This window comes from Acomys russatus, chromosome 9 (assembly GCF_903995435.1).
Source record: "Acomys russatus chromosome 9, mAcoRus1.1, whole genome shotgun sequence".
Lineage (NCBI taxonomy): Eukaryota > Metazoa > Chordata > Mammalia > Rodentia > Muridae > Acomys > Acomys russatus.
In genome coordinates, this window is record NC_067145.1 from 42662359 (window position 1) to 42731326 (window position 68968).

Genomic DNA, 68968 nt, shown 5'->3' on the forward strand with positions numbered 1-68968 from the left:
AAGCTAGGCTCTTGCAGATGGGAAAGCAGCATTCAGTCTAATGCAGTTGTTTTCCTCAGCCTTTCAAGAATGAGCATGTCTTCCATATGCAATCAGAAACACAGTTGTATTCTGGAGAGGTGGATGGTTCACTGGTAAGGGCACTTGCTGTGCAAGCTTAACGACCTGAGTTCAAAGCTCCAGCACTCATGTAAAAAGCTGGATGTGTGCCCTATGAGCACCAGTCCTATGAGCGGCATAGTGACAGGAGAACCACTAGCTTGCTAGCTTAGCCAAAAATAAATAAATAAAATAAAATAAAATAAAAAAAAAAGGGGGGGCTGGAGAGATGGCTCAGTGGTTAAGAGTGCCGCCTGCTCTTCCAGAGGTCCTGAGTTCAATTCCAGCAGCCACATGGTGGCTCACAACCATCTATAATGTGATCTGGTGCCCTCTTGTGCAGATAAAGTACTCATACACAATAAATAAATATGTAAAGAATAAAATTTAAAAAATAAAAGATAAATTAAAAAAAAAAAAAAGGAAAGCTCCAGGTTCTGGGTTCAGTGAGGCCAGGACTGGGGTGCTGGGCCATGACCAAAGAGAATTGAGATTATGTTAGACAGGAGAAATAGGCTTTGGTTTGGTTTGTGTGTCTATTATATGGCATAGTGACTATAGTCAGTATTTATGCACATTTCAAACTACTAAAAGAATAAAACTCAAATGTTTTTACTATACACATAAGTATTTGAGAGATGCATATGTTGACTGTGTCCATTTAATCATCCTAAATTGTACACATGTATTGTTATCATTAGGAAATCTGCCACAATATATTTAATATTTGGAAAGAGTTTATTATGAAAAAGGGAGGGGAGAGAAAGGAGGGGTGCCCCAGAAAGGATAGAAACTGAATCAAAGGAAAAGAGTCAGAGAAGGTAGGGAGGGGAAGGAAATCGAGACAGAGAGAGAGAGAGAGAGCAAGAGAGACCTGGTAACAGATTGGTCCTTTTATATCTGGTGCACAGCTGAAGCACTTCTGGCATACACCTGGCAGGTGATGACATCAGAGGTTGCTAAGCAACCTAGTGGCAGGCTAGATGGGCTGCTATATGCTAACATGTATTATAACATGACTTTGTACTTTTTTTGTTTTGTTTTGTTTTGTTTTTTCCCTTTGGTTTTTCGAGACAAGGTTTCTCTGTGTAGCCGTGGCCATCCTAGACTCACTTTGTAGACCAGGCTGGCCTCGAACTCACAGCAATCCGCCTGCCTCTGCCTCCCGAGTGCTGGGATTAAAGGCATGCGCCACCACGCCCGGCTTTTTTGTTTTGTTTTGTTTTGTTTTTGTTTTTTTGTTTTTCTAGATAGAGTTTCTCTGTGTAACACTGGCTGTCTTGGAGCTCACTCTGTAGACCAAGGTGGCCTGGAACTCAGAGATCCACATGCCTCTGTCTCCCAAGTGCTGAGATTAGAGGCATGTGCAATCACTGCCCTGCAGACTTTATACCTTTTAAAGACAATTATATTTGTAATCTGTCAATATATGTAATTATACACAATTTTAATTTGCCAATATTCAGTAAAAAAATTTAAGAAGTGGTGTCTAACTGAAAATTAGCTTCCATATTTTCTATTCTTTCTATGACCCCATATGAAATATGGGGGTGTTCATGCATTCAACAGGTGAGAATTTCTGTGGATTCAGAATAAGTTGTCAACACTGTCTGTGTCTTACCATATATCACCTACACAAGAAAATTTGAAAAGGATTGGAGAGATGGCTCAGTGGTTAAGGGCACTGCTGATCTTCAAAGGACCAGAGTGCAGTTCCCAGTATTCATATGATGGCTAACAGTCATCTGTAAGTTCAATTCGAGAGAATCTGATGCCTTCTTCTGGCCTCTACTACTAGGTGCATGTGGTACAGACATACATGCAAGCAAAAAAAAAAAAAAAAAAAAAAATATATATATATATATATATATATATATATATATATATATATATATATATAATACAAATAAAAATTTTAAACTTTCTACTGATTCTTTATGAATTTCACAGCATACACCCTAATCTCACTCATCTCCTTCTCCCTCCATATCTGCCCTCTGCCTTTGCAACCCCCCACCACACCAAATAAAACAAAAATCTCACGGTGGAAGCTGTGATGACTCATGGTGTGTCACAGTATATCCTTTTACCCAAACAGCTTTTCTTCCAAATATTCAATGCAGTGAGTCATGGGTTTGGTGTGAGGCCTCTGGCTTCTGCTACACTATCTAGCCTGGCTCCTCACTGCCGCTCCTCTCCAATATGCTGGCTTTGCCGTGTGTCATGGAGATCTTGTAGCTTTTGTCATGGAGGGACCAGCCCCTTCATTCACTCAAGCAGTTCACAGATCGGGTTGGTGTTAGGGTTAGCCCTCTCCTGAGTACCTGACACCCAGGCCAGCTCTCCAGCACTGCCCAGGTAAGGAGCAGAGCCAGCTCACCTGATCACGTGCCCTCAGGGTTGGCTCTCCCACACCCACACCACCAGTGCCTGCTCTACTGTACTGCCTAAGTGAGGTGCAGGACCTGCTCTCCCAAACCCTTCAGTGGGGTGGGGTGGTGCCAGCTCTCCCTTGATCATGCCCTCAGAGCTGACTCACCCTGCTTTCCTGAGTGCTGCAGCATGCAGGGGCCAGAGACTGGGCCCTCCTGCTTAGGGCCAGCCCTCTGACATCAACATGGCCTCAGGCAGCAGCCCAGGCCTAGGAGGTCCACAAGGCCTTTGGTGGTAACACCAGCCATAAGCATCAACACAGATACACACTGCTGCAGAGCCATGGGATCCAGATAAATCAGCCCTGGCCAGGACCTCTCCATGGCCTTAGGTAGCAGCTCAGGCTGCTCACGTCAGGCTGTCCTCGCCACCCTCTCTAGTTTCCAGTTCTGCCTCTCCTCGTAGCACAAATTGTTCCACTTCGCTTTCTCTTCCATTTCTCCTCCACCTACTTGCTCATCTTACTGGTGCCCAGGCCCTCTGGATGCCTTCTGAGGAGCACCAGGCAGGTGTTGTCTCAGGCGTGTTCCACCCTGCCCACTCCATGTGGCACCCAAATAAAACATTTTAAAGAGGATATGAAGAAAATTGTCAGGCACAAATGAGGTCATCACCTCTCATGTCTTGAGCTGGGTTTACTTTTGTTTGTGTGTTTGTTCTCTTTTTCTTAGCAAGCTGTTAGGCAGTCATTTGTCACCACTTACCAGGATTGCTTTCTAGTCTATATCTCTGTACATTGCACTTGAGAATTCTAAGGAACATTGCTTTCAAATTAATGACAAACTAGCTTTCTGTTCTGTTCGTTGGGGGCTTATATTGGAATTTTGTAATTTAACGTATTTTTATTTATATATTATTTATTTATTGGTTTTTCAAGACAGAGTTTCTCTATGTAGTCTTGGCTATCCTGAACTCACTTTGTAGACCAGGTTGGCCTTGAACTCACAGAGATCTGTCTGCCTCTGCCTCCCGAGTGCTGGGATTAAAGGCATGCGCCACCACACCTTTTTTTTTTTTTTTTTTACATTTTAAAAGTAATATTTTATAATAGGTAAATTATGCATGTTGCTGATGCAAATGTGACTTTGTCTATGTTGTGTGAGTAGTGTATCACTGGGTTGTGGGATAATTTCAATGATCAAGATAAAGACAAACTCATGATGACCTAATTTCCCTCCAATCCTCTTGGACTCAGGGTTCAGCTTTGGTTGCTTCAGGGGTTTGGTGATTTCTGCCCTCAGCATTCCTGAAAAGACCCAGCACAGTTTTGTAGAATCTCAAATAGGAAACATGGGAGGAGATAGACTTCAGAAGTCAGAAAACCAATGAACCCCTGAAATCGTTTGTCCTCTGTTCAAGACTTAGCACTACACTCAATTTTAAATGTCTGTTTACTTTTCAGCACTGTTAGTGCAGAAGCTTGTACATTCCACACATAAATAAAATGTCCCAGTCTGTTCATATCAGACATGAGTAAGAATATGATATCAGTACATAGTAAGAAATTTAAACTGAATTAGATTTTTTTTGCTACAATTGACCAGTACAAAGATGACATGTGTTAATTTTAATGACAACCCCGCCACTTTTTTATAAACATAAGGTACATTTATATCACCTGATACTTTGAAATATTTTACCAGTTCTATTCTATATTAAATACTACTCTATTTCCTGGTTTACTCGAGAAGATAGTGAAAATGAGAGTTCAAGAAGCTTTGTCCTTCCTTCTTATACTGTAGCACACGCCGTGAGCCTGACTATGCTGTCACCTCTCTGTGCCTTACAGGATGTCCCTGCATCAATTAGCTAATAAAACATCCCATTGGTCTAATTCCAAAAACACAAGTATCATCATCTCTACAAGTATTCCTAAGAAGAAGTAATCTTCACTGAAGGTGGAAATGGCCAGTGAACCAGAGAGGTAGCAAGCTCCAGTGTCCCCAAGACAAAAAGGAAATTTTCTTCTAAGGAGGAGCCTAAAGCTGCTGTTAGCTGCACAAAGAGCAGCACCAAGAAAAAGTCCCAGAAAGCATCCCAGGAGGATTAGAGCGGGCATCTTTGGTAGGAGGGGCATATCTTAAGGTGACGGGTCCTATCCATGACACACCCCAATAAAAACCCAAAAACAGGGACTTTTTTAAAATATATAACACATTTAAAGGTTTTAGTCTCAAGTGACTTTGTTTTGTTGTTGGTAAGACAGGGTCTCATGCATCTCAGGTTAGCACTGAACTCTCTCTATGGCCAAATATGGCCTCAGACGTCTGATCTCCTGCCTCTGCCTCTCAGGTGCTGGGCTCACAGATGTGTGCCACCACACCTGGTTCGTGAGCTGCTGGGGATTGAACTTGACATCTCACACCTGCTAGGCAGGACTCTGCCGCTGAGCTACAGCTCCAGACCTCTTCTTTTTTTAATTTTAAGTTCTCTGGCTTTTCTTGTACAGTTACTGACACAGGAAGAGAATATCTATTAAGCTGACATTAATTACATGTAGTCGTGGTGTTTTTGAAAAATAAAAGATGGCTTAAAAGGGCACAAGAAAGTCGAAAAAGGGAGCCTAGGAACTTATTCATGCAATCTCATCAGATCAGCAAGTCTTTCAGAGGGACCAGGAAGGTGTGAGGTCCAAGGTCCATCAGGAAGGAAAGGTCCTCAGTAGTTATCATCAGAAGCTTTAATTTTTTTTTTTTTATTTCATTTAGTGGGTGCATGCTGTGTGTGTGTGTGTGTGTGTATGTCCCAGTGTGTGTGTGTGTGTATGTGTGTGTGTGTGTGTGTGTGTGTGTGTGTGTGTGTGTGTGTGTGTGTGTGTGTGTCCCAGTGGTTCTCAGGGATCCAATTCAGATCACAAACAAGGGCACCCAGCATCAGTGTCTCACAGAGTGCTGAAGGGTCGAGCTGACATTTGGAAGGGGAAGAAAAGAGATGATGTGAGCGATAGAGCTACAATTTGAAGCTGATATAATTATCTATGGAGGAAAAAAAATGAAGGCTATGAAAGCTTAACAATGGTGCTGGATATCAAAGTATAATAAACTATGCTTTTGTCTATGCCACTTATACTCAATTATATAACTCAATTATATTACATCCAAGTGAAGACTTAGAACAGCAGTGTAAACTATAACATATCTAGAGGTTAGCCTAACAGACTACAGACTGTGTGCTGGTGTATGAACGGCCTCTCCCCCTGGCCAGCCACCCACCCCACCCCACTCCACTCCCAGTGCCAAAGACTTCATCCCCAGCCTCCAATGCTACTAGACACTGGCAGCATTTTTCAGGGACAATAGTCCGTTTCAGGTCCTTGGGGCCATCCTCTCAGAGGGAGCTGCAGGACTCCTGCAGAACTTTCTGGGGCATTGTTTTTAGCCTTGAGGTGAGTACTGTCTCCCACTGCCTTCTCTCCATGGTGTGCTATGAGAGATAGGATCAACTGATCATAGCCTCAACACACCAAAACCAGGGGCCAAATTAAGACCCTTTGTCTTGAAGGTGATTGTCTCCTACATTTTGTAATAGTAACAGAAAGCCTGCAGATAATGATGTCAGGGGAGAAATCATAGCATTGTAAAACCACCCTCTGGGATCATCGGAATAAGTGGACTACCTCCCATGTTGCTGGGAAAGGCAATTATTACAGAGGTCAACTTTCCTCATATTAGTTTGTTTCACAGAATAAAAAACATAACTAGCTTAATGTCTAGTTGCCATGAGTTGATTAGTGATTGATTAGGGGCCCAGCTCATTGTGGGTGGGGCCATTCCTGGCTTGGTGGTCCTGGGATCTATAAGAGAGCAGGCTAAGTAAGCCATGAGGAGTAAGCCGGTGAGCAGCACCCCTCCATGGCCTCTGCATCAGCCCCTGCCTCCAGGTCCTCGGCCTGCTTGAGTTCCTGCTTTGACTCTTTTTGATGATGAACAGTGATGTGAAGGTATAGGCCAAACATACCCTTTCCTTCGTGTGTGTGTGTGTGTGTGTGTGTGTGTGTGTGTGTGTGTGTGTGTGTTTGTCTTTTAAAATAAGTATCTAAAATTGACCTTAAAATTTTCTTTCAGAGGATTAAGGGCTGTGTTTAGTTCAACCTACTTTGAGGCTCCAACTGAAAGCTGGGGTATTTTCCAGGCACTCTGTTCCTTGGGGCCCCTGAACTCCACCTCATAGATTTGTTTTCTTTCATTTTTATCCACCATCCTGTGAACCTGACAAATCTCTACTTGGTCTCTCAGCTTGCCTTCCAAATTGAGAATGCCTCAAAGGGCAACTGTGACTCGGTGACTGAATCTCTTCAGGGCTCCTCTTAGACTTTGGCCCACCATATCCTCACTGTTGGGGGAGCTCTGCAATCACACAGATTTTAGCACATTATCCAGATGTGAGGGTTGGAGTTGATAGAAATCACTGTTATTTTTGACACCATTATGTCATTTCCAACATTCTCCACAACTCCAGCATCTGACCCTGGGGTTCACTGTCCCCTTTGCACCGCCCATCTCTGCTGGCCCCTGCCTTTACCATCACATGGTTCTTCTGATGACAAGTTTTCCCTTGCTGTCTCTCCAAGATACTTTCACTCTCTATTTCACACCTTAGCTGATAGGACTGTTCCTCTCTGATCTCCTTTTACTTGCTTTTTTCCTTTTCCCAAGCATTCTTTATCATTTGCTTTAGACCTACGGATCCTTACCCAGATTTCCAAATCCAGGTCCATTGGCATCTCCTGAAATTATGTGTGCTTTGTTTCCCAAGTCTTCCCCAGCACCTACCACAGTGCTGTGTTCCTTGCTGGTGCCTGATAACTATCAGCAAAAAAATCCCCCAGAGAAGCAGCCGACAGCCCAGGCACAGTGCTTGGAGTGCCTGCTTTATGTACAAGGTCATCGTCTAACGATTTACAAGAAAAATTTCAACAACCTTTTGACTTTATTATTCCCATTTTATAGATGAGACATAAAGACATTTCAGAATTTATCCTGCTAGTGTATTCGTTACCTTTTTTTTTTTTTAATCACTGTAACCAAATACCTGGGAAAAACAAAGTTGCATGAGGATTAACTTCTTTTTTTGTCTCACCTTTCCTGAGGTTTCAGTCCACCACAGTGGGGGAGGGTGTGGCAGAGCAGGGCAGGTCACACTGAGGCACTTCTGGAAGGAGGGGAGGGAGGAGAGGTGGGAGTGGAGGGTAAGGGTGGGGTGGGGAGATGCCGGCTCTCTGCTTTCCCCCTTTATTCTACCCTGGCCTCCACTGGATGGAGCCTCCTGCTTTCCAGGTAAGTTCTTTCCCCCCCCCCCCCCCTCTCTCTCCTTTCTCTCTCTCTCTCCTCTCTCTCTCTCTCTCTCTCTCTCTCTCTCTCTCTCTCTCTCTCTCTCTCTCTCTCTGTCCTACACAAACATCCCAGTCCATAGCACGCACACATGCAAACATATGCATACACATAAACAAACGAACAAAGATCAAAACTAAAGCAGAGGGGAAAAATGTAATCTGACCTTTCCTCAAAACCAAGGGGGTGTTGCGGTGAGTATGGCGCAAACCTTTAATCTCAGCACTCGGGAGGCAGAGGCAGGCAGATCTCTGAGTTCGAGGCCAACCTGGTGTACATAGTGAGTTCTAGGACAGCCAGGGCTACATGGTAAGACCCTGTCTTAGAAAACAAAACAGCAACAACAAAAAGTGATTGGGTAAAGCCCTACAAACATCCCTTTGCCACTGGGAACCAGCAAATAAGAATGGCTTGAGAAGAGCCCCCTGTGTCTCTGATTCCCAGGCAGGCATGAGTCACCACTCTTACGAGGCAGAGAGCAGCTTTCTGAGACTTTGGCTCACACACTGGATCCGATCTGGTTTGACTGTTGGTTTGGCCACTGCCTGTGTGGGGCTCTGTTTCTCATCAGTAACGTCTACTTGGTGTCAAGACCCTGACTAGGCTTTGAGCTTCTTTATTTCTCTGCTTGTTCTTCCTCATGTGGACGGGGCCACTGGCATTCTGCCTGTCCTTTCTCGCGGAATGCCCAGAATCACTCTCCTTTGCTTTCTGTAAGCGTTTGTGCCCTTTCCATGTTAGCCAACGTGTGAGCCTCGTCATGATGTGGCAGGCAGGGTGGAAGTGGGCTCTCCCAGTCCTCCTCAGCCATTTTTACCTCTGTGCTTATTAAAAGTTCTCAGTGCAGTCTCTCAATTCTTCTCCTGCTTTTCTTGCTAATATTGCTGGGCTTACTGCGCCCCTATGACCGGCGGTTTCACGAGAGAGCCAGATGTGGCTGGTGGAAGTTCTCTGTTCCCACAGAAGCTCTGCAGAGGAATTGTGAGGATGCCATTTGTGCTAACAGTGTTACACACTGTTGTGGTGGGGAATTGGGCTGTGTGTGTGTGTGGGGGGGGGTGGGTTCAAGGTCTTGACCTCAAAAATTATTTCAGAAATTGTATGAAAAGCAATCCAGAGAGAAAAGGCAGAAACTATAGCAAATACTGTGGCTGGAAGAGTATTCTGTGGGATATGAAAGAATTAAGGAGGCCTAACCAGCTCCATTATGCATGCTCTCCTCTGTGCTGTATATACTTGTTAGGGAAGTTTTAAGACCATCTTAAACATTTGCTTCCATTGTTACTTTTCAGGTGCCCAAACCAAGCCAAACAACAGCAGCAACAACAACAACTACTATGTAAGGAAAAACGAAAGTAGTTCATAAGATTGGTGGAAACTGGGGCTGGAGAGACAGCTCAGTGGTTAAGAGCACTTACTGCTCTTGGAGAGGACCCAGGGTCAATTCCCAGAATGCACATAGTGGCTCACAACTGCCTGTACTTCAGTTTCAGGTCCAACACCACCTCCTGAGCCCCATAGGCAGGCATGTGGTACACAGACATGTCTATGAGCAAAACACTAATATACATAAATAAATCCCACCATGTTTTTAAAGATGCTAGAAAATGTTTTTTAAAAAAAAAGGAAAAGCCAAAATCCAAGCCTGAAGTTCTAAATCTTTCTTCCCTTTTATAACCAGAAAGTTCTAAAAAAAAAAAGGCAAGTCTATCTTTGAATTAGGGAACTTATTACTCAAACTCAGACTTTTCTCCTCACTGTTGGTGCCTCTTCTAATGGCAGAGGAATGTGGTGCGAAGTCTCATTAATTGGCAGTATTTCCTTGAAAGGATAGTAGAAACAATAAGGTTAGAAAACTTGTGCCAAAGCTGGGCATAGTGGCACATGCCTTTAATTCCAGCACTCAGGAGGCAGAGGCAGGCGGATCTTTGTGAGTTCAAGGCCAGGCTAGTCTACAAGGTGAGTCCAGGACAGCCAGGGCTACACAAAGAAACCATGTCTTGTAAAATCAAAAAAGAAAGGAAGGAAGGAAGGAAGGAAGAAAAAAAAGAAGGAAGAAAGGAAGCTGTTATGCCAACTAACCTGCTTGTTACCATTGCATCAAGGTTTGACAAGGAAGAAGTCTTTAGTGAAATAAGATACAAGAGTGTGTCACTTTAATTACACATACTTTGTCCACCTATAATTCATCTGAATAATCAAGTATGAGTGACTAGCCAGAATGAGAGACCACCATTCCCTGTGTTGAATCCTGCTGCTGACACATAGCAACACTCTTGTCATAAGAAGAACTGGAAACGAAAATAATTAGCATTCATGAATAAACCTTCAAAGTTTGTCTTCAAATCAGATGAAATTTATGAAAGAAAAACATGTCAGCTGGGCGTGGTAGTGCATGCCTTTAATCCCAGCTCTCAGGAGGTAGAGGCAGGTGTGGATCGCTGTGAGTTCAAGGCCAGCCTGGTCTAGAAAAGTGAGTCTAGGACAGCCAAGGCTACACAGAGAAGAAGACCACCAGACGGATAAGATAAAGCTGTGTCCCATACAAGACGACAAGAGACCTGGATAACACTAAAGACTGAGGTAGCATTCACATTTTAAATGTCCACACCCTTTATAAATGCCACTTCAACAAACTTGTCATGAATAAATGATCAAACATGGTGTAAGTAGATAAGTACAGGAGGGATTAAATATATTGAGGTGTATCAATAGAGAGCACTCTGGAGCCATTAAAAATCATGCTTATAATTATTGACGCAGATTCGTATAAGCATGTTCATTTGTCTGTGTCTATGTGTTTATGTGTGGGGCTGGGTACACACATGTGAAGCCAGTCTCAGGTTTCTTTCTTCAGGTGTGCTCTACCTCGGTTTGTCTGGTAGGGTCTCTTAGTAACCCGGGACTCACCAAGTAAGCTAGGCTTGCAGTCCAGCAAGGCCCCAGGACTCATCGGTCCCTGCCTCCTCCAGTACTGGGATTGTAAGCACGCACCACCTCAGGTCCTCATCCTGCACCTTTGCCAAGGCTTTGCCAATTGGAGACATCTGATGAAGTCTTGAAGGGAAGTTATTAAATGGCTTGAACTCATGTATATTCTGTACTTAAGCACAGCAAGTTTTCACCAATGACAGACAGAACCCAAAACACCATGAGGCGCAGGAATCAGTATTATCTATACATTATTAGTGGTAGAACTCTCAAATCATGAACAAGTAACTGACTTCTGGTGTAAGTGGCCATTTATTGTAACTGTGGTAGAGTGTAGAAGGCCCCAATGCATGACTCCAAGTTCACATTCATTTACCATGTGACTTTGCTACTCCAGACATAAGGAAATGCAACTTATTTCTGTATACCTTGAATCTGACTAGACTTGTAACCTGCTTTAAGCATACAATGCAGCGGAAGTGACGTTGTGGTTGTATAGCCTTACAGTTTCTACTTCTGTTGTGGTGTGTAGCCGTATAGTTTCTACTTCTGCTTTTGGAATATGGCAACTATAGGAAAGTAATGCCCTCTGGAAAGGAGGGTGATCTGGCGAGGAGATCTGGCAAGGCAGAACAGCATAGGAAGAGAGGAGGATGGCTGTGTGCTTTGGACCACGCTCTGGCCTTTTAACTGATCTTGAACCTGTAATTTCAGTTCCTCTACCTCCACCCAGTTGCCAACAAGGGACCTGGAATGATGGCTCAGCGGTTAAGAGCACTTACTCTTGCAGAGGGCCCAGGTTTGATTCCCAGCGCCCACATGACAGCTCACAACTGCCCATAACTCCAGTTCTAGGGAACCCGATGCCTTCTTCTAACCTCCTCTGATATGAGCAAAATACTCATGTTCCAAAGTTAATCTTTTAAAAAAGGACTATGGTATTTTCCGTACACCTTCATCCAGCAGCTGAAACAGATGCAGAGATCCACAGCCAAACAACAGGCTGAGCTCAGAGAGTCTTGTGAAAGACTGGGGGTAAGGACTGAGGGAGCCAGTGAGGTCAAGGGCATCACACACACACACACACACACACACACACAGCTCTACAAGTAAACTAACCTGAGCCCATGGGGGCATAGCTTAGGCTCCCTACACATATGTAACATATGTGCAGCTTGGCCTTCATGTGGGTCCCCTAACAATCTAACATTTTGGAGTAGGGGCTGTCTCTGTGTCTGCTGCCTTTTTATCCCTTTCACAGAGCTGGGCTGCCTTGTCTGGCCTCAGTGGGAGAGGATGTGTCTAGTCTACTGTGACTTGATGTACCAGAATAGGTTGGTACCCATGGCCTCCCCTTCTCTGATAAGGGGCTGGGACAATGGGAGAGGGGGTGTGAGGGTGGGACTGGAAGGAGAGGCGGAAGGGGCTGCAATCAGGCTGCAAATTGAATTTCTATAATTCTTTACAGATCTAACAGGGAAAACAAAGGGACTATGGTACTCAACGTAAACTCCTCCAGTCACATCACATAGTTTTTAGTAATGTTTAAAGCCACAGGTCTTGTCTGATTTTCTCGCTTCATCTCCAGACACCCTTCATTTTGGATAAACTAAGCACTACAGACCACACTCTGCACCAAATTCCTTCCAGCTTCTTATTTGCCTATTTAGTTTTCACTTACATTTTAAGCTTTGGATCCCATGTATGTCATTATGTCCCCTAGAACATTTATTTTGAATTTTTTGTGTGTGTTCTGCCTGTATGAATGGCTGTGCACAGAGCACATGCCTGGTACATGCATTAGCCAGAAGAGAGCACTGTATCTGCTGAACTGGAGGTACAAATGGTTGTGAGCTGCCACGTGGTGCTAGGAATCAAACCTGGGTCCTTCTGGAAAAGCAGCCGGGCACTTGACAACTCAGCCATCTCTCCAGACCCCAGACTAACAAACTAAAGACAGCTAAAAACCAAAAGCAGCTTCCAAAGTGCTGGGATTAAAGGCAATGCCATTACACCCAGCTGCCTTGCCTTTTTAAATGAGAAGCTTGTTTGGTTTTGAAGGAATCAGTTTTTAAAGTAAAAATATCAAAAAGATAAAGCTAACGACTTTATTGGTTAGAGTGTAGATGGGACCCAAAAAAATTATTATTTAATATGCAGATTTTATTCATGCTACTGGATGGAGACAAAAATAGTATTATATTTCATAGGTTTAATGTTGACATAAAGAGCTGATTTTGTATGGTGACATCAATCAATCAATCTGAACTATAAAGCGGTAAGTGTGTAGTGGATTTGGGGCAACACTGTACCATCCACTATTTTCCTAAGTAGATAATTAATAAACTCTAAAACATCATACAGTAGTGTTTTAACTTATTTTGATTAAATACTTTTATAATTTCTAAAATGTACAATTAAAAATCTTATTTGCCTTTCAACATCTTATAGTCACAATATTATAAAAATATTTCACATACACATTCTTATTGTAATGTCAAGATATAACACATTATGAGAATTTTACAAAGTGATATATTTATTGGATACAAGAACAGAGAAAATTAGTAAAAAAAAAAAAAGCTCACAAATTTTTAAGTATATTGTGATATTTACATAATATTATTTTATAATAAGAAAAGTCAATGAGCCACAGCTTAATTCATCTGTCTATAATGACTTTAAAGTATCCAAGCAAATAAATAGATAATGCAGTGGTTTCATTTACATAAAGTTGAAGAACAAAACTAAACAAAGCAAAACTGTATTAAAGAAAAAAAAAGGAGCTAATTAGACATGTTTCTTCTTGGGGGAAGAATAAATGCTAAAAGGCGAGAATGTCTGTGGTGTTCTATCCTCCACTTCAGAGACTCACGTTGCTCAGTATTTGGTACCCACGGACACTGCACTGCACAGAGGAGGTGAGAAGGTGGATGCATACAGCCGTTGCAGCACTTCATCTTGGTTAGAGCACGGAGGAATGTAGCCAGGTGGAAGAATGGGTGCTTGCAGAGATTTGTAGGAAGGCTATACTCTAAAAAGAGCATCTAACTGCCACAGGAAGGCAGGGTCCCTTGGAGAAGTTGAAGGAACAGGAGGGGAAAGAAACAAGATAGCAGAATGAAACAGACAATCAGAGTTGAAGGAAACTGGCCATAGGTTCGCCTGGACACTAGCCCTTGACAAGTTGACTACCACCTAAATCACACCAGAGGGGAGCGAGCATCACTACCCTTGACAAGTGGGAGCGAAAGCTGGGCATGGTGGAGCACACCTTTAGTCCCAGCACTTAGGAGGCAGAGGCAGGTGGATCTCTGGTCTACAGAGTGCGTTGCAGGACAGCCAGGGCTACATAGTGAGGGGAGCTGAGGGATGATGGGGAACCCAAGGCCACACGAAGACATGAGATAACCACTTAGATGCCAAGAGAATGGATGATGACAAGTAAAGCAGGCAGACACAGCATTCTCTCTCCACTGCTGGATTTCCAAAAACTATCCCTCAGGACCTACATGCACTCTGGAACCCTGATTATAGCGTATTTTCCTTTTGTTAGCTCATTTATTTATTTAGAGACAATCTCACTATTGTAGCACAGGCTAGTCTCAAGATCACAATCCTCCTGCCTCAGCTTCCCAGGTGTTGAGAGACCACAGGTCAGTGCCACCACACCTTATTCCCTTTTCTGTTAAATTCTATCCTACTTGGCTGTATCACTTGCTTTCCATTTATTTACACACTACTTTGCAGTAATTATTTTGTGTTATATGTTGCTTAGACTTCATGTATTCTTCCATTAGTTGCCGAGTCTGAAAATCAAGACTCAACACTACCCCACTATTTTTAATTGTGCATCACACACACACACACACACACAGAGAGAGAGAGAGAGAGAGAGAGAGAGAGAGAGAGAGAGAGAGAGAGAGAGAGAGAGATTCAAATAATTTTCTTTTCTCTCCTTTTTAAGGATAACGTTCTAAGTGGCCCTGTTGTCTGGTGTGTAAGATGACCCCCAACTTTAACTATTCCAGTTAAAACATACAGTTTGGAATATACTTGATGTATAGTACTAGCCTCTTCCAACGCACACCCTGTACAGAAGACTAGGGGCTGCAAACTCTGTATTTTAACTGGAAATGTTAAAGTTGGGGGTAATCTTATATGCCAGAAAATACATCTATCTACTACTGAAACAAATATTCTGAAATTATAGTATATATACACAAATTCTCACGGAGCTTTGAGCCTCTGTTAACATAAACTGCTTCAGCTTTTTCTTATCTTTTCTATTTCTCTGTCTTTAAAACTAGTATCTCATGTATCCCAGGCTGGCCTCAAACTATGCAGCTAGACATGACCTTTAATTCCTGCCCCCACCTTCCTAGGTGCTAAGAATGGATCCCAGGGTTTGTGCATGCTAGGCAAGTACCATACAGGCACATTCCCTACCTCCATTACAGGCTTTAGAACTGCATTTTAGAAGCTAAGCCAGAGAGCTGATATTAACATGTAATTGGTTTAATTTAAAACTTGTAGAACAAAATGCTTCGTGCCCATTAAAACTACTAATTTTTTTCATCATTTCAACTTTTAATACTATTTCTCTAGAAGCAGAATGTCATTAGCAAAAGCAAGTTCTGAGAGGAATGCCATCTTGTGGTGGAGAGTGGCTTGCTGTACTTCAGGTAGGCACTCTAATCCAGAAAGTAAATACTCAGGAAACACACAAATCATATTAAAATCACGGTTGCTACACAATAATGGCAATGAAGCGTCTGCATCAGTATGTGTGGATTTAGGTGCCCCAAAATGTTCATTAAAAGTGAGACAAATAGGAACTGAGTACAAACAATACAAAAGAGCTGCTGTCTGTAACTGCAGCTTTATTAAAGTATCATACACATTACTCTCTTGGATCACCTTCCTCTTGAAGTAGGTGACTTTATTTCTGTGTCTACTACTCCACAGTTCTGTCGACTGCTATAGCCTAGAGCCAAATGTCAGTTGGCCTGGTGCTCAGACTTCACCAGCCTAACTATGGACATCCTAAAGCGGTGCATGATCCGCCAACTCTCTAACTGGCCAGTGTGGGATACATTGCCAGCAACTGTTGTCCAAAATGGAGTTTGAAAGGGGCTAAAAAGGATGACTGTAATCTAAATGAGCTTACTACTTCCTCTCTGTCAGTTAACTATGTTGAGCTGCAAATTGTTCAATAAACAGTAAACGGTTATAGCTGCAGGACATATCTGGGATTAAATATTTTTAAATCTCACACTAAATACCAGATATTTTGTTCTGCTTGAAAGTGGGGGGGGGGGGTCATACGCCCATGAGCAGAGAATAAAGTGTGATAGCACAAGGTTCCAGGTACCGTGCTGGCACCTGTCTCTCCTGGAGGACTTGCGGTACCAGTCACTCCCAGAGATCAGGACACACCTCTCCACCAGATGCACACATAAACATTTACACAAAACAAAATACTATTGTAGTCCAAATCAATATTCAATATTTATTATTGCTTACCAGGAAAAATACTCTACTCAGACTTCCTTATGAACCGATCTTGGATCAGTTTTTCCACATGACTCTTCAGGACACTCAGGTCGGCTGCACAGACCTGGTAATCCATCTTCTCTTGCTGTTTCATTCGATCCAACAACGCCTCGTGGGGAGGTGGCAGTGCATTGTATGAGCCTAGTAAGTAGAGCTGGCTTGACGACGTCTGGTTGAGTTCCTTAATCTTCAGCGCCTGCATGATAGCAGGGGCAAACTTGGAGTAGTGAGCGGTAGATGAGATGATCACTGGGCAGGATTTGTCTTGCATCCTGTCTGCGACCACTTTCGCGACAGCAGTATGTGGATCCAAAATGTACCCTGCCGTGTTGTAGGTGGTGCTGATGGCGGCGAGGCACTCTCCCTCAGAACACCAGTCGGCAACAAAGTCCTGCTGCAGCTTCTCCACAAGCATCTTCTCTATCTGGAAGTGAAGCTGGCTCTCTAGCTGGTTAAACAAATTGGCCATCAGCTGTCCATCTTTGTTAGCCATCAAGTATAAATGTCGCTCCAGGTTTGCAGATTTGAGAATATCTATTGATGGTGAAAAGGTCCGTGCTAACTTCCTGTCCCTTAAATCATAATGCCCAGTGTTTATGAAGTCAGTCAAAACGTGGTTCTGATTAGAGGCGCAGATAAACTTTCGGATGGGGATCCCCATCATCTTGGCGTAGACTGCCGCCAGTATGTTGCCAAAGTTTCCTGTGGGGATACAGACATCGACCGGGCTTCCAAAAGAAATGAAGCCTTGGTTCACGAGATCAAGGTATGCAGAGGAATGATAAACCACCTGGGGAAGCAGCCGGGCCCAATTTATAGAATTAGCTGAGCTTAAGATTGTCCCGTATTCCACAGTCAGAAAGCCAGTAAAGTCAGAATCATTGAATATTTTTTTAATAGCTGTCTGGCAGAAGTCAAAATCTGACCTGACACCTATTGCCCATCCATTTTCTCTCTGACTGCCAACTATCTGTGCTTTCTGAAAATCACTAACTCCATTCTCTGGGAAAAAGGTGGCCACAGCTATTCTTTGCTTATCATTTTTATTAAGATGGCTAAACCCATTTAAGACTGCACTCCCCGTGTCTCCTGAAGTAGCTACAAGTATCATATAATTACAACTTGGTGGGATACAGTAGGCAAAAATATGCGGCATGAGCTGTAAAGACAAATCTTTAAAGGACCCCGTTGGCCCGTAGAACAACTCCAGGATGAACTGATTGCCGGAAAGGTGCCTGACGGGGGCAATTTTGGAGCAGGCAAAGTTGTCCGCATAAGCAGTTTCAATCATCTCTCCCAGTTTGGCGGCAGGGATGTCCGCAGGGTGAATACACCTTTCCAGAAGTACCTGTGCTCTCTCTATGTAGCTCGCCGACAGTAGGCTTCTCCACTCCCCGCAGCTTAGCTTCGGAAACTCCTTCTCAGGAACAAAGAGGCCGCCATCGGAGGCCAAGCCCTCGATCACAGCTTCAGTGAAGAATTTTGGTGGAAGCTTCTTGCCTTGGTCTTTAGGGCAAACGTGCCTTGTTGAAATGAATGTCTCTGAGTCCACATCTTGGTATCTCTTAAGCACATCAAGCACTTTGTCGGCGACCTCCTCAGCGGAGGCGCCACTCTCACAAAAGACTCGGGCATCGTACCACTTCTTATAGTACAGTCTTCTGTGCGTTAGCGAGTCTCTCATAGACGCTCCAGAGCTCTGGCCAACAATCCTATCCATTCTCATTGACTTCAGGCGACTAAGTATGTCTACTAGAGGCACATCCAGGTATATGACAATCCCATTTTTCTTCAGATGCCACATGGCAGCGTCACACATGGGACTGGACCCACTGAGGGAAATCACACTTCCAGATGCAGACACGTTTAACACAGCTTTCCCTTCCTCTTCTAAAAACCGCTCATTCCCAACACTCTGCAGTTTTTCAGAAGCGCTCATATTCCAGGCTTTCTCAAGGATGTCAGCATCCACATCGATGACACAACAGCCTAGTTTGTGGCCTATTATTCTGCCTACTGTTGTTTTCCCAGCACCCGGAGGCCCCATCAGGATAATGTTTTTGTCTCCGACAAGAGAGTGGGTTGAGTGCCATGACTTTCCTGATTCTGCACGTGCAGAGACTCGTGGAAGCAAGAGCTGTGTGTGAGTCCGCACTGTAACCGGTGCACTAGAAAAACACTTCCGCGTTATCTGTTTCAGATGTTGACATCTGGTCAAGTTCAGCATTTCTTTTCACTTTTCCACCCAAGCCAACCTTAGAGTTGGTGTTAGTCCTTTCCAAGACATAAAAATTTTAAAAAGACATTTGGTTACTTACTTCAACAAACTGCTAAAATCCTGATAGGACTGAATATATACAGGCACTCAATACACAGATGTTCAAATTATTTCAAATTGATGGGACATTTAAAAAGTATTATGACAGACACACTGAACACTATTCTTCTTAATAAACTATTATAGTTATGACAATATTAGTTACACAAATCAGTGAGCTTCACTGTGCCATTTCCATCATGCTTTTATTAAGATCTGATTACCCTTTCTCCACTCCCTCCCTCCCCCTCCCACCCCCTCATCTTCCATCTCCTCCCTCCCACTTCCTCCTCACCTACCCTCTCCCTCCCATCCCCTGCTCACCTACCCTCTCCCTCCCATCCCCTCCTCTCCTATCCCCTCCCTCCCAGTTCCTCCTCTATTATCATGTCTATTTAGTTGTTTAAGAAAAAACACCCAGTATTTGTTGATATCTCTTGAAATTTCAAAATACAATAAAATGAAACTTTAAAAAAGGTGTATACCTCTGAGCATTACAAAGAGCAAATATTAACAGTAGATATATTATTCAGAAAGTGCCATATCACAGAGTCTTTTTAAAAACACAGTAAGTCCTCTCAATATCTCTCTTCGTTGTAAAAAACACTATAGATAATACTAGTTCATGATTTGTTGGCTTATAAGACATACAGAAAATATATGGAGTTGTAGGAATAATTATTTGCAATTCATAAAAGTTGAGCCATAGTCTTAATATTCAATTTATCTTTATGACCATGTTGATAGACTATCACTACTTATTAATTTCTCATAAAATTCACAACAGGAAACTAAATGAGCATACTTGCTTATAAGATTCATAAGCAACTTTCTAAACAGCAAGTCAAAGTGTGCCTTTCCTTTCTTATAGCCCTTTAACCTGCACACTGCTGAGGACCATGTTTACAAATTTTCATATCAATGCCTTTAAAAGGCCACAATGGAATGGATAATGTGTCATCCCTGAGGTCTCACTTTTCTTCAGGCTCCTACAGCATCAGCAGTGGTGCAACTTCAATTCTAGACTTCCAAGAAGTAGTCAAGAAACACATGAAGATAACGATGAAAGAAAACTTTTTTAGCACCTAGAGATGATCTACAATTTTCCATATTGATCCAGCCCATCTTTGGAAACGTACTCATTTTTAAAACAAAATGTGCCAGATATCAAATATTTTGTTATAATAAAATTCAACTTAATAAGTTGCTCTCTGATAGAACCAATATGCAGTGAACCATAAAATTAAGTGGTATATTTAGTTATTAAAAAAATCTCCAAGAGTATATTGCTATTGATACTACCTAAACTGTTTTGTTAATTTTACTGTAAAATCTTTAGACAATTTTTGAAAAAATTACCTCTGAATCTTACTTACAAGTACTCTGAGCTGTCAGGAGAAAAAACTCATTTCCTTATTTGGCTTTGTTTGGTGACATGCTTGACTCCACATGAAATAACAGGGACCACTGATGAAGAGTCTATTGAGTCTGCGGCAAAGTCAATCTTTGCAAAAAGTAGGATCTACAATGAAAAAGAACGTCAAATTAATCATAACTCCTACAGTATCATAAAATTTCATACAGAAATATTTCAAAATGGCACTTGAAATTTGTGAATGACAAGAAAATTTATATTTTTATGTTTCAAAAAATCTGTTAATGAATAATTAAGACATTGGGCTTTTTTTCTTGCAACATTTATTGTATAAATAGCAAAGGACTTTACTAACTGCAGTGAAGGTGTTTTACTTTTGTTTAACAAAAGACAGCATCACCAGGGCTGAAGACATGGCTCAGAGGCTAAGAGCACTTCTTTTTGTAGAGAGCCAGGATTTGATTTCTAGCACCCACACAGCAACTCACAGCCATGTATAAACTCTAGTTTCAGGGGATCTCACACCCTCTTCTAACCTCAGTAGGTACCAGACAGGCACATGATGTGTAGATATACATACGAGCAGAACACTCACACATATACAAGAAATTTAAATTTAAAAAAGACCACATATCTAAATAGTAGCAAGTATAAACTCTTTCACAATGCCATCTGATTTTAATTATTGAACTGTATGTTTTAATGATGAGGGGCAGATCAGTGAACTAAAAGCTATGAAGGGAGTGCCTAAATTGTTGTTTCAGATTTTTGCATGCATCTAAATCACTATGAGAAGCCTGGAAGCACCCCTCCACCTACACCTATGTCTTAGCTACTGACATAGGTATGTGATAGATTCCAAGTGTATATTCTGGTAAGAAGCACAAAAATATTAGTGTTACTCATTGTAAGTCAGTGACAAATATCAAAAGATCTCTAAACTGAACAGAATTATCCTGGGACAAGACTAAGGATATTATTTATAAGTTTTCAGAGAAATCAGTAGTGCTTACCCCAAACTACAAACAATTTCTGATACACTCTCTGGAGTAAAGCAAATCTCAGAGAAAATTGTAACTTAAATCACTCTGCAATTCACACAACTTTACCCTGGTACTGTGTGCAAACAATAACCACGTTTAAGGACTCCATGCAAAACAACATAATTAATTTTCTGTTTACACACAGGCACAGGAATACTCTTAGGTACACGCATGCATGCAACAACTCGTATCACTCACACGCGCACACACACACACACACACACAGAGTGTATCACCTTAGTAGCTGGCTTATTTTTGTTGTTTTCATAGACAATGAATCTTTCATGTTTGATTCAACTTTAATTGGGTACTTAATATCCATTCCATAAGGAGCAGTCAGTGGAAAAGCAAACACTATGTATACTAATTTTCCTTATATTCTCCAGTCTTCCTTGGGCTTACCTCCCCCATGTTTTCCATTTAAATGTTATCTCATTTCCTCTTTCCAAATGACATTGGAAGGGACAGTGTGAAAACAAGACTATAAGGGTGTTCAAATTGTAAGCTCTGCATCAGTTGTCTCACAGTAAACATTCCATTACAGTAGCAAAAGCCAGGCAAAGGCTATGACAAGAGATAAATAAAAATAGTACCTTTCCACAGAAAAAAATCCTGTTTAAACTACACACTAAGTTTTGTCTTGTAATATTTAGCCACAAACATAATTTTGGAGCCTCTTGGCCCAGGTCTTAGTTAAGCAAATTAAAAGGCAAAGGAAGATGGAATGATTCGCCACTGCTGAACATTTCCCTGCAAACTGCAGGCCTTCATTACAGTTGCTTCTCACTCATGTGGTTAGGCTCTCTAACACCCCCACTGTCCCTGGGCTGGTGAGCACCGCCCCTACTCACTCCTAGGCAAAATGCTGGATTGGGTTCCTTGTGACCTTTAGTTACAATACTTTTTTCCAATGAATAAATATATTACCCTTGCTCTCTTGAGTATCTGTCCAAAGATATTATGTACACTTAATCACTATGAACTAAGCCAGCAGCACCCTAACTCACACCTGAACGGAGCACAGCTTAACATATATGTAGAACACACCAGTCTCTTCATACTTGGGACTACAGTAGATGCTCAGTTTAGAAGCCAGATTAAGCGGCCACTGAAACCGTAAGTATGCAAAACATGTGGCACTAAACAATGTAAAAGGGGCATCTGTAACTGAAATCCCAAACAAGACAGCAAACACCATATGTGAGTGCAGCTGAGAATATACAGGAACCAAATTTCAAAATGCTCACTGCCCACATCCATGAGGAACTAAAAATGTGCAACCAAGTATTGATTTGGGGGAGTAAACTTGAGCAAATAAGACATTAACATCTAGAATCCTTAAGTAATGTGGGTTAACTTTATGTCGCTTCCCTTTATTAAAAGCTGCATTCTTACATCTTATCTCCTTATCAAGCCCTTCTGATCAGAGCATGCCTAAGGGTGTCAATGTGGCTCCCCTGGCCTAGCATACACAAGTTCCTGGGTTCAGTCTCAAGGTGAGGAAGGTATATGCCTTGGCTAATGACTATGAAGGTGGCTAATGCTGTTGCCTTCTGTGAATTCATACTTCAAACTTTAGCATGCACAGGAGCAGATTTGAAAGGAAGAAGATTTTTTTCTCTATAATTGTTAAGCAAAAAGAAGCAGAACTACCATTTTTTCATAAGCAAAAATGGATTTCTTATCCACACCTAAATCTATATAAAATGTTTAAAAAAGAAAACAAAAACAAAAACAAAAACCTCAATCCCAGGGCTGGAGAGACGACTGGGCAATTAAGAGCTGGTGGTTCTTCCAGAAGACCCTGGTTCAATTCCCAGCACCCACATAGCAACTCACAACTGTTTGTAACTCCAGTTCCAAGGGGTTTGACATCCTTACACAGATACATACATGCAAGGAAAACACCAATGCACGCAAAAATAAATAAAATAATTTTTTAAAACAGAAAAGAAAAAAAAGAAACCCAATCTGCTGTAAAACAGGAGAATCACCTCTCCCCGCCAAAATGGTCATTCATCTGAACTGCGGGCTGCCCAGAAAAAAACAAAAAAAAAAACCTAAATTCTATCAAGCTGAAAAGCAGAAAATTAAATTTCCTTTTTATTCTTACTGAATTAAATTTAGCAAAAGCCTCAAATTACGATTTGCATTGAGCGAAGGCTTCCAAGTAGAAACTGAAAAGTTCACTAAGCAATCGGGCCATTTAACCCATCCACCAGGCAGTGAGAACCTGGTGGACAACGGCCAAGTGGACACAGAGCCATGGATTTTCCTTCCCAAATCACAGGGTCAGCGTGTGTGATTGGGATCAAGGCTTCTAAATGAGCGTGCAGAAACGAGCGTATAAGCATGAACATTTAAGCAAATGGCTCAAAACGGAATAAAAGCACTTCTTGGAGACAAAAAAAGAAAAGAAAAGAAAAAGAAAAAAGAAAAAAAAAAAAGCCAAAAGCAGTCAGAGGCTGAAACCTGGGCAAAATATGAGGCCCACTTCCAAAGGCTGGTCCTCCAGGCGCGGGCTAGCACTCGCGCACGCGCCCTGGCAACGTAGCGGAGCCCAAGGCGCGCCGCGGGGACCCATGCGACAGGTGAATGGCGACGCGGGGCCCTCTGGGGCGCGATGGGAGGAGGGATGCGAGGGCAACAACCCGCGCTTGCCTTCCCCTCGTCCTCCATTAACTCACCAAGAAAACCACCCAGAGAAGACCAGGGAGAGAAAGGAGAAAGGGAAGCGGCTTCGACACCGCCAAGGTAGCCTCAGCCGGCACGCCCTCCCCAGAGTCGCCGCCTTTGCGCCTGCGCCGATTGCGCCGTGCCGCTAGGCCGGACACGTGACCTCTACATCCCGCCCATTGCCTTGTGGCTCCTCCCCTTCTCCCGCTGCCGTTCGCTCCGCCCCCGCGGGGGGCGCGGCCTGCTTGTTGGTAACAATTGTGTGACACCTGCGCATCAGCCTCACTCCCATTTACAGAATTATTCTTTCCAGATTCACCGAGGAACAAAAGGAGAATGTTGGGGACCGGGGACACTGTTCTCATGCCGTCTTTCCCAAAGACGCAGGAACGCCTTTATCTTTACGAATGGCTCAGGCAGGAGGAGTTACAAAAAGGAACCAAAGAGAACCAGCCTGGCACTGTCCTGTTTCCTAGCAACGGTTGCCACAGCAACCACGTGGTCAACAACGCTAAGCAGCCCCAAGAGGAGCAGGATATTTTCTCCTGAAAGGGGGCTGCTACTAAAGAGTCAAGGGAGATTATATGAAAGAAAGATTTTAGTTCCTTAATAAGTAAGCAAGAAAAGGAAAATCGGTGAGAGGAGTAGACAGTGGGATAGTGAGCCAAAAGTCGAGTGGTTGTTAAGGAATTCCTTGGTGGCCATGAATCTACCCTGCACTTCCGAGAGTATTTATAACCTCATCCCCAGTGACTTGAAGGAGCCGCCCCCGCCTCCTAGGTATGTGGGTAAGCAAAAGCGATGAGTTCAGCCCAGAGGAAGGATGATGACACGTTTTAAGGACTTACCGGGCTTGCATAACATAGGACATTTTAAGTTAAAATCTATTTTGCTTTAATGAAGTAACCTTGGGTGGCAACTTCTTCGGAACAGGTGGACAGATCTATTTAGAGTTTCATAATTCACTTAAAAGGTGAGCTAAGGCTGTGTCATTTTATGGTCATAGCCCCCCCTCTAATATGTAATTAATTATTGATCCAGTTGTAGGCAGTGTGGTGTATACTGTGAAATTTCATGTCTTTGAAAAGAGAAAAACCAGTTTTATCGGTCCGTTTTAGGGAATTTGATGTTTAATTTTAGGAACTCGATGCTGTATTTGACTTCGTGATCTCTCCATCTGTACTCATTTGCCTCCCATAATTGTCTAAAGGAAATTCATATTTGTTTGTAGGCCTAGGTATTTCAATTGGCTAAACAAAGTTGGTGGACTAGAGCGTGCTTTCTAATATTTTTTTCAGATCTATGGTTTAGTGGAAGGGACATGGTTGGATGGATAGAGATGCCAAAATATAAAATAGAGGGGAAAATCTTTTAAGATTTTATTGATTTATTTTATGTATGTGAGTACTCTATCTGCATGTACACCTGCACACCAGAAGAAGGCATTAGAGGGTATAGATGGTTGTGAGCCATAGTGTGGTTCCTGGGAATTGAACTCAGGATCTCTGGAAGAGTAGACAGTGCTCTTAACCTCTGAGCCATCTCACCAGCCCCGGGAAATTTTTTATGTATTTGTTAGACCCCAGAAAATCTCCAAATCTCCAAAAGAAAACCAGAAAATAAATGTCCCAGATACTCTGCCATGTAGGTGTTTCTCAAATTCTATTGAAATCTGATGGGAGAAGAGAGCAGTCTCGTTCCTCCTAGGAGTTTGTGGTTTCTGCTATTTCCCTTTGCCTTTTGACTTATGAAAGTGACAACCACTTTAAAAACAAAAACACAAACACAAAAACAGCCCACAGATGCACACGCCTGTTGCAGCACCCAGAAGGCTGAGGCAGAAATCCGAATTCAAGGCTAGCCGAGGCTATAAACGCAGACCCTGTCTCTAAAATCAAACAACCAGGGTGGGGGGGGGGGGGGAGCCAACAACTCTGAGCTAAAAATCAAGATGTACCAGTTGTTATTTTGGAGATGTGGAGTCAATTTTCATTTGTTTTCTGATTTATAAAATTCCGCTCTAAGGTTCCCTCTAAATGTAATGTTCAACTTTTATTAGTTGGGGTGGTTGCTGCAAAGTGGAACTCCTTCCATTTTAAGCCTGAGTGAGTAGTAGCTCGTACCCCAGCAATCGTGATACTGTACTTCCATTGCTCATCAACTAGGCCAGGAAGGAACATAAAAGCTGACACAATGTGGAGTTCATAATGCTCACGTCACTTATGCCTGAGTCAACTTTTGGTCCAAATTTCCTATATACTGCACACAATAAATAAACTTCCACCTCTCTGTAACACACTGAAGGTAACTGCCTTCTATGGAATGCTGAATTTGGATGTTAAGATATTTTATTAGTTTAGCATTCTAGTAATTGATAAAGAGCTTTAATGCACCTGGAAATTTTTTTTTTTTTTTAAGAATTCATCTGGCCCCTGTTCTGTGTAACATGTTCCTGCACATGCTAAAGTGACAGCATGAATTCCTTGGTTTTATTCTGAAGAAAAAGTGCAAAAGGGGCTTAGAATGAGAAGGGATACGAGGGGGGCCCAAAAAAAGCTCTGTTAGGGGAAGTCAGTTTTCCCTGTCAACAGCAATGAAGACAAGAGGGTTTTGACAAGATGCCACACATGCAAATTACTGGTTTGTTTGTTTGTTTGTTTGTTTGTTTGTTTGTTTGTTTTTAAAGCATGATGAAACATTTCATTGTTTTTCTTCCCCACACTGCAAACTTGTTGTCCTCAGTCTTCTCACTAACAGACTTAATCACACCCACACACACAAAAAAAAATTTAAATGTGCAGGTCCTGTTTGCATCACTGAATTATCCTGGGGAGCTTGACACAGCTTTGAAGCACTGACAATACTAATCACTGCACTGTGTCGTCCCACACCTCAGAGGAAACGGTCTTCACATTGACCAGAAATAGAAACAGTAAGGTGTTGATTCAGCACCAAGTAATATATGATTTGAAAACCCTAGGGAAAGTGTCAAATGAGATATTTCAGAATATCAGTTTTTTCTCTTTCTGCCACATCAGTGAAGAGGACATGATATGCAAACAGGGCTCTGACAGCAAGGAAAACTGCAGCTGTCATGTCCCTCCAAGTCACTGCCCCTCGTCCACATTTCTGTAGCTGACATGCAAGAGGAACTGTTGGCTGTGGCCTCGCTGGTGTTCTACATACAAACCACTGGGGAGAGAGAGCATGCCAACGCTGCCAGTGAAAATTAGCTGCCAAGGAAATGTGTAGATAAGTGAACTATTATTCAATTACAGAACAGGTTTCCCCATCCAATGCAAACAACGCAGAAGTTATTTTAAGATGTTAGGAACTTATGTCAGTCTATGAGAGTCACCAGAATTTAACATTTGAGGGCATAAGACTGTGTTTTTATTTGACCCCAGGACTCAGGAAAAATAAAGTGTTAAATTGACTTAGTGTAAAAAGTTAACTCAATATACATGCTGACTGAAAAGAAGAAACCCAGATACAGTTGCAACCGGTACTACCTAAAGAATCATGTCTAACTTAGTGATACCTCTGACATTTCAGGCACTGTCCTATGGTCTTCAGGATTATTATTCATCCCCATGGGAACTCAATAGATGATTAGTATTGCTTTAATTTTATGGGAGGAAAAACTCAGGTCCAGAAAGTTGAGGCAGGCAGGAAGGACAAGGGCTGAGACTGACACCGGTCTGACAACGAGGTCAAAAACAGTATCAGCTTGCAACTGCCCGAATAATGAAAAGAAAGGAGAGGCACACCTTTGCTTCAGTAAAATGTTCACCTTTGGTTCATGATAACTTACTATGCGCCAGATACTGTTCAGTATTCATACACTGTTCTCTTCCCCTGCAATGAGATATGCTATGGTGAGAATGCCAGAGGAAAAAGAAAATGGTGACAGGAAAGTAATAGGTCATTACAAATGAACATGGAATGTGTGCTTGGAAGTCCTGAATCTGTCTCACTCACATTTGACTTAGAGCTACGAGAAAGCAGTCAGTCATCCACAAAGGGAGAAATGTGATTCCAAGTCAGAACATCATGATCAGAAGTTAAGTCGTAGTTGAGCAGAAATGCGATGCTCTTTATAGGGAATCATACCTTTTCATGGTTCTTGGGTAGGGAACACATTGTGGGATGAGATCAGGAGTCAGCATCAATGTCACATGGAACGTGCCATGTTTCATTGGCCTATTACTCAAGTGCCAGCGTAACTTAATGAAACCAGCTTGAATGAAAGTGTTGTTCTCTGGTTGAACTGGATAGATGTTTCTGGTATTTAGGTCAACACTGTCGAGTAGAAATGAAATACAATAAAAATGTTCTAAGACATTTTTCAAAGAAAAAAGAGGACAAAAGCAAAATTAACGGTGATATATGTTGCCTAACCCAATGTATCTATCCTACCATCACTTATGTGGCACTAGTCCACAAGTATTGAACAACAGAAATCTAGATGAATATATTGAGTGCATTGAAATGTACTATATTATTTTTCTCAGTAGCTCATGAAAGATCATAATTATACTCAGTGGCATACTTCTGCATTACTGGTTACAAATTAAGCTGCGCGGTGGTGGCGCACGCCTTTAATCCCAGCACTTGGGAGGCAGAGGCAGGCAGATCACTGTGAGTTCAAGGTCATCCTGGTCTACAAAGTGAGTCCAGGATAGTCAAGGACACACAGAGAAACCCTGTCTCGAAAAACAAAACAAAACAAAAACAAACAAACAAAAAAACCATCACCAACAACAAATTAAGTACAGAGCATCACTGTGACAACTAACCAGTTTTGAAAAACTAATTACTTTATATAGTAAAGAGGATGAATTGAAGAAAATCAATATTTCAACGTCTTAGAGTGAATTTATGCAGTCTCTAAGTAAATGTAAAAATTTCCTCAAGAAAGGCCGGGCATGGTGGCCACGCCTTTACTCCCAGCACTTGGGAGACAGAGGCAGGTGTATCTCTGTAAGTTCAAGGCCAGCCTGGTCTACAAAGTGAGTCCAAGAAAACCAGGGCTACATAGAAAAACCCTGTCCCAAGCACAAAAACAAAAACCAAAAATCTCGAGAAATAATTTGGAGGACTTTCTAACATGTTTCAAACTCCAGGGTCAATATTAATCTAAAATTGGAAGCACACAAACATGAGCTCAGACACAGAACAGTTTCTCAGGTGTCTCATTCAATAAAAGAAAATTTTGAGGTTCTTCCAAATTATCAGTACTTTTGAGCAAGATTGCTTCTCTGTGTATCCTTCTGAAACATTATAAGATGGATCACTGTGTTGTGGTTGTTGGCAATATAATAGATACAGTATGTTAGTTGAAGATGACAATTTTAGAGTCAGAATAAGTTATCCCTAAGCCCAGTTTAACATAACTAAAAGACCAAATAAGTTATCTGATAACTTTATAGTATCTTTACAGTAAAGCCACACAAACTCAAAATGTAGCTACTTAAAAGAATAAGTTTTGAGCCAGGCTCAGTGACACAAGCCTGTAATCCCAACATTGGGGGAGGCAGAAGCAGGTGGATCACTGTGAGTTCAAGGCCCACCTAGTCTACAAAGTGAGTCCTGGACAGCAAAGGCTACACAGAGAAACCCTGTCTAGAAAAAAAAAAACTTAAAAAAAAAAAAAGGTTTGTATACACTGACATGAAAAGGAATTATACTTAAATAAAGCTGCATATATATATATATATATGTACAAATATCCATGCAGTAAGAAGTAATGTCAAAGAGGCCATAAAAAGGGTAAGAGGGGCTATAAGGGATGGTTAGGAGGGAGGAAAGGAAAGGGGAAATTATGTAATTATAAATTTCAAAAACTAAAAGATAATTAAATATGTATATAAGCAAAGTTAAGAATTTTTATGACTGTTAGTGCACTGGAAGGAGGAAAAGAATAAAAAAGATAAATTAAAGTTGTAATTCATAAAGATAAGCACAAACTGAATTTAAACTGGAAAACTGGATAAATGAAGGAAACAGAGATTATTAATCATTTGTAATTAATTTGGGACAAAAATTGATGCATATAGAATAAAATATCAGAGTTTTATGTAACCAATGAGTATGTTTTTGATTCATATGTTCATGAAAAGTATTGAATCACAAATTTCCAAACTGAAAAGGAGGTGGCTATAGTCATTACCCTATTTCACATCAAAGGAAATTATGTTATTGGTTGTGACGCCTTCTCTGCCAACTTCAACAGAAGTTGTAAGACACAAGTTTGGCTTGAAAATGGCTTCCTGAAGTTGTCTTATGATTCATTCATTTCCATAATGTTCCCAGCTACTGAGTTCATTAGGGCCTTGAGGAAAAGCCCTAAAGCATAGAAACAGTTGGTCTGTGCATACAGAGCTCCGTAGCCACATGCTCAGAGAATACAAACTGATAAAGGTAGGATAACTGCAGTGGGGGGAGGGATGTGGTCACAGTGGATTTATTCAAGTATAAGATTGTCAAAAATTTAAAACCCAGTTAGGAACAGATCAGAAAAAAAAAACATATTACCCCAAATTCCATGTCCCTAAGATTAAGTTATATATTTCGATGTATTTCCATCTGTAATCTGGATAGATATTATACATATAATTTTAAAAAGATCAGCATCAGGTCCTAAGACCTTCTAAAGCTATTGAGTATTCTTAAAAATAAAAAAATTAAAAAATTTTAAAAAAGACACCAGGAAAAATTATAGAGAAGTAAGGTTTTCAAACATTGGACAGTGGAAAGCACAAAACAGCCCTTCCTGAGAGAGGGAGAAAGGAATGAAGCTGGCCTGCGGTTGCTCTAACAGACACGCTAGGGACAATTCCTGGCCAAAGCCCAGAGAAAAGAAACAAAGCCCTGGATTATCTGAGAATTAAGGTAGTTTGGAGCTGGAGCGACAAATCAGCTAGCTTTCACAGACCAGTGCACCAGAGAAGAGGGAACTGGCCAGGGTTGGGGAGAAACCTACAGGAGATTTTCTCTAACTCCTTGATTGACAGTGCACATGAGTGATGAAATACGACACCACGAAAATGACCCTCACCAAGCAGCAGTGGCATAAAGTCCATCCACTCACCAGCCAGAGTGGCGAAAGTCTCCTTCTCCACAGAGCATATTACCACAGGAGCAGGACAGAATCAGAGACAAAACTCTCAAGCTGAGGATCTACCATCTAGCCTTAAGATAACTGCTTTTCCCAATTATGACAACTGCATTCCAGAATCAAACTAATGAAATGATGAAACAAGTTTTTTAAAAAGATAAAGTTAAAAAAAAAAAAAAAGACAAAAGCCAGGAATTAACACTCTAAAATTCTCAGTTCTTGGCATCAAGACAAAATAACAGAAATGAACAGACATGCAAAGAAACAGGAATATATGATATAACCAAAAGAAAAGCTGCCAGTCTAAACAGCTAGAGAGATGGCGAACAGCAATTACTAGACAGAGGCATTTTTAAAAAGATCTATTTATTATGTGAACAGTGCTCTAGCTGCATGTGCACCTGCAGGCCAGAAGAGGGCATTAGATCACATAATAGATGGTTGTGAGCCACCATGTGGTTGCTGGGAATTGAACTCAGGACCTCTGGAAGAGCAGTTAGTGCTCTTAACCTCTGAGCCATCTCTCTAGCCCTAGACAGAGGCATTTAAAGCAGCTATTTTAAATATCATGCTCAAAGAGGTAGAGGGATGCAAGACTAAGATATGGAGAGAAATGAAAGCGGAGAGAAGATACAAACCTAACTTCTAGATGTAAAGAAGATCGTGTCCAAACTGAGAGCAGCACACTGGGTAGGGTTGGCAACAGCAAAGGCACCGATGAAGAAAACCGGTGAATCCCAAGACACAACAACGCAAAATGAGCCATGGGGATAAAGACCAGAAAAGAGAACGCAGCATTGGCAAGCTAGGGACAGAAGGTAAGCCTGGTGGTGCACTCCTTTGATCCTGAGGAGCCGTTCTCTCGTTCTTCCTGGAGGCTCAGGGATCAAAAACAGGTCATCAGACTTCCTGACAAAACCCACTGAGCCATCTCACCAACCGACAGATATACTCCGAAACACACATTAAAATTAAGTGACACAAACATTTTTTTTTTTAAGTGATTTGTGCTTGTCTAAAGTGTCTATGTAGTTTTTGAGGAAATCCCTTTAAAAATAAAGATGTAAAGTAGAAAAGCAGGTTGATTCGGTGATCTCACTAGCATAGGCAGGCACTCCTTCCCTTACCGCCCCATATGTGTCCTCCCCAAAGCTATATGCTGGGGAAAAGAGGGTGACCTGTCCCTGAGATAAGAGTCTGGCTGTGCTCTGTTCTTGCTGCAGCCTCTCTGGTATACACCAAAGTGCCAGCTTGCGTTTTTAAGGATTGAAGTCATACGATGTATATTCTCCGACAAGTGGAAATAAATTACAAATCAGTAAAAGATAATCGGGAAGCCTGAATCCATGAAAACTGAGAAAACTACTAAATGAAGACAATATAAAGAGTATTTAGGGTTGCATAAAAGTGAAAGATGTCCTATCTTCTCTGCCACACCCATCGGAAACAGTGTTGCTCAAGTAGCCCTGGCCATTCTGAAACTCACTCTGCAGACCAGGCTGGCCTCCAACTCACAGGTCTACCTGCCTCTGCCTCCCAAGTGCTGGGATTCAGGGCATGTGCCACCAAGCCTGATGAAAGATGTCCTTTCAAAATATTTAGGATGCAGCCAAGGCAGTGCTTAGAGGAAAAGTTATAGCTTGAAACACTCAGAAGACCTTAAATATTTAAAACCAAATATATTTATAAGTATACCTTAAGAAACTTTAAAAGCAAACTATACCTAAAGAAAGGGGAATAAACACTAAACATTAAAAATGAAACATGAGAGAAAAACAATAAAATTTGGCTTCATTGAGAAGATGATTAAACTGCTAGTAAGACTAGCTAGCTGGGGCTTGGGGGTGGGAAGACACACATCACTAAGATCAGCAGTGAGAGAAGAGACATCCCAATCGATGCTAGTGACAGAGGATAATACGGAGGTAAGCGGATACCTGTGCCCTGGCCCCTCTTTCAACCTGGAGTTCGCAAGCACAGCGAATGGAGTCAGACCATTAAGTCTTATGCCCATTCTCCATTACCAATTCAGACGTACATACATCAGAAACGTATGCTTTAAGTGCTTTTGTACTAGAAATAGAAATGCTACAATCTAAAATTGTTTAATTCCAGGTATACATCGGTGTTTACATCGTCCGTGAAAGATGACCTGAAGAAATTCAAGACTGCAATGAAAACGATGGGGCCTGCAAAGGTTGAAGTGCCTTCCCCGAAGGATTTTCTGAAGAAGCATTCCAAGGAAAAACCACTACCACCTAGTAGGTTCAATCACTTAGTGTTTTAAATATTAGAATTGTTGACAGGTGACTTAGCTACCGTTTTATTGCCAGTGACAGCCACTTTACCTCATAGTGAGTGGGGCTTGGGAGACTAGGAGAAAGTAGAGATAGAAATAGAGAAAGATAGTGGCAGGTGACAATTCACCCCCAAACAGACCGCGTGGGGCAAGCATCTTGTGCTGCTCCTTGCTCTACCCAAAGAGGCCCCCACCTCTAACACCACATGCTTCAGCATCTTGCCCCCTGCCTTGTATCTTTAAATCTCGGCATTTACTTGATAGCTCTGTTATAATTTTCTCTTCAAAAACATAATGCTGGACAATACTGATTGTATGTTAAAATTTTCTGAGGTTTTTATATAAGCTTATTTTAAGTGGTAAGACTGAATATGTGTTGTTGTAGTCTTTATACTATCCATCAAAAATGTAGTAGTCTGCTATCATTATAGGTCACTTACTTGACCTTTTTATACTGTTTTCAGCATCAAAGTGATCATATGCACTTAACTTTATATTTTGGTTATTTATACTTTTGTATTTAAGTACTTTTTAGAGGTATGGCTGACAAATGACCGGCAATACATAACTAATATACACAAACCAATAAATGTGTGGATATATATAGTTGTTTTAGCTTAAGTATTTGCATATGTTGCTAATGAAACCTCAATACCAGTGGTAAATATCTGGATGTCCCAATTGAACATTAACAATGAAATGTTATGTTTAACAGAAACAAAGTTTAATAGGGATGTTCCCAAGAAGCCTGCAGTGCCCTTGAGGACCGATCATCCAATTATGGGAATACAGAGTGGAAAAAACTTCATAAACACAAATGCAGCTGATGTCATCATGGGCGTGGCCAGAAAGCCCAAGCCGATTTATGTTGACAAAAGAACTGGAGATAAGCATGATCTGGAAACCTCAGGACTACTGCCCAAGTACATCAATAAAAAGGTAGCCCTGATTTGTCAGTGAGCGAGCTGAGATTGCAGTGGGCTGCAGAGGGACAGGTACACAGGACGCTCACTTCCACTGCTCTGTGGTCTGTGTGCGGTGCATATTACAAGCATGACTTCGATCTTCCCCAATTCTAGTTATTAGTGCATTTAATAACTATATCAGACAGTATCTGAAAAATGCTAGTTATTGGTGGGGTAAAAACATCACCGAAGGCATCACTACTGTAAACCTGGAGGAACCGACCTTGCAGGAGGTCTTGATGAAGCTTCAGAGCCCCCATTACTCCCCTCCTCCCCCCATCACTCTCTCTGAAACAACTCATGTTACTGTGTTAGTAAAAACAAGTTTATTTTATTTGAGTTTGGGTAAAGCATCGAAAGCACTATAAAGGGATCAATTATGTCATCAGTGATTTCCACCTGAAAGGATGTTCATCAGGGAGGGATGGGATTTTATTTGCTAGACGTTAGGTTTTAATTGTTTTTGTTTTTGTTTTTTTAAACTTTTATGTTAAAAGCTTACAAAGAAAAATATACAAATCCTACCGTATTTTATAAAAGTGAGTGGGAACACATACTAAAATGGGCTATAAAGTCCTAAATATTAATAACAAATAATAGTAAGTTGCAGACAGAAATAGAAAAGGAACCGAAGAAAGAGAGAAGGAAGGAAAGAAAGAAAAGCCTGAGGAATAGAGAAAAAATGGAAAAGGGGGAAAGGAGAAAAGAGGGGGAAAAGAGGGCAGGGGAGGGGAGGGCAAGGCAGGGGAGGAGAGGGCAGGGGAGGGCAGGGGAGGGCAAGGCAGGGGAGGAGAGGGCTGGGGAGATCAGACTGCAATAGTGAGGAAGGACTCTAGATAGTCCAGTGAGGATCTGCATACCACCCATGGGTGCAGAAAATGACAACAGCCTCCCGGCCAACTTCAGAGCACAACACTAGTTCTCTGGGAAATTTCTCCCATCCAGCAGGCTAAGGTCACCCCTAAAAGAACTCAGGTGTCATCTGGTTGTTAGCCACATGCTGATAGCATTATTAATGCTTCTCAGGATACTTCTTCCGTGGTCCTTCTCGCATCACTGGGACAAGTGGGCTCCTGGCTCCTTCAAGCCACTTCCACCCCACTATTGATCTGTTGTTGCATAAAAAAATCCCTTCTCTCCTTTGGTGGTTATGGCAGCAACTGCGGCACATGTTGCCTCTCCCCTGGGCTGTCTCCGTTTTTGCTGCCCATGTCAATGCGTTTTCTTTCTGAACAGGAAAAAAGTTGAAGTAGCCATTACAGAAACAGAAGAGAGGAGACTAATGAATGGCCTGTGTGTGTTTATCAAGCCACAAGAGCAGCACACAGTCTTCTTGGTGTTGCTCTTCGTAGACTTACTTATTCAACTTTTCATTACTCAGGGTTAAGTCTTTAAAAACAAGCTATGATTAGTAAAGAAAGTAGGCAGCATCTCAGTTTGGTTTCTATTGCTGCGATAGAAATCACAACCAAAACCAACTGAGGGAAGATATGGTTTATTTAATGTCACAGTTTATAGTCCATTATGGAAGGAACTTAGAGCAGGAACTCAACACAGGAACCTGGAGGCAGGAGCTGATGCAGAGGCCATGGAGGGGTGCTACTCATTGGCTTGCTCTCCATGGTTTATTCAATATGCTTTTTTATAAAACCCAGGGCCACCAGCCCAGGGATGGCACCACCCACCATAGGCTTGGACCCTCCCACATCAACCATTAACCAAGAGAATGGCCCTACAGACTTGTTTAGATGAAGGCATTTTCTCAATTGAGGGTCCCTCCTCCCAGATGACCCGAGCTTACGTCAAGTCAGCAGCAACAACAACAAAATAAAACCAGAACAACAGCAACAACAAAAATACTAACCAGCACCAGATGGTGAAGGGAATATGACTTGGGGAAAACCGAGTAGACTACTTCTCCCTCCCCCGCTCCCCCCACCCCGCCTTTTTTTTTTTTTAATTCTAAATGAATTCTAGGTCATTTGTATCTTGAGATTGTTGAGATGAACTTAAAGGTGAATGACCGTATGAGGTGTGTAGCATAATAGTAAGCTAACATTTCAAACTCTGACTTGCTACTTGCTAACTTTGGGATCTGTGATGAGCCACTGGATTGCCCATCGGGGCACAGCGAGCATTAAATGGCGCCAAGTACCTGACTGTATCTGGTACCTAACAAAAGAGCCACAAAGAGTAGACGTTATAATAGAACAGTCAGTGACAAGAGTCACCAGCCTCCAGCCATTTAGCTTGTAGAAACACTTAAAGTCACTCTCCTGAACATAATCAAACCTTTTTAAAAATATTTTTTATTATGGAAGAGGGCACTGGGCATGTGCCACAGCTCACATGCAGAAGTCAGGGGACCGCTTTGCGAGGATAGTTGTGAACGGTTTCCATGACTACCAGACCCCTCACTGCCACTTCCCCAGAGACACCTTCCCTGGCTGCTTTGTCTTCATTTGCTTCTGGTTTCATTACCCTTCTTAGCCCTTACTTACGTCATACCATGCACATGTGTCATTTTATACTTCCTCCCTCAATACAAGGGGATTGGTTACAGAACCCTGGTGGGTATCGAAATCCACAAATGCTCACAGTCCGCATATGAACGGCTTAGTAGGTTGTATAACATACATAACCTGTTAGGGGCTTTATATTATCTCTAGATTTCTTACCATAACTAATATAAGGCAAACTCTGTGTACATTGTTGGTATACTACGCTGTTTACGAAAGAACAACAAGGGAGAAAGTCCGTACTTACTCAAACAGATGTAGTTTAACGTTTTTTAGGTTTAGTTTTATGTGTACGGATGTTTTGCTTCCGTGTTTCTCTGTGTACCATGTGTGTGCCTAGTGCCTGTGAAGGCCAGAAGAGGCTGTTAGATCCTCCGAAATTGGAGTTATGGATGGTGGTAAGGTGCAGCGTGAGTGCTGGGAACAGAACTCAGGTCCCCTGCAAGTGCAGCCGGGACTCTTAACTTCTAAGCCGTCTCTCCACACCCAGACACAGTGTGATGTTTTCCTCTCTTGTGGCTGATAAACAGTCTCTCTACCCAGGAATAAGACTCCTATGAGGAAAGAAACCTTTCTATTCACTATGATTCTTAGCACCCAATAAATTCTCAAATATTATTTTGAAAACTGAGCACAGAGAAATTGTGTTTCTCTACACAGTGCCAGTGTGTTCACTAATTAAAAGAAGCACAGCTGGCGGCCGTGGTATCGTCCCTGTAAGCAACACAGGAGCCGGAAAGGGCAGCTGACTCTTCCAAAACAGCTTTAGGGGCCGAGGCAAGCTACCCTTGAAGTTCTTGCTTATGGTGCCATTAAGGGCTTATTTTTATGGTTTATGGGGGTTTGTCTTTTTTTACTTAGCCAGGTTACAAAAAAAGAGACCTTTGAGATATTCAAGATCAAGTAATAGCTAAATTACATAAAATACAGGAAAGAAAAAAAAAGCCCGACTTAAAAAACAAATAGCTGTGTATATGCACATGCATGTGTGTGTGTGTGTGTGTGTGTGTGTGTGTGTGTGTGTGTGTGTGTGTGAAAGCAGATACCTACAAGAGGAGGGTGTCAGGTCCCTTGGGGCTGGAGATCCTGGTGGTTCTGAACCACCCGAGTGGGTGCTAGGAACGGAACTCAGGTCCTCTGCAAAGGCAGCAAGTCTTCCTAAGCTCCAGGCCTTCTCCCAGCCCCAGAGAAGCCAGCTCCTAAAAGTTAAGAGGTTGGGCATGGTGATGTTAGTCTCAGCACTCAGGGATATGAGGCAAGTCAGTCTCTGTCAGTTTGAGGCTGGTCTGCATAATTAGTTCAAGGCCTACGTGGGCTACTGCTCCATCTAAGAAAAAAAACAAAAACAAAAACTCTAGATCTTAAGAATAGACACTGGTGATAGTGAGAAGAAAGACAACAAATTGCTAAAAGATCTCTCTTCTTTTAGTGTGTGTTTGTGTGTGTGTGTGTGTGTGTGTGTGTGTGTGTGTGTGTGTGTGTGTACACATATGTGAAGGTCAGAGGATGACTTTTTGGAGTCAGTTCTCTGCTTCCACCACGTGGGTCCAGGGAATTGAATTCAGATCATCAGCCTTGGTAACAAGTACATTTACCCACGAAGCCAACTTTCTGATCCACCATCTCATTTCCAGCAGCCTGGAGGCAGAGGCAGGCAGATCTCTCTGTGAGTTCGAGGCCAGCCTGGTCTTTAAAGCAAGACTAAGGCTGTTAGACAGAGAAACCCTGTCTCAAAAAAAAAAAAAAAAAAAAAAGAATTGTTTATTCTCTAGTCCTTAGTTGCTATGCTTGCACATAGAGCACTGCACTCAAGAAGCTCATTCAGTTTTTTTGTTTTTGTTTTTGTTTTCTGAAAATGCCTCACAGGATTACGGCATCACGCCTGAATACATCTGCAAGCGAAATGAGGATGTGAAGAAAGCCCAAGAAGAGTACAATAAATATGTTCAGGAGAACCTTAAAAAAGCGGCCATGAAGAGACTTTCTGATGAAGAAAGGGAGGCGGTGCTGCAGGTGAGCTGTCTGGGGTTCCCTCCTCTCCCCCCCACGCTCCTGTCAGCGCCTCTGTTGAAGCCAGGGCTTCCACCGCCATCAAAACCACTTCTGGGCTGTAAACTGTTTTGTTTCTAGCTTGGTGAGTATCAGTTGTAAGAGAGTCTACTCTCTCCTACAGCAAACTGGTATTTTAAAAAATGAGAAAATAGTTGCTTTCATTCACTAAATTTATTTTTTAAAATACTCATAAAAGAGTGATTTTTTTTCACTAGATGGAGCTCTAGAATAATCGAAGCTGTCCCCAAGCCACATTTTTTTCTTTCCAATGATTTATCTATCCAAATTACTAAATAAATGGGTGTTAGTGTTCACATACATTTCCCCTTTTTTTGAATAAAAGGGCCATACAACATATTTTCATTGTAATTGAATGGAAGTGTAAAACATCAATAAATGAGCCGGACTTGGCACTGTCATTTGTGTAGAGCAGTTATTAAGTGCCTGCTTGCACTCTACCCCTTAAAGAAGTGAAACAATGGCTCTTTTTTACAAGACAATAGCCAGTGACCTCATAGAACAATAAGATTTGTTTGGGGAGATAGTTCAGTAGTAAAGAACTGTCTGGCAAATGTGGGTACATAAAACATGGGATGTGGCAGTGCGTGTTTGTGATGCTGGGGCCCCTACGCCAGCACAGAACCAATGATTGACAGGAGAGTTCCTGGAAGTTCATGAGCCAGTTAGCCTGGCATATACAAGAAACTCTTATCTCAAGTTGTCCTCTGACTTCCACACAGGCATCATAGCACACACATGCCCATGCGTACACACACACACACACTTACACACTTACACACTATAAGAAAGCAAAAACTCTTATTAATAACTATTGAAAATGTATCATATATCATTATAGATTCCTTTTTTAAGATTTATTATACACACACACACACACACACACACACACACACACACACACACACACACAATGGTCTGCCTACATGTATGCCTGCACGCCAGAAGAGGGCACCAGATCTCATTATAGATGGTTGTGAGCCACCATGTGGTTGCTGGGAATTGAACTCAGGACCTCTGGCAGAGCAGGCAGTGCTCTTGACCTCTGAGCCATCTCTCCAGCCCCTGTCATTATAGATTCTTAACATTTAATGAATGTCATCATAAGCACCAATAAAAATGTATTAAATGTCCATTCTGTGCACAGTATTAGCCTGAGCCACGAAGATACCACAAATGGTATATTAGTTTTGCTATAAAGAATGCTGTAATCTGATGAGATGTGATCTGTACAGTGCAGCGGATAGACAGGAATGTGTCTTTGTGGGTGTATGGATCTCAAGTTTAAGAACATCCCAAGGTGGTAGTCAGTGCCAAAACATATAGCTCTAAAGTGGAGCCCCAACCTGCAGCATAAGGAGCACCCAGACACCAGGTAAGGTTAAAGGGCAGAGCCTCTCTGTTGAGATGATGACACAACAGAGTGCTGAAAATACCCGGGTGGGAGTGTTGGGGAGTGGGGCTGTGAAGATGGCAGGCAGGAAATGGGGAATTACAGGCCATTTGGTGGAGAGCAAGGCTCTTAGCCCGTTACTTGTCAAGTATTGCCTGGCTTTAGGAAGCACATATCTGTGCAAAAGCCAGACCATGATGCCTGCATGGCTACGTCATGCTGGAAAAAAGGGACAGGAGGGACTTCCTTGGGGTGCATAGGCTCTTCCCTCCTGTGCCGTTTGGCTACAGTGGAGAAGCGGCCTTTGCCATCCTCTTCTGGTCACACTCCCCAAGAATCCCCCTTTGATGCGGCAGTGGCACAATAGTGACTCCTTCACTGAATGCCTCACTCACTCACTAGCCAGTGCATTGCTTCCCAGTTACAAAGCCAGCTGCAGTACTGCTGACAAGCCCTGGGCCTTGCTTCCCACCCAGCTCAAAGCTGCAGAGTTCTATGGCACTGTGGTCGTATGCCCTGACCTCCTCCTTCGTACAGTAACGGTCCCATGACACCCAGAAGGGACCATCTGAGCTAATGATTCCATACACCTCATTCTACAGATGAGGAAATTAAATAGAAATCTAACCAGTGGCTTCATCTGAACAGTCATCCGCTCCTTAATTTGTGGACATCTATATGTTTATGGCCAAAAGTATAACGTGCAGAATAAACACAGTCCTTACTGTGGTGAACGCCTACTCTTGCCTTTGGCCACATGTTATCAAGTTGATGAGTCAGAGCTCACAAACCTCAGGCTAGTGTTCTTCCCACGACAGACAAGACGGGAAAAGAGGAAATTGTATGAGTCTGGGCTCCTGTGGGGAAATAGAAGGTAGACTCAGCTGGGGTTTGGAAGGAGCTGTAGACAGAAGTGACCTCGGGGACAGGGAACCAGCAAGGCCTGGAGACCTCCAAGCCTAGCGACAGGCAAGTGCAGCTGCGTCTATAGGCAAGAAGGACTGTGACAATGGGGACGAAGGACTGTCAGTGTTCTCTGTTCTTAATGCGCTGGACACCTCACAGCGCAGATAAACACAGCTGGAAATGTGTCTGCGAGTACAGAAGGGCAGAGGTGCAGCCTCTTGTCCCTCCCACCAGAGATGCTTTAAAGCCAGAGGACAGAGGGACAGAAAGCTGGAGACCCCGCAGGGTCAGCAGCACTCTAGTTGTGCTAGAAAGCGGCACAGGAAGGCGTGCAAGCGTGCAGGAGCCTGTGGATCCAGGCACAGGAAATGGACGGCATCTCTTGTGGATCACGGCTCGCTGTTTTACCTCACGAGCAACATTATTTCAGAACAAATACAGGAGAAAGAAAAATGAAAAATAAAAATACAAAGAGGAGAAATGTCTATTGCTCCAATGGACCATTTTATAAGATAAAGTAAATAAAAATAAAACATTTAAAAGCAGCAGAGGCTGCGTCAACATGACACAAATTATGTCGCGTTTCCATCCTTAGCTTTGATCCAAACACTGTTGAACATTCTAGACGTTAAAAGAAAACTACCCTTCAAAAAGAAATCCACAGGGGGAAAAATGTGCTTCTGGGACCGCAAGCAATATGAAAATATCCCCCAACTCGCTTGAAAGCCCTTTGATATTTGAAAGTGTATAAATGTATACATTTTCTCTCTGTGGTAGGCACCCCTGTGGTGCACTGTGGGAACACAGGCTTCATAATGAAGGGCCAAGGGGGAGCAGGGTCCCTTTGAGGACGTCTCTTCAGGACACGTCTCATGCGCTGTTAAAAGCTGCGCTGACCCATCTCCCTCTAGAGAGGGTTAAACCTGGGTGGTTGTGGTTTCTACCTCTCACCATCCCAGATCTTTGTTTTAATCTGACTCAGTACAGGGCCACGTCACCTGCCCCCCCCCATCTTATTTAGTGTATCCTAGCTTCTCATTGTGTTACCTGAATACAGAGTGAAAGCACCAAAACCCCCTTGTCCACCAAAGGCTTCTACTTCCTGTGACATCATCATTATATAAGCTACTTCTAATCCTCCCCCCTCATTTGTTTTGCTTAGCAACTTATACAAATTACTAGGTGTCACTGTGACATTTTTCATGCCTGCACTTAATGTGCTCTGATCATATTCGTCTCTTCATTGCCTTCTCATGTCTCCTCCCCTCCTTCTGACCTCCCTTCTTTCTATTTCGTCATCTTTTTGTTAGCAACGCTTAAGGTTAGCATCCATTGTGGTGGCATGGGATTCAGTAGGCATTTCATACGCATGTGGCCTCAGACTCATTCCAGTTGCTTCCCCCTCTCCTATTGGCTGCTCCCATCCTCCCTGGCCTGCTCTGGCTAGTCCCTTTCTCCACAAATAGTCCCCCTTTGGCTTTCATGTCACATAGTTGCTTAAGTTCTCCTCCTCCTCCTCCTCCCCTCTGCCCTCTTAAGACTCCTCTCTGGTTTGTATGAGTTACACACACACACACACACACACACATACACACACACACACACACACACACACTCACATACATACACGCGTGCACACCCACAGTATGGGGAGGGGGTGATATTCATCCTTTAAGAATCTGCCTTATTTCACTTACTACAATTACTTTTCCTGAAAACATCATGATTTTTTCCTTTAAGGCTGACAACATACATGCTGTGCACATGCGCCCTTTTCCTTAGCCGTTCATCTGCTGACAGACATTTGGGCTCGTTCCCTTTCCTAGCTGTTTGAATTCTGGAGCAATAGGCATGGATGTGCACGGATCTCTATAGTGTGCTGGCGAAGAGTTCTGCTGGTACCTAAACAGGGGGGACCTAGCTGGGTCATATGTGTTTATATTTTTAGAGAACCTCCTATGGTGATGTCCACAGTGGCTGTACCAGTTCATAGTCCTACCAGCAGCTTATAAAAAATGTCCTTCCTTCACACCCTCACCAGTGTTTGTTATGTTTTTGATGACAGCCATTCTACCAGGGGTGAGGTGGGATTTCAAAGAGGTTTTAATTTGAATTTCATTGATGGCTGAGGATATTGAACTTTTTTTTTTCCAGGTACTTTTTAGCCAGCTTTTGTATTTCTTCTTTTGAGAACTATCTGCTCAGTCTCTTAGCCAGCGTGGCAGCTGGGGTGACTTGTGGCTGGTCTTTTTCCCTGTTCTGACAGCCATCCCTTCACTATGCTGTTTGTTTCCTTTGCTATGAAGAAACCTTTTACACATTTTAATTTTGTCTTACATGTATGGGTGTCATGCCTGCATATATGTGTGTGCACCACACACATGCCTGGTGCCTGCGGAGAGCAGAAGAGGGGGTCAGCTCCTCTGCAACTGAGCTACAGGTAGCTATGAGCCGTGCTGTGGGAGCAGCCTGTGATGTGAGTGCTCCGAACTTCTGAGCCCTCCCTCCAGATCCTGAAGAAGCCCTTTAATTTCAGATAATCTCATTTGTCAATTTTGGGGGTCATTCCCTGTGCTATCACTGTTCTTTACAGAAAAGTCCTATGCTGATGTTTTCAGGTATCCCCTGTGTTTTCCTCCAGCCCTTTCAAAGCCTCAGATCCTACGTTAATATCCCTTTGAGTCATTTTGAATTGGTTTGAGTAGTTTCATTCTTCCACATGTGGAAATTCCATTTTCTCAGCACCATATGTTGAAGAGGCTGTCTCTTTTTTAATGTCTCCTTTTCTTTTGACATCTTTGTCAAGAATTGGGTGGTTATATCTCTGTGGGTTTATTTCTGAGTGCTCCATTCTAGTCCATATGCATATACCTACTTTTGACCCAGTACCATACTGTTTGTGTTACTACGGTTCTATAACATAATCTGAGATCACATATTGAGATTCTTCCAGCATCACTCTTTCTGATAAGGATTGTTTTGACTACTTGGGGCCCTTGAAAATTGGAAGCAGACGCTTTTATGTTTAGAGGTAGAGGCAGAGGCAGTTGAAGGAGTCCTTTCCTTCCCGAGTTGTACCCTGGTGCCGAGTCTATATTGAAAACTAGATGTTCAGCAGGTCTGCCTTCACTTTGGTGGCTTTCCTCTTCTCATCAGGGATCTCTGCTGGCCACATGTAGCTTTTCAGCCTGCGGGCTGGACAGCTGTCCCATCCTTCAGATCCATCCTGGATTGCATCCCTGGGGCAGCTGATGTTCTAACTGAAGATGTCTTCCAAATGTGGGGATATCTCCCAAACACTTTGGGGGTGTGAGAAGCAACCACAGCACTGAGATCTGGCCAAGCAGAAACTCTCTTTATACTTGTAAGAACTCTTAAGCACTAACTGCCGTGCTAGAGGGATGCAGCTGTTGGGTGTCTAGACTATGCCTGGGATGGCAGGGGTCCGTGTGGTAGCACAGGTGAGTAATCATGGTCCAGAGGTTGATCAGACTAAGAGCTATCTCACTGCAGGGTTATTCTCTGTGGGTGAGATCTGGTCCCGACCTCCAGACTCACACTATCCTCCCTTCTCCATGCACTTCTCTGCCCACCTCCCTGTCCCTACCACCTGGGCTTGTCAGCAGCCAGCCTGCTGCTTGCTACTTCTGTCTCCAGGTGCCTTCCCAGACCCCAAGGCTGTGGCAGGCCAAACTGAAGCTCCCTAGGCCTGTTCGCACACATCGAGGAAGCTTGGATTATGATAGGCTCTTGCTCAAGATGCTGCCTGTTGACTACTCTGAGTCACCCGGAGTGACACCGTGGGATTTCTCACTGTCTCACCAAAATCCACAGCTGGAATTCCAGCTTGTGATTGCTGCTTTGGCCTCGTCCTGATGGTGGGACTGCCTGTGTGGCTTGCCTTTTAGAAATGGCATCTGTTTCCTCTCATCCTACATGATCCAGCCTGGCTTTCTTCTTGTTCACGGGGCAACTGTTATTATCTCTGCTCTTTTTACGTCCTTTGTAGATTTCCAGGGCTTGCTGTTTCTCTCTCTAAAATGGAATCTACTTTTTCTTTGTCTGTGTGTGTATGTGTTTGTGTGTGCACGCGCGCGCGCACATAATTGCACAAACTCATATAAGTGGAGATCAGAGGTCATTGTGTGTGTGGGGGCGTGGCTTCTGTCAATGTCTACCATAGTTTTAGAGAAAGGGTCTCTCACCGAACCCAGGTGTTCTAGAGTTTAACAACTCAGCTAGGCTGGCTGCTGTGCAAGCTCCTGGTCTATCTTCTTGTCTTCACCTTCATGCCCAGGACTTGAATTACAGATGTGGGTAGGTAAAATGATCTATGGTCTCACAGTGAATAAAAAGTGCTCATTTATAAGTCTTCACCGAATGAACTCAGTAGTTTAAGACCTTGTTGTCAGTGGAGCCCCCTGGTGCATTGTAATGAGAAAGGTAAGTAGGCAAAGATAGGAAAGCCAGTTAGGGCTCCTAAGAGATCCTTAATTTTGAATTTGTTAATTTTAGAGACCATAAAACATTAACTACGTTATTAAATTGGCGTGTGTTCTGTGTTTAATGATATTCCAGCCATATCTAGAATATACTAACAGGAAGTGTGATAAACACAGGGAGCTTGATCCCCAGAACCATATACTGAATGCCAGGCTGGGTGACTTGTGTTGTGATCCCAGAAGTAGTAAGGAAGAAACAGGCAGGTCGGGGTTGGGGTGGGAGTTGGGGGGGTTGCTGGCCAGAAGCCTAACTCTAAGAGATCCTCCTGCGGAGAGGAGGGTGGCGGTCCTGAAGATAACGTGTGAGATTGTATATTCTAGCTTCCACTGCCTTGTGCACACACATGCCCATGCCCACTCACAAATATACACGTGCACACCCATATATGCATATGCATTTGAAAGAAAAACTTTTCTAATAAATTTATGAAAAATATTTCCAAAACCAACTGTACCCGGGACTATCAATTTTCAGACTGCGGATTTTTTTTTTTTTTTTTTTTTTAACCAAAGCATTTGCTATAAGCGTGGTTCCACAGTGCTCATAATTCTGCATTTACATATGAGATGCTGCAAACAAATTTCAGGCGCACCGACAGTGAAGCAAGTAAACAGTCCAGCAGGGGCGGAGCAGCCCGCAGAGGGCAGGGCTCGGCTTCTGGACAGTGTTCTCAGTCGCGGTGGCCAAGTCCCGACTGATGAGCTGTCCTTTCTAAACGTGCCTTTTCCACCCCCTCGGCCTTCCTTCCGGCTAGTTTCGCTAGCATTTCCTCTTGCCGTGTCCGTGCTGTCTCACTGTTTCTTTGCCATTTCCAGGGCCTGAAGAAGAACTGGGAAGAGGTGCACAAAGAGTTCCAGTCCCTCTCGGTCTTCATCGACTCCATACCAAAGAAGATTCGAAAGCAGAAGCTGGAAGAAGAGATGAGGCAGCTGGAACACGACATCAGCGTCATCGCGAAGCACAAGGTCATCTATATCGCCAACAAGTGAGCGCTCTGTGGCAGGGCAGAGACAGAATCAGAGGAAGAGAAACCAAGACACCACGGAGGACACCAAACCAAAGCCACTCGTGCGCTGTGAAGAGCATAAAAAGTTTTCACTGAAAATGTAGGCAACGTTGAAAGAAAAAAATGCAATTATTCATTTGTTCTACAGAAAAGCGTCTCCTCCGGTGTCACAGTTCTACTTATAAACGAATCGTTAAAATTAGAAGCTGGACCCTAGGTCTGTATTCTAGAATGTATCACTGCGTGTGCTTTGGCCCTAAAAAATAAAAACATTTAGCATTTTGGAGGGTTTTTTTGAGGGGGTGGGGGCAGGTTGTTCCTTTACTAGGTGACTCCGTGTGCAGAGTGCAGAAAACAGAAAACCACCATCACGTGACTTCCTGCTGCTCTAAAGTGTTTCTTCTATGTCCAAACTCCAGAGATTTGAGACGAATATTCTTAGGGGGTTCCGTGCTATTTGTAATTATTTCTAACTAAATCTTTTCAGTATCCACCACACTATGCATGTTAAAAGGTTTAGTTAAAGGGAGAAATATGAAGCCAATTGACAAAAGGCTCCAGTGGTAATGTGTGCATCCAACAGACTCGCTTTAAGCCGGGCGTGCAGCGCAGTAGTGGGGGACCTGAGAGATCGTTGGGGTTGGGGGAGAGAACAACAGGGTACAGGAAGCAGAGACGAGTCCCAGCACACCACACAAAGGGAGCAGAAACAAACAAGAACAAGACGAAATGCGAAATCCCACTCCCCTGATTTCAAAGCCTGCGGTGCTCTGACTTAGCCCATGGTTCACTGTGAATATTTCACTCAGCTGGGTCTGTTTCCACCTGGGTCCCGTGTACACGTCGATGTTGTGAGTCCCAAAGTTATTTTTTGTAAGATTACACAGCTTATTAAGCAACAGATTTATGCACCTAAAGGTATCTTCAACTCAAATCTACACGAGACCAAACAAATCTACACATAACTAAGAAAGAAATTAGTTTTTCATGAAATGTTTAAGTTAGGAAAATTTGGTTAGGTGTCAGTACTGCAAACTACCAAAGAAATACAGCTTATGTTATTTTCATTGTTTTGTTTGCTTGCTTGCTTTGTGTTTTCTGTTTGGTTTGGTTTGGTTTGGTTTTTAGGGTTTTTGTTTGTTTGTTTTTGTTTTTGTTTTTGTTTTTTGAGACAAGGTTTCTTTGTGTAGCCTTGGCTGTCCCGGACTCACTTTGTTGACCAGATCAGCCTGCCTCTGCCTCCCTGCGGTGTGCTGGGATTACAGGTGTGAGCCATCACCCTCGGCTTCACTGAGTTTTTAACCCACACAGGAAAAATACAACAGTCCTTTTGAAGCATTTTACGAGCACAGAATTTGTGACGTCCTTAAAAAGCTCATATGCTTAAGAAGAGAATTGTTTATATTCTCTTGAAAATTCATCTTAAGGTTTGCTTATGAGTTTTCTGATTTGTTGTTGTTGTTTTCTGATTCTTTATTAAGCAAGAACAAATATAAAGTAAAGGACAGTGCATGACAAATGCAAAAGATTCAACCTGGTAAATAACCACTAGTCAGCTCAGAGCTGCAAGAATTAACCCCAAAGGAACTGATAACCATAATAGAAACCCAGTCCTGGCCCCACGGTTCTGTGTGCTGTAAACAGGTCAATGGGAACGTTTTTCACACACTCAGAACCTCAGGCATACGGAATGGACAGGTTCTGTCCTATCCATGGACTAGTCAGCCTAAAATGTTGAGTACTGTTTCAACCAACACTGTCTGAGCCACCAATTACAAAGTGCTTTAACAAGTCAACCCTAGTCAAAGAGAGACAGGTGTCTCTTGTTTGCATCTCCCTTGTGTGTACGAGGGAGGAAGAGCTGTGACAACCAGTCCTCTCTGCCAAGGTTAAGATTAAGGTGTTTGGGTCAGTATTTTGTTAATGAACTACTTACCATGCAGATTTATTTTCAAATATTTCAAAATCAGTAGCAAAAAAAAACAAAAAAAACCTGATGATTTCAGCCTTAAAAATGTTTTGCTCTGGAGTCATATGAGTGGGAGTGTCATGATTGAGACAGTCTTGCATGTTGAAAAGACCAAAAAAAAAAAAAAAAAAAAAAAAAGTTCTTAACCAGTGTTTTACTTCATTTTCATAGTTGTTCATTTAAGACTTAGAGACACCATTTCCCAGAATGTTGGTTGTCTCAGATGCATGTGTCACCTTGTCATGTACTGCCTGCCTTCCTACAGAAGTGTCTCCCACCGTCATGGTCAGGAAGGGTTCCCGCCAGGGCCTCTTGACTTTGGCTCCAATGCAATCACTGTCCATCCACAGGTAACCCTGGCCAGGCTACCAACCCGAGGAGGGGCAGACACCTGCCTCGGGCGGCTGGCCAGTGAGTAGTGAGGCTCTTGTCCTTAACTCTGAATTAAGAGACTCAGAGACTATGAGCTCTGAGGGGTGCACACCTGTTTAAATGCCCACGCCAAATGAAAAATTAATAATTTTAAAATGACATGACTGTTCCTGGGCATGGTGGAGGAGAAAGTTTATTGTAGACAAAACAGAGAGCATAGCCAGAGGCAGGGACATCTGGGAGAGTCCAGAGTGGACATGACCCTAAGCCATGCAAGAAGAGGGGGAGGGGAGAGCCAGACCAAGAGGATAGTAGGGTAAACAGTAGACAAAGGGTCCAGGTAACCAAAATAGTTCCATTATATAGGAAAGAGCAGCTAGGTGAGGGAAGCCCAGCCCCTTGGATGGAGAAGTTAGGCGAAGGAACAGGGGCGTTCATGCATGCATGCACACACACTTATGCCATGACACATCTGTAGAAGACAGAGGACAACTTTCTGTAGTCGGTTCTCTTCCTCTATTGCGTGGGTCTCAGGAATTGAACTCATGTCATCAGCCTTGCAGAAAGTGGCTTTGCCCACAGAGCCATCTTGCCTGCCCGTGGGATGGGCTTCATTGTATGCAAACCTGCAGATCTTGCAATCCAGCATCTCTTTGGCACCATTGCTGACTTGAGCTTTTTGGAATGTCTACACTGAGTAACTTAGAGAGTTTTGCCAAACACTGGCAAGTTATTAAAGAGTCCTTATCATCCACAAGTGGCACTTAGGAGATTAAACAGTCTGGGCTGATTGTTGGACATCTAAGCTCTCCAGTCAGGCCTCTGCAAGCACTTCTTCCTCTCCTGGGAAGTTCTGTGATGGGCTCAGCACCAGCTGGACAAAAGCAACACAGAACTGACAGATGGTTCCAAGAAATCACAGCAGGAGTTCTCTCTTTTCACAGGACAGGAATCATGCTATCACATTTTATTTCCTTCATGCTAGCCATGACTCTGCAAAGCAGAGTGGCTTATTGGTCTGGGCCATTGCTCCCAGTTTACAGAGAAAGCAAACGTGGCTTTGACGGGCTTCAGAGCACATCCAGGGGAAGGGATGAACTTAGCTGCAGACATGCATCTGCCTGACACCAGATCCTGGACACTTCAGCACTATGTGAAACCCTGCTTGTGTATCAACTAATTTATTTAGTAGCAATTAAAAGGGAAAAAAAAAACCCTTATTCCCCGAATCTGAGTCAGGCCATAGGAATAAAGCCAATAGATCGCTAAAATACATGTTATATTACTCACTAATTTATTCAGTCAAGAATTTATAGCCAGGTGTGGTGGCTCATGCCTTTAATCCCAGCACTTGGGGGGCAGAGGCAGGTGGATCACTGTGAGTTCAAGACCAGCCTGGTCTACAAAGCGAATCTAGGACAGCCAAGATAACATAGAGAAACTCTGTCTTGAAAAAAAAACAAAAACAAAAACTTGCACACTGTGTTTTCAGATGCTGATTTCAGTGCCCTGAGATCTAGTTACTGGCATGACACAGATATTGCTATGTATGTTGAACCATCTCCTGTATCCATGTGATGTAAATAGTATTCCCCAATTATCCCTTATTGGTTAATAAAGTTGCTGACAGCCTGGGTTGGGCAGAAGAGAGGTAGGCCGAGTTTAGGTTACCTGGTTTGGGGTCAGGAGACCATGAGGCAAGAGGAGGAGAAAGAGCAGAAGATGTAGCAAGAGAGAGGAAAGAGGAGGAGAGGACCCAGGTCACCATGGCGTAATAATCAGGAGCAGGTGGCCAAGAGCAGCTTGCTCTGCGGACTGTCCTGATGGAGCAGAAGAGCCCAAATGGAACATGCGCAAGTGCTTGGGACTTTGGATTGGAAGCAGACAAGATAATCTAAGAGGGTTGATATCTGCCCAGAGCTAGTGTTTTAAGGTTTATTATAAATCAGATAAGTTTCTGTGTCTTTTATTTGGAAAATAGCTGGTTTCAGAATAACTGCTGCTGTAACAGTTATTAATTAACATATACAGAATAATCCATGCATTTTATAGTTTATTGTATGTTTGTGAGACTGTGTACATGCACACATGCATGTGCCATGATGTGCATATGGAGATCAGAAAACAACAGGAGTTAGTTCTCCCATCATGTGGGTCCTGGGGATTGAACTCACGTCATCAGCCTTGGCTGCACACACCTTTAATTGAGCCAACCCATTGGCCCTCAATAAAGAATTTTGAGAAGCTTCTATTTAGTAACTATCTTTAGATTAAAAAAAAAAATTAATGAAGATGAAAAGACACAGCCTCTTTCCCTGCAGAAGGCTCCAGTTTCATGGGAAATGGACACATATTCAGATACTTGGAATACAGGATGATCAGTGCTTTAGCAGGTTCTAAGTATTTCACAAAACAGACTTAGAGGGACTATACTTGCAGATATGAGAGGAGGACTGTCTTAGTCAGTGTCCTCTTGCTGTGAGGAGACACCATGTCCATGACAACTCTTACAAAAGAAAGCATTTAATTAGGACTGGCTTACAGTTTCAATTTAGTCCATTGTCATCATGGCTGGGAGCATGGCAGCATACAGGCACACATGGTGCAGAGAAGTAGCTGAGAACTCCCCATTTGGATCCGGGATCCACAGGCAGCATGAAGAGAGAGACACTGGGCCTGGCTTGAGCTTTTGAAACCCCAAAGCTCCCACCTCCACTCCCCCACTCCACCCTCACCCCATACACCCTCGAACCCTGTGATAAACGCCCTCCAACAAAGCCATACCTCCTAATCTCTGCCAACTGGTGCCACTCCCTGATGGCCAAGCATTCAAATCTGTGAGCCTATGGGGGCTATTCCTATTCAAACCACCACAAGGATTATTCATTACAGCGGAGGGTAGTGTTTCGAGCACTCAAGCTGGAATCTGAAGCAAAGCATCTGAACATATCAAATTGTGGTTCTTCTCAGTAGTCTTAGAAACACAAGTAAGCCAGTTGGGCTGGGATAACAGTGTTTGTTAGGTTTCAAACTAGGGACATTAGCATATCAAAGCAGACCTGGCCACCGGGTTCTCCCTGCATCTCTCAGTCTCTGCCTGTTGCAGGGCCCTGTAAAACACACACACACACACACACACACACACACACACACACACACACACACACATACACACACCACAGAGACATACACACACAGACACTACACACAGAGACGTACATACACACACACACACACCACACACAGAGACATACACACACATACCACAAACAGAGACATACACACCCACCCACACACACACACACACACACTAAGTGAATAAAATTGTTAAGTGATGTAACATTATTACCAAATGAGTGTGGCCCATGAAAGAAGAATATAAAACTTACCTAAATGACAGTGCTGGCATGGGAAATATCTGGGAAATCTAGCAAAAATGTCTCCATCCCACTCCTAAAATGCTGCTGCCAAATTCTTGTTTCCTAAGACATCCAGTGTTCTTATCTTGTAAGAGCAAACACTTATATATGCACACATGGACACACAAATATATATATATAGAGAGAGATGCACACATGGACACACAAATATATATAGATAGATGCACATATGGACTCACAAATACATATAGATGCACACGTGGACTTATTAATTACAATGCAGGGTCATCAGGTTCTTTGGGAAAATACCAATCTCAGTCGTCAGGATATCTATCTATCAGTCCAGCAGCAGCTCATGGCAAATGCAGCAGGATCAACAAGCAGCTCTCATTCTCTTCTGTCCATCTCCCTGAAGCCCTCTCGCCTCTCTCTCTCTGTGTCTCTGTCTCTGTCTCTGTCTCTCTCTCTCTCTCTCTCTGTCTCTCTCTCTCTCTCTCTCTCTCTCTCTCTCTCTCTCTCTCTCTCTCTCTCTCTCTCTCTCTCTCTCTCTCTCTCTCTCTGCTCTTATATTTATAGCCTCTCCAAGTCTTCAGAATTAAACTATCTCCAGCTGGCAAAGACCACACTGTTGACTTTGTTTTTTAGCAGTTAAACTTTATTATGCAACCCAACTAGCTTATACAAGAAGGAAAAAGGTTAAAGGGATGAAAGAGTGAAGCTTCCGGTAGCCGGTCCACGGGACGGATCCTTAGGTGTCTCTCTGGCCGGCGTGTTGATCCAGCTTGTCCGCTGTCCCTCCACGCTCTCCCTGCAGCCGACTTTGTTATTCTCTCTTCCCCAACTCCTTCAGTCACGTGGGAAGGACCGGATCCTTCTCCCGGTGAGAGTCCATTAGAAAGACAATAGTCCAGGTGGGGTTCCCAGGTCTGTTTTTTGAATTCCAGACCCAGGATGACTCCACTCAGTCTGTCACAAGGTATTCATGGGGTGCCCCAAGGGTAAAGCCCGCCAAGACTGTTCCCACCTGTGACAAAGCTTACTCCTTCCCACACCACACCACTCTCTGAGCCACACTGGGGATTAAAACAAAAACATATTTATACAACATAACTGAGTTGTTAAAGAAGCCACAACTTCCACTACAAGGAACTGTATTAAAAGGTCACAGTGTTAGAAAAATTGAGAATTACTGACCTAGAGGGTCAGAAGACATGCCAACAGATGGGCATCTATTAGTTTAAGTTTCTTGATAAATTCTTTAGGAGCTATAGTCCATGTGTCATGTTATTTTTTACTATATAATATGCTATAATGTATTCTATTACATATATGTATAAAACATAGTGTATATGTGTTATGTACTATAAATGATGGACTTCATTTAATATATATGCATATAATAAATTATAGATTCATTGTAGATAGATAGATAGATAGATAGATAGAAAAATAAGTAAGACATGTCATTATGAAATAATGGTTTCATTAGGTTTCACTGTGCTGATGTTTTCACTGTGGATAGAAGAAAAGCTGTGGACTTGCAAACCTGCACTGCCAAGGTCCTGCTGTGTTGAACATTCTGTTTAGGTTTTTGCAACCATGTGAAATGGGCATCAACATGTCAACTACTTTCTATCTGTTTCTCTTTCTCAATTGTCTTCCCCACTATCAGGAGGCTACTCTTTTTTTAAATTTCAGCCCATCTGCAGAGAAGACACAATAAAAATCTCACACATTCACTTCCGTCTCTCCATGCAAGCTGTACACTCCTAGTTTGAGCCTTTCTCCTTCACGTAATTTTGATAAAAGCAACAAGAAGCAGCTGCTCCAGGGTTCTGTGTCTTCACACCAGTTCCCTTGGAAGGGTAGGCAGGTACACGGAGACCTTCTGTTGCAGACTTGGCACAGGATAATGAAGGCGAGCAGCTTTCCCATCTACTCTCAGCTCTTTCCTGCATACTGCTGTAGTCAATGACTATTAAAAGAACATATTCCTTTAAGATACAGAAACCTTGACTTCAGTAGGATTCTATTTCAGTGATGTGATGTGTGCATGTGACCTGGAGTGAAGGATAATAGAAGTCTGCTGTTGAGTGCTCAAGGCCTCCTGGCGACCAATACAAGGTCTCATTCGATGTTCTCTTTAAGCAAGTCAAACAAACAACATGAGACAGAGGACCCCACAGCAGTCTGCTTTTCTTCCTATTTCTCTGCTTTTCTGAGGCCAGCAAAAAGGACAAACCTTAATCTTATGCAATTCCCACCCATGAGCCATGCTGTTTTGGACTATGGAAGGTTTCTTTTATCTTATTGGCTTTGAGAAGACAGTCCATCTTTTTCCTGGATAAGCTCGGTGGCTCCACGCAGCCAGCAGGCTTGAGGCCCAGAGCTCCCTGGAGGCCACGTGTGGTTTACTCTGGACAAATGCTTTGAAACAAATTCCTGGCTTTCCTTCAGGATTATGGAGCTGACAGGCAGCTGCCACCCACATAGAAAGATCATGTCCAGTACTAGCTAACACAGGAACCCTGGGAGTATTGATGGTAAACCATGAGCCTGGTAAGTTGGCCCTCAAATTACAACACCCTCACAATTTGGAGGGCCACTTCCCTGGACCACCACACTGCTCTTGTTCCTCTGTAACTCACCCAGATAATTTTTAAGATTGCTTTGATACACCCTGTAGGGTATGAAAACACAGTAGTAAATCCTAAAAGGCTCTTTTCCTATAGGTATATTTTATAACTGAAAAACTACAGAGAAAAATGTGCCAAGGTTCTTAATCTTCAAATTTTCCACTTATTTCAGCATAAGCAAAAATACGTAAGTGGCAATTGACCATTACATTTAAAAAAATATTTAAAACCTTTTGAAAAAGTTCTGAAAAAAATTTAAAATTTAATCCAAGGCCTTTTTTTTTTAAACTTAATCTGAATTGTATAAGGCACCCTGTGTGATTCCATTATGGTCCCTGTATCAACTCTGGAGCTTGAGCTGTACCTGCTATTGAGTTTTCATCTGACATTTTCCTTCCTTCCTTTCCCCCTTCCTCCTTCCCCCCTCACCTGAGTTTCTTTCTTTCTTAAAATGAAAGCATTTTTTACGCACGTAGAATGCAACTATAACAAGTCATTAGACAATCCTCATAGTGTATACATCAAGGCTAATTTCCTTAAAAGCAAGTTTTATCTATTACTAAAGTACTAACGTCCTATTCTAAAGCTCGCACCAGAATTCGAGTGTTCTTTTTTATTCATCCATTTCATAGAAAACTGGTTTTAAAGATAGTGTATTTACTATTATTTGGAGGCGATCTTAGAGAGGTTGGGTTCTGTCAGGCCCCTGTATTATGTTCGGTTTGCTTTTCTGTCACAGGCCTGAAGTATTCCTCCTTGTCTCTCAGTCTTCTTTGCGTGCGTATGTACACCATTAAGTCGGAAATGTCATTATTGTAAAAAGTTAACAGCTATTTCACACGCCACAGAGGGAGAATGTTCTAGCAAAACAACACGATGCTTTCTTAGCTCTTCAAGCTTTTACTTTATATTTGTGGAAAATGCTCTTTTCAGCGCAAGACAGCTTGTCTTCCTATATTATTGTGTGGGTCTACACGGTTAAGTGATCCTAATACGCCTTATATCAACAATGGCTGTATCTTTATCACTGTACTCCTCAGAAACATCAGTGTCAGTATTTCAGCACATGATCTCTGCCAGCCAGCGTGTTGGTGATGCAGCTCGCCACATCAAAGGCTCCAGCATCATTGGTGTGATTCCCTCCCCCCCCCCCCCCAAGCTCTGCAACTTGAAGATACTGGGAGTTCAACCTTCAGCAACCACTTCCTTCAACTAAAAGCAAACTTTCTTGCTGAGAAAATTCCATCCCAAAGATTAATAGTAGGTACAGCCTTTTGTATAACATTTTAAAATGTCAGCCAAATTCAGTGTGCATAGAGGCAGCCACTGACAAAACAGTCAAAGGAACAGTGACCAAGTTCACTCGTGTGCAACCAAGGGCACAATACCACCTAACTGCTATCTTGATAAGGACTACGTATGGATTTGAGACATGGTAAAACCTAAAGTAGCTTTACTTCATACATATCCAAGTAAGAGGTCTGTGTGTTTTCTATTTACTTATTTGTTTGTTTGTTTGTTTTATTTGATAGGGTTGAGTCCAAGACATTGAGCACCCTGCCACTAAGATTAATGCCCAGCTTTTTTTTTTTTTTTTTTTTCTTTTTTTTTTTTTTCTTCTCTTTCCTTTCCTCCAAGTTTGGTACTTCTCATTTTGAGACAGAATTTACTAAGTCACCCAGTTTTTTTGTTTTGCTTTGGTTTGCTGTTTGGCTTTTTGAGACAGGATTTCTCTGTGTAGCCTTGGCTGTCCTCGACTCCCTCTGTAGACGAGGCTGGCATCAAACTCGAAGAGAGCCACCTGCCTCTGCCTCCCCAAGTGCTGGGACTACAGGTGTGCGCCACAGACACCCAGCTTTTCTTGAACTTGCGGCCCTCCTGTATAAGCATCCCAAGTAGCTGGGATTCCAGGCCTGCACCACCAGGCTCCACTGAGGTTGCACATCTTAAGAGACACGGAAACTTCGCTCAAAACTGGGTATGGCGGGGCCCATCTGTAAATCCAGCATTCAGGAAGGTGATGCAGGAACGTCACTACAAGCTCCAGGCCAGCCTACAGCATGCCTCAAAATTTCAAAAACAAACGTGAAAACACGTTACTCAAACTCAGACGTTACAGCTTCTTGAAGCCTTCCAAAGCGAAACTCTTTTTGACACCTTGACCCGTTCACAGAGCGTGCTCCCCACGCGCAATGTGCGCGTGCTGTGCAGGGTAAGAGATAGAGAGGGCTCTGGGGACTGGAGTGACACGGGAAGTTAGGGCTGGATAAAACAATCCAATCCATAGCCCGCGGAGGCTCCTTTAGTGCTGGCCTAGGTGCCTTCTCATGTTAACTTTGGATTTGGGACCCTTGTGAAGGGAAGTGTCTTCCTTCTCCCTGACAGCTAACGCCTGATTATTTCAGAAAGTGCTCAAATACACACTCCGATAGACTTGACTCCCAACCAGTGTGTAATTTGTGTAGCTTAGATAGTTGTATGGAAATGTGCTACAACGATTATCCTTCTATTCGATGAGGGAACGTTTTGTTTCTATGGCAACTGTTCTACACCGGTGTATCCTTACATACTTACTATACTTCTAAAGTATGCAGCCTATCCTTATGGGAATACACATCATCCTGAAAGGACTTTTTTGCCTTTCAATAAACATCGATTCCTCTTTTAAATCCTTTTCACCTGATTTCGGAATAAAATTAAACTTTGTTTGTAAGAATTGCTAAGAAAGGGTTTCAGGAAATGAGAGCCATGAGTGACTCGGCCCTTTGCAGCTGTCATGGGAGAGTAGCTACTTGGTCCCCAAGTGGTTTCTGGGAACATGTGCCCAGCCTCTGCGTAGCTGTATTTCTCCTAGACTCTGTATTTCCAAACATCCTCATGTTTGCTGTGTTTGGGACGTTGCTATGCAAAACGCTATAAAAGAGTAGATCTTTTTTTCTTTTTTTCTTTTTCCTGAGGCAATCAAGAACTGAACAGATGCAAGTTTAGGATGATACAAACATTTCTTAGAACAGTTTTAGAGTTCCTTGGGGAATGGTGGAGGAATGCTCATGATAAGAAAGGATGAAGGCCTAAATTGTCATTCCACATGACAAAGTTCGCCATGCCAGCAGCTTTGCAGCTATTGACACCACTTAAACAGCATTTTCAAAAAACTGCTCTCACTTGGATTTTTACCAACAAAGACCTTCTTCATTTTTTTTTTCTTCCAACTCATAGTCTCCACAGGCTACTTCCTTTGCAAGTCACATTGAAAACCATATTAAAGCAATGAAACAATTAAACTAAGAGTACAACTCGTGATATTTATTTTAAAGTATTGTGGCTTCGTTTTTCACTTGATCATGCGTTCGCACATGGGTTTTCTTCCTCCAAGTTTACTAGTAGAGATGCGTGGATGCTGTAGTTCCTTGATACCCCCATTTGAGGGGAGGTAGGGATGTGTTCGTTGTATCCTCAGCAAACATGGTCCACGGAGACAGCGTGAGGTTACGTGAGAACTGGAGTGAAGGTGGAAGGATGGCTTGGTGGGTAGAGCACTGGCTGTGCAAGCATAAGAACCTGAGTGCAATTCCTTAGCACCCACATAAAAAGATAGAGTGTGCCCTATGTAACCCTGTGACCCTAGCACTCTGGAGGAGTGGGGACTGGTCCATTACTGGGACTTGCTAGTCAGCTGGACATCATACTAGCTGCAGATTTAATGAGAAACTTCCTTTCAAAGGTATAAGGAAGGGATAAAGTAAGACACACACAGAGAGAGAGAGAGAGAGAGAGAGAGAGAGAGAGAGAGAGAGAGAGAGAGAGAGGTCATTTATGATTTCACTTCTGTGCCTGCGAAGGTGGTTATTAGCAACTGCAGGAGTCCCAAGTACGGGACATTCAGGTGGTATGCCTCACTACAGTGATGAGCATCCCATAATCAAACTTCATGAAGTACCGCTGAATTCTCTTATCTATGTGGGCTGATGGGCCCCAGATAGAGTCAGAGACTAAAAAAAGAGCAGAGACCATGTAAGAGACTGACAAGTCACAGATACACAGTATAGCATTGGGTGCAGCAGGTGTATGATACCAAGAGGAGATCTTAAGACAACAAAAGGTAACCAAGGAGACAGTGGCCTCTTGCTGGCAAGGGGCCTCTGCTTCTGCAAGAAGAGGAGTTGCTGCAAGCATGGAGGGATTTTCTTGCTTCCTAATTTGGCCACTCCACAGCACAGTACACTCCTCCCTGTCTTTTCAGACCTCATAGGCAGGAGCATCTCAGAACAGAGTGACTTCCACTCTGCTTTTCCTCGACCAACCCTGAAAAGAATTCATAAAGAAACAAGGGAAGAGGGCCACAGAAGGTGTTCATTGTCTTGTCTTGGGAAAATCTGCCCCCTGTATCAGAATCAGGAAGAGCCCAAGACCTTCCTTTCAGATAATCTTTTAAAAACCTGCAACAGGAGAGGGAGAGGTGGCTCAGCAGTGAAGAGCACTGGGTGATCTTCCAAAGGTCCTGAGTTTTATTCCCAGGGATCACATGGTGGCACACAGCCATCTATAATGAGATTTGGTGCCCTCACATGGTGTGCAGGCATACATGCAGGCCGAATGCTGCGTACATAATAAACAAATCTTTAAAAAAAAAAAAAAGTCACTTGTGTCTCTTGCAGAGGAGCCAGGTTTGGTCTCCAGCACCCATATGGTGGCACACAACCATCTGTAACCTCAGTTTCAGAGGGTTTGACACCTTCTCACTTCCATGAGTACCAAGCACACAGGTGTTGCGCATTCATACAACATGTAGACAAAACACTCACGCATATAAAATGAAACAAACAAATCTATGTTTTTTTTTTTAACATACAGTAATTTCCACCAGCATTTTTCATTCCTTGCAGCTCCCCCATGATGGGCAAGGTTGCCAGGCTCCTTGTCTAAAGGAATCTGCTCAAAAGAACTTTAATATTTTCCTTTAGGCTTTGTTTCTATGTCTTTACGCGGTAGCAAATCTCTTAAAGTTTGGGGGGTATGTTGAGCTAAAATTATTTGATCAAGTTACATCAGTGGCTATATTGTATCTGTGTCTACATAAGAGAGATTCACATGACTACAGGAAAAAAAATCTATTGCAGAATATAGAATTAAGTCAAGAGTAATACAATGAGAAAGAGTGGACTTAATGAAAGAAAAGTCATAATCTTTCAAACCCTACCTCCACATCAAGTTCTCAGCTTATTTGAAAGGTTGTTTTCCCTAGGACAATACCAGGCTTTTCATCATTTCTTGGCATGGCAACTATTTGGGTCAGTCCAGGTGGTACCAGCTGCACATGATGAAAGAGCTCACACAGTTTCATTATGCAAGTAATGACAAGAGGAATTAGCAGTCCAGGCCAGCTGGACCCATCACTGACACTCATGTTTTAATGTGCACAGCACATAGAGTCAAACATACAGAGAGAGAGGAAGACACACACACACACACACACACACACACACACACGTACCCATAGAGACATACAGATAAATATATATTCGCACATACATAAATAGAGACATTCACAGATACATATATATACATGTAGACTCATAAGCACAGACCCATTGACATACATACAGAGACACGCACATACACACAAGAGACATATATATACTACATAAACACAAGAGATATACACAAATACACATAAATATAGGCCAAAAAACATATATACTTACAAGATACACATATATACATACACATGTACACACACACACACACACACACACACACACACACACACGGGGCACATGAACTGTGCAACCAGTGAAACCAGCCTGGAGCAAGCGTGAGGTTGAGACATGTCCAAACCCTGAAAATCTCAATCTTGAGACGAGCAGGAGTAAGGACCCCTCCCTCCCTGTTCCGTGCCTGCATGCCCAGTGCACATCCCTTTGCGACCACCAGCTCCACCATCCTCAAGATAGTTGTGTAGCCTGGTGACCAGGACATGTCCAGCTAGCACCTGGAATTCCTCTCCATGCAAATGAAGCATTTCCAGCACCTCAGCCCCAGCCAATGATGTGCACCCAGCCAATGATGTGCACCCACCCAAAAACACCCCACCCACTTCCCCAAGGTTTATATAGCCCTTATTCCCCCAATAAAGAAAGCTGTATCATGGAAAAGCTGTGTCACTGAAAGGGCTGTGTCCCTGAAGGTTCTGCATCACAAAGGGCTCAACCTAAATTAACTCAACCCTCACAGTCTCTTATGCAAGTGTAGCATTCTTCTATGTTACTGATAGGGAAGCTGAGGCTCAGAGAGATTAGGGGATTGTTCAGGACCTCGTCATTAATGCTTAGCTGTATAATGCTGATAAAGAGTATCAATGCCTCTTAAGTAAACATACTCAAGCTGCTTTAGGGGACCTAAGTACCCCGTCCTAAGGTTTCCTGCCCCACAGTCCCTGTATACTAATTCCTGCATTTGTAGAGCAGTATATTTTAACCGAGCGAGGTTCCCAGACAAAGAAGGAAAGGGTGTGAGAAATGGGGTTGACAGCCCAGGCTGCTCAGGGAGTGCTGAGAAGCAGCTCAGAGGGAAGGTGTTTTGATGTTCAGAAATAGGCCCACTGGGAACAAGAACTGAAGAAACCTGGGTGAGGTTATACTTCAAGAGAGAGATGTCATTGCTTTCAAAGCTGATCAGAACTTCGTACAGGACCTCTTGATTGTTGGTCACCTGACTCTTTGGGCCATTGTGCTTTACATATAAATTCACTGACCATGTTTGACCACATGGTTTCCCTCTGGTCGTGAGGACTGAGGAGACTGTGAAGCCTTGGGGAGTGGAACCTAGCAGGAAGAAACAAGCATCCTATCTGAGGAGTGAGACTTAAGGTTGATGGCCTGGCCCCACTTCCTGCACTTTTTGCTTCCTCTTCTGCCAAGATGTGCAGTCCCTGGAACATATGCTCACTGCCATAGCGGCGCCTGCCAGCGTGCCTTCTTCACCATGGCTGACTTCAGTCCCTCAAACTGCAAACCAGCTACATCGTGTGCTTCAGAAGTATCACAGCAATAATAGCAAAGGCTTGAGACCTGTTTCAGCCTTCAGCATAGCATAATTATAGCCATTTTGTAAGTCTCCATTTTGATCATAAGGTGAAAGTAAGTTCATGTTCTCAGCCTCGACCCGCCTGGGACCTTGACTAGCCTTTTACTTATAATCCAATACTTGTTGAAGTTCTGCTTGAATTAACGACATATGTTTTACTTAAACAAAACGACAATACCCAGCTATGTTCCTTACTCCTGTAACAGTGGGAACTTGAAAGTCCTTAAGCCTATATCTTAATCAATCAGCTTAAACTGCTTTTTCTAGTCACCGGGATGCAATGTACTCAGAACAAAATCGAGACATCTTGTATTTAGCTAGTGAAAATGATGTAGTGCTGCCCTCCCCTTGCTTCTCACCTGGTTATCTGGTTGTTACATGATTACATTTTTTTCTTATAAAAGGCCTTCCCTAGAAACAGGCTGGTGTCACAGTTAGGCTCCTGAGTCCTTTCTGTGGCCGTGATTGCAATCAGCCTTGTCTCAAGGTGTGCGTTCACTCAATAAACCACCGATATCTCACTAAGATAGGTGTTGAATGGTTTGTGTGGCAATTCTTGTGCTACAAAAAAAAAAAAAAAAAATGGCATTGGAAATTGAAAACACTGTTGTGAGAAACCTGACTGTTGGGTCTTTGGCCTTGTGACTAGTTCGCAGAAAAAGTTTGGTCTAAAGAACTTCTAGGATCCTATAGTCAGAGTTTAATGGGTCATTTGGGTAGGAGTAGGGAAGACTAGAATGCCAGTAGAAATGCAGACAGTGAAGGCTTTCAGAGACAGTGAGGTTTCAGAGAGGACCAGGAGCTGGGTCAGAAGACAATTATGTTATATTTTAGCAAAATAAAAGGCTGTATTCTGCTTATGTCCTGAACATTTGAGTGAGGATGGATTTTTAAAAGGTAGACTAAACTGAGCATAATGGCACATGCTGGTGATCCCAGCACTTGAGAGATGGAGGCAGGAAGATCAGGAGTTCAAGGTGAGGCTCAGCTACATAGACAGCCTGAATTACACGAGAGCTTCTCAAAACACAAGTAATGGCCTCGTTGATTTGGCAGAAGAAAACTCAAGACAGCACAGCATTCAGGCTGTGCCACAGCTGTTACCCACAGCTCTTAGCAAAGGCTCATTGAGAAAGACCAGCAAGCAGTGCTAAAAGGTGTCGGAACTGTGTGGTTCAGTGAGGAAAGGAGCCACAAGGACTAATGGCACAACAAGGCTTGTCTGCATGTGCATACAAAGAGTCTGTCGTTGTCAAAAAAGATCAGCACCACTGAGAAGCTACATACATGCTTTGCTCTGGGACAATAAGAACAGGCTCAGCTGTCTAGAGCTCCCGAGTTTAGCAATGAAAATTCATGGAGAGGAAAATGCCTGCGAGTTGAGGGGAGAGAGCCTTCAGGCTGAAAAAGGGACCTAGGCAACTGTTTTCCCAGATTCAGCCATGAGCTCACAGATAACTGCTGCCGTGGTTTGAGGAGGGGAAGGAGAGGTTCTATTGTGAGTTGGTGATGGAACTTGGCATGGTGCTGGCTTTTTTCAGGCAAGCAAAATAAAAGAGTGAGGAGTTTACCAAGACTTGTAGCAAGGTTCCCGAAACTGGGGTCAAGTTATCTGTAGCAGGGTCAGATTCCCCACATTGGAGCTCCTGAGCAAGCTGCCTGTCAACCTGTGACAGGGAAGCCACATTGTAGTGGAGACCCTAGGATATTGGTGATGACAGAAACATGGGATCCTCACTAAGGAGAGCTACAGGCACTGAGTGGAGCTGGCTCCAAAGAGAGGCCATATGTGCCACAAGCACTGTCACTGAGAGGTTACCCGGGCCATGTGGAGCCCAGATGACGCCATTACAAACCCAGATGCTGAGCATGCAGGGATGCTGTTTGTCATGCTGTGTTTTGGTCTTACTCTCTGGGCCAATCTTTTATTTCTTTCTCTTTTATTTTTTAAGATTTATGTTGAACTATATGTATATGTGTGTATGTTTGTGCTGGGGTTTGTGCATGTCAGTTCAGTGCCTGCAAAGGCCAGAAGAGGAAGTTGGATCTCCCTGGACCTGGAGTTACAGGCAGCTGTGAGCCAAACTTGGGTGTTCTATAAGAGCCTTACATGCTCTCAACTGCTGAGCCATTGTTCCTGCAGTGTTTCCTTGTTATGTTCCCACTCCCCCTCCTTGTAGTGAGAAAATTTACTCTGTGCCATTATATGTTGAGGGTCTTTTATTTTTCTTTTATGTCACAAAGCTTTCTAGTTACAGGTTTGTCTAGTCTCAGACCAGACCTTGGACTTTTGAGCATTGTTGGTTGGAACTGTAAGTGTTATCATTAAAAACAAGATGGCATGCAGCAGCAGATATAATATGGAGAGATTTTATTTGGGGAGAAGGTAAGTTTGGATCTGAGTGGGCCATAAGGGTAGGGAGAGACAGACAGACAGACAGACACACACACACACAGAGAGAGAGAGAGAGAGAGAGAGAGAGAGAGAGAGAGAGAGAGAGAGAGAGAGAGAGAGAGGAGAGACTACAAGAGTAAGAGACAAAGTAAGAGAGAGACAAGGGGGCAGGCCGGTTCTTTTATAGTCTGGCACACCTGGCTGAGACAGGCAATGATGTCATAGGTTGCTAAGCAACCTAGAAGCAGCCACTTATATGCCAACAGTAACACTACAAGGATACTTAAAGTTAGACTGACTATATTTTGCATTATGAGATAGCCATGAGCCTGTGGGGAGTTGCATAGAATGTTACGGCTTGGATGTAAAAATTTCTTTCACACACTCATGTTTTTGAACAGCTGGAGATTTTATGTTGGGAGATTGTGGGACTTTTGGGAGGTGGAGCCTCACTGAAGAAGGAACAGACTCTCTGGAGGCTATTGGCTGAGGTTTAAAGTCTATCCTGAGTTCCTACTACACCAACATGTGAAAGGATGAGGGGTCCTAGCTGCATGCTCGCAGCACTGTGGAGCCTCTGCCACCATTTCTTGCCCTACACAATGAACTGTGGTCCCTCAAACCATGAGTTTAAGATGCTTCTTTGGAGTGTTTTATCATAACAATGAGAAAAAATAATTAACACAAAAAGATTTGCATAAATTTCACTTACTTTCTCTAACTCTGCAGCTGGCATAAATGCCCCAAAAGCAGACTGCAGCATCCAACTCATGTTCTCATCAGAGTATTTTTTAGCACATGTTCTTCTGTCAGAAAGAACCACATCTGGAAGTATTCTCATGAGGTATTCTTAAACAGAACATCTGTTAGTGGGTTACAGGCTGTATTTGTCAGTTTTCTGTCACTGTGACAAGATACCTAAAATAAGCAATTTAAGGGGAGGAAATCTTCATTTTGGCTCATGGTTCTAGAGGTCTATGGTCACTTGGTCCTGTGGCAACATAGCAAGCACATCAGAGCTTGCTCACCTCAGACTTCTGGTAAGTGGAGAAAAAAAGGTCGTAATGTCCCCTTCAAAGACACTCCACACTGAATCAATGTCCCTCCCACTAGGCCCCTCCTAAACATTCCATCAGGACCAATACCATTACAAATTGGTGACCAGCTTTTAACATGTAAGTTTGTGGGGACTATTTCAAACCAAAGTCACATCACAGGCCAAGTCAAATATAACTGTTTTCTCAGATAATTGGATCTTATTCTGAAGTTTTAGAATGCATACTCAGTGGCAATTCCTTAACAGAAGGGTTATAGTCCAGATAATTACGTGCCCTTCCAGGTAAAGTAGCCCATTAATTATAATACAATGGTTCCGAAGGTTGCATGCCAAAGGAATTAGCTTTTCTCTGTGTGAGAGAAATTTTAATCCAGCAATGTGGCTACTCTGGTAAGAGATTACACCCAAAGACCTTCGAGGTCTATGTGCTCTGACTGGATACAGACACTTCCTGAAAAGTAAGGTTGGTTTACAGAAGGAAGGAGCCTTGTTTGAAGGTGACTTCTTCTAATTGAGGGGCAGACAAAATGACAATTAGAGAAAGATTTGACAGAATGAGTCAGAGATAGGATACACCCAACTCACGTGAGAACAGGACAAGGAAGAGAGGCTATGTAAGAGCAGCACAGGGAGAGAGACAATAGAGTTTTTTACCGAGAGTTGTTTTTTGTTTTTAAACTAGGACAGCTCTACAAAGACAGGTTGCAGAGAGAACAGTAGATACAGGTTAAGACAGAATGAACAAAGGGATTAAAACATATTGCCAAAATTAGCTTGAAGCCAGGCAGAGCAATTCACTCAGAAGCCCAGAGAAGCCAGTTTGAATCAGTCAGCTTGAAGCGGAGTTTGGGCCAGAACAGTTGAGCTGAACCAGGCAGCAAGAGTTCAGAAAGAGCTAGAAAAGCTTAGGATGGTTCTCATCTCATCCTCTTATCTGGAGAAGTGAAAACAACATTTACATCGTGTGTGTGTGTGTTGTGTGTGTGTGTGTGTGTGTGTGTGTGTGTGTGTGTGTGTGTGCGCGCGCGCGAACGCACGCGTGCCCTGTGTGTGTACATATGTGCGTGTGTGTGTGCACGTGCCATGTGTGTATGTGTCGTGTGTTTGTGCGTGTATATGTGTGTGTGTGTACTCTGTGTGTGTGCATGTGCCATGTATGTGCTGTGTGTGCTATGTTTGTGTGTTTACATATAAGAGACAGGCTCAAGTAGAGAAAAGGGGAGGGGAAGTGAACATGATGAGCTACTATGCTAATGATAAAATGTAGCCATAAAGATCACGATCACATGACTCAGTTAGGGTGCCTCATTCTTCCCATGGAGAAACTGAATTTTAGGACTGACTCTAAAGATCGTACCCTAAGTCACAGAGACAGGTCACAGCAGACGTCTTTACTTCAAGGCTTTGCCATGCAAGCTGGCCAGCAGCCAGTACAATGGCTTGCTCAGCTTAGCGTGTTTGATGATATGTTAAAAAAGAGGTGTAAGAGGGAAAGCTACTTTGGAACCTTGCTTTCAGCCTTGTGTATTTCAAGTCGCATTGCTCTTTTTGAGTGTCACAACTGGGAGTATCCAGCCAGGGATGATGCTAACTAGCCCACAAAGTAGAAGAGGTCCCATGACAAGGATTACAGAAGCTCAAGTTGTCCGTGTTGCAGATGTGGAGGATCCTGACTTCGAGCCAGGAAAAACCCATGGAGTTGGCATGCCTAGACATGCCCACGGACACAGTCTCCCACAGTGTGTCCCCAGAGCTCCCCCAGAGTGGCGCACTGCTTACAGCACACAGCTGTGTTCCCCTTTGGGCTGCAGGTCGTCAGGGCTGTGGCCACTTGGAAGGAAGGCTCTGTCTGTGGTCATCACTTCATGACCTTCTGTATTCTTTCTATAAAAATGTAGACTGGGCTTTGGGGAAATTTTGATTGTCATTTTACATAATTTTTCGTGATTCCCTTTGGATTTTTCCTGGAGCTGGGCAGTGGTGGCTCACGCCTTTAATCCCAACACTTGGGAGGCAGAGGCAGGTGGATCACTGTGAGTTCGAGGCCAGCCTGGTCTACAAAGCGAGCCTAGGACAGTCAAGGCTACACAGAGAAACCCTGTCTCTAAAAAAAAAATCCAAAAAAAATTTTTTTTCCTGGAAACCAAGGCATGCCCATTTCTAAACACAGAACAGCTCCTGGACAGCCATTCAAATGGTAACTTAGGCGACCACCCTCAGTATTTATTATGTTCAAGCTCGCTGCTTCATTTTTTCTATTATTTGGATACTAGGAATTTAATTCTGGACTTCACACACCTGCTAAGCATTCATTCCACTACCAAGCTACACCCCTAAACCGTATGTGGGCTACTTTAAAAATTCAACACAGTTGATTAGACAACTAGATTTATGGCAGGAAGCGTGCCTTAATGTGAGAACTCAAAAACGCAAACCTGTTTTAAGATTTCGGAAAACAAGTTGAAGAAGAACATATAAAGGTCACAGACAGCCCTGACACTCCAAATCCTCAATATGAAATGTAACACGGGGCCAGAAATGCGGTACTACAGAGCACTCACTTCGCATGGGCATGGCCCAGGGTTCAAGTCCCACAACAGCGAGAAGAACCATAGCATGGCCTGACTGTGTAGAGAAAAACAACAGCTTACAGTCCAGATGTGATTTGTATAACTTTTGAAGCCATCTTTCCTGAGCTTCAGTAGTCCTCAGACCTGCCGGGAAGACTGACTCAGCCATGTGTCATGTCTCTATTCTCTGTCAAAGGTCACCAAGGTACCTGTCCTGGGGCTGGTTGTGCTAAAAAACCCAGGAATGAGAAGCCAGCGATATCCGTCTTGGAGGCAGAAAGACAGTGTAGGGTGGTCGTGCTTTAATGTGTTAAAGACATTTTTCTTGTCTCCCGTTCCTTTGGATCAGTTTCATTTAAAGCATATTGCCATGTTTTCACTTGTGTGACATCTGTTATTAGATGGTTTCCTACTTGTGAGTTTGACAGGAACCAAGAAGGAACTTTTTCTAGCAGTCAGGAACTGACCACGCTGGCCTAAGAGTGGAGTTCAGAAAGAGCCTGACCCCCGGCCCCTCCCCCCCAAATCTAAGTCAAAGTGCATGGGGGGAAAAACAAACAAACAAACAAACAAAAAGAAGCCCGGACCACAGCATTCACACTGCGTCTCAGATGGCCTGTGGAAGCTGAAAGCTGCTTCACCTTAAAGCCAATTTGGAGGTCTGCAGTGGTTAGGCTTTGTCAACTTGACCCAAACTAGAGTTCGGGAGGAGGGAACTTCACTTGGGAAAATGACTGTCAGGATGGCCACCAAGCATGCCTCTGTGGCATTTCTTGATTGTTGACTGATGCGGGAGCACCATGCCTGCACAGGGGGTCTGGCTGATGGACCCATGACTGTGGAGAGCTTGTGACGCTGCAGGTCCAGAGCCTAATTACAGTTTATCTCGAGCTATCTTAGCCCACAGAATAGCCATTCCCTGCTTGCCACTTCTCTACAGGAACTACAGTCCTGACCACAGA

The 68968-nt window shown here is 43.0% G+C and overlaps 2 protein-coding genes across 4 annotated transcripts; one reads left to right on the forward strand and one right to left on the reverse strand.

The window, feature by feature from the left end:
* Positions 1-16325: 16325 nt before the first annotated feature.
* Thnsl1 (threonine synthase like 1) lies at positions 16326-18850 on the reverse strand. Its single transcript, XM_051151239.1, has one exon. It carries the CDS (start codon positions 18574-18576, stop codon positions 16333-16335), a length of 2244 nt encoding a protein of 747 aa, XP_051007196.1. The 5' UTR covers positions 18577-18850; the 3' UTR covers positions 16326-16332.
* On the forward strand, positions 16439-46821 carry Enkur (enkurin, TRPC channel interacting protein). 3 transcript variants are annotated; one of them, XM_051151241.1, is made up of 5 exons: positions 16439-16493; positions 32996-33141; positions 33895-34118; positions 38530-38676; positions 46351-46821. In XM_051151241.1, the coding sequence occupies exons 2-5, from the start codon at positions 33054-33056 to the stop codon at positions 46522-46524; spliced, it is 633 nt and encodes a 210-aa protein (XP_051007198.1). In that variant the 5' UTR covers positions 16439-16493; positions 32996-33053; the 3' UTR covers positions 46525-46821. The 3 variants fall into 3 exon arrangements, with proteins under 3 accessions (XP_051007198.1, XP_051007197.1, XP_051007199.1); XM_051151240.1 differs by lacking the exon at positions 16439-16493 and adding an exon at positions 24087-24540; XM_051151242.1 differs by lacking the exon at positions 16439-16493 and adding an exon at positions 24631-24733.
* The last annotated feature ends 22147 nt before the right edge of the window (positions 46822-68968 follow it).

Excerpts from the sequence above, each read along its gene's own strand:
- Thnsl1 (XM_051151239.1), bottom strand. The coding sequence starts at position 18,576 with ATGCTGAACTTGACCAGATGTCAACATCTGAAACAGATAACGCGGAAG.
- Enkur (XM_051151240.1), top strand. The coding sequence starts at position 24,464 with ATGAATCTACCCTGCACTTCCGAGAGTATTTATAACCTCATCCCCAGT. Across the intron at positions 33,142-33,894 it reads GGAAAAACCACTACCACCTA|AAACAAAGTTTAATAGGGAT; the intron begins GTAGGTTCAATC and ends TATGTTTAACAG. Across the intron at positions 38,677-46,350 it reads AAAGGGAGGCGGTGCTGCAG|GGCCTGAAGAAGAACTGGGA; the intron begins GTGAGCTGTCTG and ends TGCCATTTCCAG.